This window comes from Dreissena polymorpha, chromosome 1 (assembly GCF_020536995.1).
Source record: "Dreissena polymorpha isolate Duluth1 chromosome 1, UMN_Dpol_1.0, whole genome shotgun sequence".
Taxonomy (NCBI): domain Eukaryota; kingdom Metazoa; phylum Mollusca; class Bivalvia; order Myida; family Dreissenidae; genus Dreissena; species Dreissena polymorpha.
Window position 1 is genome coordinate 29,345,139 of NC_068355.1, and position 72,089 is coordinate 29,417,227.

General features: G+C 34.9%; 4 long non-coding RNA genes across 7 annotated transcripts; 1 reads left to right on the forward strand and 3 right to left on the reverse strand.

The window, feature by feature from the left end:
- Positions 1 to 7,995: 7,995 nt before the first annotated feature.
- On the forward strand, positions 7,996 to 8,869 carry LOC127864995 (uncharacterized). Its single transcript, XR_008042435.1, has 2 exons — positions 7,996 to 8,637; positions 8,732 to 8,869. It is a non-coding gene; the product is annotated as an uncharacterized LOC127864995 (long non-coding RNA).
- Positions 8,870 to 13,487: 4,618 nt separating this feature from the next.
- On the reverse strand, positions 13,488 to 16,937 carry LOC127864974 (uncharacterized). The gene is made up of 2 exons (XR_008042408.1): positions 13,936 to 16,937; positions 13,488 to 13,861 (listed from the first exon to the last, which is right to left on the reverse strand). It is a non-coding gene; the product is annotated as an uncharacterized LOC127864974 (long non-coding RNA).
- A 7-nt stretch (positions 16,938 to 16,944) lies between these two features.
- LOC127864968 (uncharacterized) lies at positions 16,945 to 28,757 on the reverse strand. Of its 4 annotated transcripts, none has more exons than XR_008042400.1 (8): positions 27,507 to 28,757; positions 26,326 to 26,535; positions 25,737 to 25,790; positions 22,322 to 22,440; positions 21,589 to 21,717; positions 20,268 to 20,373; positions 18,610 to 18,703; positions 16,945 to 17,534 (listed from the first exon to the last, which is right to left on the reverse strand). It is a non-coding gene; the product is annotated as an uncharacterized LOC127864968 (long non-coding RNA). The 4 variants fall into 4 exon arrangements; XR_008042399.1 differs by having other exon boundaries at positions 27,282 to 28,756; XR_008042397.1 differs by having other exon boundaries at positions 26,326 to 28,753.
- A 12,311-nt stretch (positions 28,758 to 41,068) lies between these two features.
- On the reverse strand, positions 41,069 to 46,156 carry LOC127865002 (uncharacterized). The gene is made up of 3 exons (XR_008042443.1): positions 45,928 to 46,156; positions 45,255 to 45,312; positions 41,069 to 41,866 (listed from the first exon to the last, which is right to left on the reverse strand). It is a non-coding gene; the product is annotated as an uncharacterized LOC127865002 (long non-coding RNA).
- Between the last annotated feature and the right edge of the window lie 25,933 nt (positions 46,157 to 72,089).

A 72,089-nucleotide genomic window follows, 5' to 3' on the forward strand; every position in this document is an offset into this window, starting at 1 on the left:
ACAACTACATGTAGCCTATACTGTCTAGTCATACGGCCCGTACTGCTAGACTGTATTGGCTAGTCGGAGGCTGTGTATGTATAGCCTTTCCTTTGGGGATTGTCTAGTCCTACAGCTTAATAAAGTATAGAATTGTCATTCAGTGCTGTTGATCAGTAATTAATTTGTTAAAGCTCATAAAAGTGCACACATTCTTCATATGTTTCGGCTTCCTTTCATGTAATACGGTTTCTAAGTTGATTCTTTAATTAGTCGACGATCCTAAGGAAAGTGTAAAAAACTGTTTTTTATGAGGTGTGGCATCGATATTATGAAATTCAATGACGGCAATCGTCAAAGGTATTTCTTAGAAATTGAGTTACACAACTAATTTGATAATTATTTTACAATTGATCGTTTCATACAAGCACTCGTTCAGTTCTCTGAAAATGGCCGTGTCATTAACCGTTGGGAGAAAATTATCCACTTATGGTGCATATATAGGCAACATTGAACTGTACCAGCATTCAAATTGTGTTCAGTTTTGTAAACCTAGTTCAAGCAAAAATGATGATTAAAGCAGATGCCCTATGGAAACTTTCATTAAAAATATAAAAGTGTCAGAAATTACAAAGAGCTGTATTCATGGAGGGAAGAACTTCAAATCAGAAGGCACAGGCAAGCGAAATCAGAGGTAAATAGGATAACTTTCGCATTCTTGATATTCCTTTATTCTGTTTACTTAAGCACAATATTTAGTGGCTTTAATTTACATAATTGAAGATATGAGCAACTTGAATTGTCATACATGCGAAAAACAAAGGCACGGATAAGCCTGTGTATTCACACTGTCTAATCAGCTTCTTTGTTTCCGCTGCATCATTACTTGAAATAACAAGTTAAAAACCAATCATTGTAGTTCCGAAGATTTATTTGTATGCATAGTCAACATAACATGTATTATGCCCAATTGTCATGAAATGGTGCCTCATATTGTGAAAATAGGGTATATAGCTGTATGTTGTATATGCTTTTTGTCAAGTGCTATTAACTCAGCGATTTTCCTCGTCAAATTGGGAAAAGTACCCGTACCGGTCCAATTGGGAAAAATTGAGTCGTGAAAACCTCAAAATTAGGAAAAATCGAGTTGTGAAATCTTTAAATTGGGAAAATCACGTCGTGAAGTTTGGGTCTTATTATATATTATAAATAACAAAATATTAAAAAGAACACACACAATCATTTACTAGTTGTTTTAATCTCTTATAAAGCAATGTCTCTCTCTTTCATTTTTTTTTTAAATTTCAACAATCTTTGATGTTTGATCATCACTCAGTTGCTGGCATCCCTCTCTGCACAGCATCATTAGTGCTGTCAATGTGTCCTGTGATAGACAGTTCCGATTGGTCCTGCAAAGATTTTTTGAAATCTTGAAACCAAACTGCGTCAGTAAACGGGATCCACTTGCCTGATGACTCTTTTTTAGTTTTTTTTTCATAATATTTGCTATTATGACTGAGACTCATTTCAAACTACGATAAGGTTATATACAAACCAACGTAAAACAGTACGCTGGCTGCCTGACAAAAGAACGGAAACAGTAACGACTCTATTGATTGAACGCGCTGAATAATAAAACCCGAAATTAATCAAGCGCGTGGTTACACACAACTATAAGATTTTCTTTGTTCGCTCGCCGAAAGTTGTGTTTTGTTACGAAACTTTCGATTGTTTTGAGAAAAAATCCGTACGCCGATTGGGATTTTTTCAGATGCCGATTGGGAATTTGGGAATTTTGGCTCGATTGGGAAAGTACCATTTACCGGTACTTTATAAAGAAGGAGGAAAATCGCTGTAACTAAAAGCAATTAAATCATATTCAATTGTTTTCGTTCTATAATACTTCTTTACTTTTTGTCAATTTACATTTCCATCTTTTATTGTTTTATCTTTTTCACAGTAAGTTTTCTTTTATTTGTTTTGTTGAAACTTTTCTCATTATTATGTCGCAATTTTCATTGCCTTAGTTATTATTTACTTTATATTTAATGAATGCATATGATATTTGTATGTATTTATATACTCCATAAGTGTGATTTATGTTGATTGCTGTAATTGTTGTTTGGTGAAATAAATTAACATTTCATATCTCCCTTTTTTACCCCCATAATGCACGAATCAGATTTCCAACCATGACGAAATATTATCCATGCTTTCATAATGTCTATAAAAAAAGGGACATTACGTTATTTTGAGTCGTCTAAGCTATCTCTATAACAAAAAATAGGATGATAAACAGTATGTACACTCATCGTTATCTTTGCATAAAAAACACACTCTTTCTAAATTTGAGTGTGTTTATTTTTAACTTGTGATTAAAAAAAGCTATAACCTAATTTTGAATAATGAGTTGCGTCTAAGATTATGCAATGGCGAAAAACTTCATTGCCTTCAACGCATTGATTTAAGCGGGTATATACGATTTTGTCAAATATTTATGAATTTATATAAAATGTGTAAACAATTATTATATATATATTTCAATATAAATTAAAATAAAAGTTAAGAAGAACATGTGTCGAAAAATGCGAAATAAGCCAGATATTTAATTCTGAAATTGAAAACGAATTCGCCAGCATGTATACCATACATGTACGATGTGAATCTAAACTTAGTTTAACGGTTTGTTTGAATTCCCCCAACGATATCTTTTCATACGACACACGAACACTAACTGCGATCCTAATACAAAGACGAATGCTTCGGTTATTGTAGGAAAATATGTAGAGTAAGGTCGGGTAATATCGTCCTGTGGTATTTATCGGACACATTTAAATTATTGTTATTTCTATTATGTATTTGCTAAATATAACGTCATTTATGATGACATCATACATATCACATATTTTCTAAGAACGACTTGTACAAGTTCCATTCAGCGCTTTTTGTTTTCAATCGTTGAAAATCATATCGTATTTTAATGTGAGCATCTTATCAACATCTATAAGGTAGGTACCAAATCATTTTAGTCATAAAACATCTGTTTAATGCTATTAGGTGCTGAAATAGTGAGAAATGATAGTTTGTATCCTTAATATAATGACTGTTAATCGTTAATGCAAACAAAATCACCGTTGTCTGGTTACTGGGATGGTCGAAAATTGCCACTTAGAATTGTCAATTGCGGGAAATATCGCCCATACTGAAGTAAGTATTCCCCAAGTATAAATTGCTTCTTTTATTTTTCAGAATCATGACAAAGCAACTACAAGTATCAAAAAGCGACAAACATTATTCAGATGCCAATTAAAAACTTGCTATAGCTATGGCAAATAGTGGTGCTGTGTCGAAGCAGAAGGCAGCAGAAATGTTCAGGATTCCTAAATCCACTCTAATGGAGAAACTCGCAGGTCGAACTCCAGAGCATAGAGCAAGACTTGACCCTTTCACCGTCCTGACAGTCGCCGAAGAAAATGCATTGGTTGAGTACCGTACTGGGATGGCATCCATCGGTTATCAAGTAACAAGCAATGAACTTTGCCTTGAGGTGAAAACAATCCTTGATTGAAACCCCTTTCCAAACAATACCCCAGGTAGAGATTGAATAAATGCAATTAAAAGTCGGCACACTGAATTACCTGAAAGAACCCCCATGAAGCTTGGACAGCAATGAACCCGGTTGTCGATCCGACGAGGGAGCTGCCAGTGAGTGGATTTGCTGTACTTCCTGTGGATCCGAATGGCATATTAACTGCACAGGGGACGCAATGATCTTAGAGATACCCGCAGAGCAAGTTTGCAACTACCCATTCCACTGCAAAAGATGATTGTAACTCAATCGTACAATGTTTCATTGAATTGCTTTGTGATTTTGTTCAGAACAAATTTTGTGAAAGAAAAGAATAAAAGAAACCTTCAATTTCAGTACAAAAATTAGAATTTTTTTTAACTTGTAGAGTGGATGATAACTACCTGAAGTGTCCGAAAACTGCCACCATACACCTTGTATTTTTGTTAGTTCATTCTTGCATCAAACACATAAAGACTATAGAAAGCATATCAGCATTTTCACGTTCAACTGCAAAATAACCTAAGTGTACAAATTGATTGCGAATAAATCGCAAGTTAGTGACATTAAATGCAAAAACAATGTTAAATGGGCGATAACTACCCACTTTACTCTACGTCTCAATCGGCTCGGGGCGCTAATTTGTCTTTGCTGCATTTTATGAAATTGGGCTTTAATGACATCAGTAATGTATAATTTTTCTTTCCCATTTTATGTATTGTAATATATTTTATCAATATATTACAATTTAACACATATAAAAAATCGTATATACCCGCTTTAATGTAAACAAAATCATCGATATTAGGTCCATTTCTACACTAGGTCACCGAACGATTCACGATTTCGACATTGTTAAATCACGCGTAACGAGACTGCCGAGATAACGCGAGATCAAGGGTTCGGGGGGGTTCTGACAGTATTCGCTCTACAGCAGACACCTTACTTATCCGATATTTTGACTTTATAAATAGAATAAAAGCGATAAATTGCCGATTTATTACTAATAAAAACAATCATTATTTTTATTATAACGTTCAACGACCATCTGCTCATTAATAGTTCAGTATCATTGTAATTAACGGCTCCGTAATTAACTACCGGTACTGACAAAAATAACAAGATCATATACCTTACTCATTTTACTGTACTGTGTGCTAAAATGTCAGAAATTAAAACAACCCCAGACTATTATAATTTTTGAGTGCAAGTTAATTTAAACCCACCCACTAATTAAAAATAAACATTTTTATTATATTAGCTCATTTTTCTAAATTTTTAGAAATAAAAACCAATTGGTATTTGCACATTTCAGTAAACATAAGACTACTTTATTGTTAAATTTGTAAATTGTATAATAATCTATATATTTTTATTACTTCTGTTGCAAGCCCAACTTGTTGCGCTTTTAAAATACATAAAAATCTATTGTTGACAACTATAATATTATTTAAGATCATAATTAAGCAAAAGTAAGTCCCCGATTCCAAGCTTACCCCGGCCAGTTAAACCAGTAGAGTGCTGATCTCTGACTCATTCATGGGTTGGTAAGTTTAAGCCTCAACTCGGGTTCATCTCTTAGAAATAATTACACTTTAGGCTACCCTGTCTGTAACCAAAATTGCAGTTGAGGGTCACCGGCATACATGTATCAAATACATTGTAACTATGTGCTTATGTTAACATTTCCTGAAGATTCAACCACTGAGCAGGATTACTTAGTTTAACCTTTTTGTTAATGAAAAAAATTAAATATACTATCAGATGTATTCAAAAAGACAAACCAACTGGTACCTACTAGTACTATCATAAGGAACATCATCCATTAACCATCTATACTTCCAGGTCTTTTGGCTCTGCTACACCAACAGAATAGGCGTTCGGTTAATGTTTTCTGTGTTAATCATAGGGATTACAATTTATAATATTTGATCCCAACAACAAAATCTTTACAATGATAGTATTCATTTTACAGTCCGGTTTTACTTCTATTAGGTTAAAAACTAAATAGTGAATCAGTTTTTGAGATGAGCTTGTACCAAACACACACACAAGCTCCTGCACATACACACACTTTAATGAGCAAATATTTGAACTGTCACAGTTATTACTTGTTGGAATGTCTCAGACTAACCAGCATATACAAGCAGTCTTCACTTTAGCATTTTTGAACAACTAACTGCAGCCTGAATCTTTATGCTTTAATAGAACAGATTAAAATACCCAATAGCCCGACTATATGAATCTGGAAACTTTAATAGCCCAAATTTAATACATATCACTAGCCCCGGGCTGTCGGGCTAGGGGTTAGCGTCAAGACTGTAAAAGCAATAACAATTCTTCAAACATTGATACTTGTCTTCTTTTGAACAAATCTGCCATGACTGGTAGTTAATTGGGATAGCTTAACACACAACCAATTAAGGATGACTGTGATGCAGGTGAAAGTTTCACCCATATAGATATTAAGCCAATGGACATTTGACCAGGGACACTAATTTTGATTCAAAGTAAATGTTTTCTTAGCAGTGTTAATAGTTATGTCAAATGTACAGTTTACGATTCATTTGTTTGAAAAATAGAAATTATATGAATCAGACCATCGTTAATATATAGCTATTTCATATAAATAGATGTAATAAACACATATTCACCTTTGTCATTACATTATGAGTTTTATATTCCTTACTAAAATGTATTTGTCAAGTTTGTTCACTAAATGATTTGTCAAACGCCGCCATCTTAGGTTACATTCAACTAAAACATCGAGTATCTCTCCGTAGTGCGTAATTTCTAAAGAGTTCTTCTTCTCTTCTTGAATAAAAGCTATTTAAAAATCTAAGGCTTGTATTATGTGCCTTTTTCTAATATCCACATGTTTCTGCAGTATGTTTATCACGTCAATTGCATTTTAAGTTAAAAAAAATGAACTTTTAATTTGCGTTTTCTGTTATATGGGGCTTTTGTCGAAAAATTCTTTGTCGAAATATGGCTGCCAAAACGATGTTTGTACTGGTGCCTGCATTCGTATGACATGCCCTTTTATTGAAATTAATAAAAAAAACATATCGATCGTTAAAAGTATTACAAAAGTTTGCGATAGGAGAAAGAAAGGCTTGAAAATTGCTTTAAAAGGTTGCAGTATTAGGCTAGATTGAACTTTACCGGTACGCAGTTGTTTACCACTATCGACAAAGCGGGGGTTTGGGGGCTGTAGCCCCCGATACTAAGGAAGTATATAGGATAAAATGGATTATAAGATGTTGCGTTAGTTGTTATGTGTTAGGTGTTAAGGGTTAGGGTTAGGGTAAGCTGTTTGATGTTAAGTGTTGCGTACCGGTAAAGTTCAATCGTCCTCAATATTATAATGCGATCATTTCGGCATTGAAATTAGTGTAATTCAAATGGTAAAACCACAGATAATGGAATGTTAATATTGCAGAAATTCATATGCAAGCATGATTATAACACGATTTTAATGATTATTCGACCAATGTCCAGTGTTACAATTGGAATGCTAGACAAGATGGGTGATGTGAATATTATGGGCAAAATGAATGGGCATGTAAGGGATGGGATGCGGATCCGATTGGGAAGAATAAGTGTTAAATTTTCGAATTACCTTACTAGCAAATACGATGATCTCCCTATATTTAAATTTCAGATGGAGAACAAGATTACAAAAATACACAACGATACGCATGCATTACATTCACGCCATTCTCTCTTGTTTCGTATGCCTGATCTTTTATCCCTTAAGCCACATATTGCGACAAAATCAGTGGCAGTCTTGCTCTAGGCTTGAAGAATGTTAACACACTGTTAAAAGCTTTATTTGTTCAAATATCTCAGTTATTGAAATATAGTTGAAAAACATCTTAAGTGCATAAAAGACAAGTGTTCTTGCAGTTTGTGCCGATATCTTAATTAAGGTATGTGAATACATCCTTGAATACGTCTGAAATCGGTGACAAAATATCACTTTGCGTGAAGTATAACCGTGCATAACCGTGCAGTACACAATGAACTTTTAAACAAGAACACAGGCTTATAAAAAAAGTAATTCTGATGTATTTTACACTGCCATAAGCAGCATAAAATCTGTATTTTATGTACTCGTTGAAATTCTTGTTTTAGAAAGTGCTTGTTCCTGTCAAATCTCTGTGTATGTTCGGTATTGAATGTGTCGTTAAATGGTTTTACCAAAACATACTGTTATGTGTGGCGTATTCTGCAATAACTATAATGTCAAGTAAAATAGTTGAATGAAATCCACAGGATTCAAATCCGGGACCTCTGCGAGTCAGATATAACGCGCTTCCTATGTGTCTGTCAGGCTTAAATACTGTTCAGCCTATTGAAAGTGATATTATGGGCATCTAACAATTTATAGGTGTATATCGCAGCCGTTTTTTTTATTTTTGGTGTTTTCACTTCATATACACTTATATTTGTTAATGCAGCATCAACATCCTATAATGCTAAAACAAGATCCCGGAAATAGAAAAATAATGCATTTGAATATGAAAATGATTCGATTTCAATGTGAATCAAAATTGAGTGTTAGTGCAGATTCGTTCATACGACAAAAGGGCACTATTTTGTTGAACGTATCATTTTGGCTTAGAGGACTGGGTGAGTCATGTAAAATATCGAATATAATATATATTTTTATAAACAATTAGAAGAAAGATGAGTTGCAGATAATTGGACAGTTACCACATTTTAACTAACTCTTTTGGCCTGTTAATTCTTTTCAGCTCAAATCAACAGTGAAAAATGCCCATAATATCACTTTTAAACGCCTTGTAAGAAAATACACGCACTTTAAAAATTATCATTACAATGCATTCCAGACGCTTTACTCTATTAATAAATGTATTTCCTTTACAGCTCAACCGATTTTTACAACTATGCCCCAGATCTGAAAGGTTACTGCAATACATGATTGAATTAATACCTTAATGATCTTGGGAGTAAATATTTCAGTTTTTTGTTTTCAGTTATTCATTTAACATCTCCAGACTTATCAGAAAGTTACAGTCAGGTCCAGCTGTTAAATCTTCATACTAGTATTCAACAACTGACCTGTAAGTGTGATTATGATTCTTTGGTTATGCATACATGCATTGCACTCGAAAACCCCGTCTTCAAATAGTGATGCTTTTTGGTATTTTATTTCAGATGTACATCGATGATGAAGTTACAATCTGGACAAGATCTGACAGACGCAATTAAGTGAATCGACATTGTGACGGTTGTTTTATCGAAATTATGTTATTAACGGTATATGGTGATTAAAATGTATTTAACAAATTACAACATGCTTGCTCTGTGTAATAATAACGAAATCAAAAGCCATTGCTTCGGTTATCATCGGTTGACTTCAGTTATCCTCGGTTATCATCGGTTGACGTCAGTTATCCTCGGTTATCATCGGTTAACTTCAGTTATCGTCGGTTATCATCATTTATCATCAGTTATAATCACTCTCATCGCATCATCATTGAATATACCACTTGACATAATTCGATAGTAATATAATAATGATTCTTTAATAAAATATGTATCGGTAATTCACATTAATATTCAACAAACAATGTTTAATAAATACAAACATTCACATATCAGGCATTAAGCAAACACAAAACGCACTGAATGTTTCTACATGACACTTGATGAATCTTTGGGTTAACATGAGCCTCGTTCTGGGAAAACGTGGCTTAATGCACGTGCGTAAAGTGTCGTGCCAGATAAGCCTGTGCCGGATAAGCGTACATACGCCGTATGCTGCTATATGGTGTTGTACGACGCAGACGAACAAGCGTACATACGCCGTATGCTGCTATATGGTGTTGTACGACGCAGACGGACAAGCGTACATATGCCTTATGCTGTTATATGGATTTGTACGACGCAGACGGACAAGCGTACATACGCCGTATGCTGTTATATGGAGTTGTACGACGCAGATTTCTTCTTACACGGACTAATGACGAATAGCGTTCCACTCTGCAACATAGACACTCAAAATGTTAATTTAACAACACTTGCAAAATTTTGTTTCGTTTTTATTTGTGAGCATTAGCTCACAAATAATGTAGAGACAATTTTGCAAATCAGTATGGGCTTTACTACGTTAGGAACTGTAACCCGTGACTGCCTGTGTGTATAACTGCAGTAAAATTAAGCAGACGACGAATGCTAGGCTAGGAGCGTCTGCTCTAACCACCGCATCTGCCTGTTTATAGTTCCCACTGGTACACTAAATTTTGTGTATGTATTTAAAAGTATTTAACAGCTTGTAAGACAACGTTGGCCACTCTAGTGTTGATCATTGAAATTTGTACATATTGGCTGCTTTCAGGAAAAAGGGGCCTAATGCATGTCAAATAAGACTAGCCTGTGCACACTGATTAACAACACGTCTCAATATGTGCTTTAAGATACACTCTTTATAAATTTGAATCGGTTGTGGTCACTTCAAACTTGCGATATAAAAAGCTATCACATACTTTTGAAAACTGAGTTGCGTCTAAGATTAAAAAACAGCAAACAACGTCAGTGCCTTCGGCGCCTTGACTGAAAGTTAATTTTGTGCTGTTGTTTTTGTAAGCAAACAAATAATAATTTTATGAATCTTTCGGCTCGAAGGTCATATCCATCAAAGTTTTCTTGTCGGTCCCGCGACTTCGAGCCATAAGGAGTCGACTAATAAATGCAAGGGGAATGGGTGGAGCAGAGCGCCGTTGATATTTCTATTAAACGCATGGACGATAAAATACATATTGGGTGTATAACTTTTTTACTAATTCGCCAGGAAGCTCTATACGGCCACCGCTCCTTTAAAGGACGTGGCATCTGCATCATGATGTATAATGATAGATACATGCGACCTCAGGTCATATGATCTCCGGTTCCAGCGACGAACCTTTTTAGTTAGTGCTCATAGTGAAGACCTTTTAGTTGGTCGAACGTCTAATGAAAACGAAAAATACTAGAAGGTCATGCTTGAGAGCGGTCTCAAATCATTCGACCCCCTGGTGCCAGTGTGTAACCACGAGGCAACGAATCGGCTCAAATAATTTAGCCTATGAAAACGGGGCTTAATGCAGCCCGCACGTGCTTATTATGTACGACACTTTACGCTTTTATGATATTTTTCGTTCAAATTTAGTCTCTTCTTAGCGAAAATTTTAGCAAAAGGCTAAGCCCCCCGTGCGCATTACAATACCATGCCTCGCTCGTTGTCGTTGTCCGCTTCCCTGAGCAATAGGCAAACAAATCTGTGGACGGTAATCACACAAATAATGAAAATGAACAGGTCGCTTTATTATTTGAATAACCGACGAGTTTCATTGAGATGTTATCAAATTATGAAACTCAATAAATATAATAATATAATCAGGATATTTTTTAGACCGATGATCAGACCTCACACTTGGGCATGTTGGTCCAAAAAATGTGTTGAACATTAAAAGCTAAATAACAGTTAACTTCATAGCGACACGATTCAGATGCATGTGCAATACAAAGACAGGACACTTCAATTTAATGACCATTTAATTACTAAATAATTAAACACATACCAGAAAACTAGAACTGTGACTGTCTGAGAAACGATTACATAAAAACAAAACGATAATCAATAGGACAACAACATCTCGAATATATTAAATTGATGTTGAAACAAAGCATCATATAGCTAACACTCAATTCATTAAGAAGTCGAAATAAAGCGTTAAAAGGATAAACAAACATACAGTCGCCGTGGCGTAGTAGATATGGTGTCCGCCTCGAGATCGGGAGGTCACGTGTTCGATCCCCGCTGTCGAATCGTTCTTTAAATCTCCCCATAGACACCAAGTCTAGTCCGAGGAAATGGACTCAGGAGCGTTTCAAATAAGTTTAAGGCTTTCCATGCAATCGAGCTAAAATAAATAGGTTAGACTAAACTAAACTAAGGCGAATCTACAAAGCGGCTGTGTGTGTCCATCTTTGTTCATCTTTAGCAACATAAAATAGTTCAGTTGTTTGAAATTAATAATATTCTTATAGCTAGTTACTATTCAAAGGTTATGATGTACCAAAACACCGATACTCACAAGTATTTCAGATAGAAATATCGTCACAAGATGACCTACGTGCGCCAGTAACCGTAAAATCTATTCCGTAGTGAAGTTATACGACCCCTTGCTTGTCAACTTGTTTTTCTTGGTATATCATATTACGTACTTTATGGATCATTATATTAAATACCTTTTATTTGATAGTTTCAATGCGTATGTTATTAGCAAATTATATAATATTGGTCATTAAAACTTAAACAGTCGAACATCTGGATTAAAAAATATGTGCCGCACCTCGGGAAAACCGGGTTTAATGCATGTGCGTTGTGGTCCAAGATTGGCCTGTTCAATTCGAAACTATCCGCTTGTATGGAATTTTTCAAGGGAATTATCGTTTAAATTATCAGCCAGTCTATGTGGAAAATGTCGTTTCAGATTAGCCTTTGCTGTTCGACACTTTCCACTTGTATGGTACTTTTGTTTTAAGGAATTATCCTTAAAAAGAAGCCACCCGTTTATGTGGAAAGTGTCGTTCCTGATTAGCCTTTGTGGATTGCGCACGTTAATCTGGGATGACATTTTATGAACATGCATTAATGCTAATCTGGGACGACATTTTACAAACATGCATTAAGCCCAGATTTCATATTTTATCTTTATATAGGATTATATTCCATTAACTTTTCTTATTAGCACAGTATTTAGTTTTGGCCTATTTTTTACCCTTTTCTGTTCAGAAGCAAAGTGAAAATGACTACATGCGAACAGCATAAAACCAGAACAGCATGCACTTAAAGGGATCTTTTTAAGTTTTGGTAAATTGACAAAATTGAAAAAAGTTGTTTCAGATTCGCAAATTTTCGTTTTAGTTATGATATTTGTGAGGAAACAGTAATACTGAACATTCACCATGGTCTAATATAGCCATTATATGCATCTTTTGACGATTTAAAAACCTGAAATTATTAAGCGTTGCAACGCGAACCGATTTAATAATTTGGAGAGTTCTGTTATTGTCGTGTAATTTTGTGAAACTACTAAGATTGCTTATATAAAGTACAAAATACATCTCTCATACATACTTGGCAGGATGGCCGAGCGGTCTAATTGGTTTTTACTCCAGGACTCCGGGGGTCACTGGTTCGAGCCCTGCTGAAGGCTTCTTTTTGCATGTTTTTATTTTATTCTTGTTTTTTTTACTGGAGCTTTTTAGATCCAATGTTTACATTTATCAATATAAAGCATTTAATGAAAAACTTCAAAACATGCCAAAATCTGTGAAAAGGCCCCTTTAAATCGTCTCGTTCGTTTGATTAATAACTGAACTTCTTGAACGAGCTTACAATTTTCTTCCTAGGTCAACGTTTGTATGCCAAACATGAGTTTTTATGCACTAATTGGATGAAATATACTCGTGTTTATAAACATTTGCACACGAACGTCCTGATAACGCAAACATTTAAAGAAACAATGGTCCACATCTTCGGTGTGGTATCATCAATATTGATTCCTTAATGAGATAATAATCGTATTAGATATGATCTGGTGACCTAGTTTTTGGATGCACGTGACCCAGATTCGCACTCATTTTAGATATCGTCAATATAAGTATTCGGAGAACGTTGACTGCAGATCGATTAATAAAAGAAGCCTCTGCAGTGAAAACAAGTTTTTTTCTAAGATTTGACCTTTAGTTCTAGTTTTTTGACACATGCGACACAGATTCTAACCGTCGTCAAGATATTTTCAACATACTCATTCTGAGAAAGCTTACATTTTACAGTATTCACTACGGATGCTAGTTGAGCTCAACGCTGATAAAATGTAACAATAACTTTTCAGCTTGAGGCCGAAACTTATCAAGTGTAATCTAGTTGGAAAGAATTTAATAATGATAAACATATACACATTTGTTTAAGTGACATTTTTTGCAGATCATGTACTTTTAATAGTCACAATTACAAAACTTGTAGCACAGTATGGTCATACCTGATGAATTTAATAACGCACATACACTATTCACCTTATCTTGTAATCGATTATATAAAAATATATTTATCCAATGTTTATTACTAATAACGCTCATACACTTTTCACCTTATCTTATAATCGATTATATAAAAATATATTTATCCAATGTTTATTTCTTATAACGCACATACACTTTTTACCTTATCTTATAATCGATTATATAAAAATATATTTATCCAATGTTTATAACTAATAACGCACATACACTATTCACCTTATCTTGTAATTGATTATATAAAAATATATTTATCCAATGTTTATTACTTATAACGCACATACACTTTTTACCTTATCTTATAATCGATTATATAAAAATATATTTATCCAATGTTTATTACACAAAATTCATGAGTGACTTACGGTTGCAGATAGTGAGAACTAATTTAAAATACTTAAAGTAAATGACTTGACATGTTCAGAGGTACACAACACCTATTCAACAAGGAGACAACATTGTATTTGTTTGTTTAAGGATATAACATATCTAGAATACAAATAGAGACAATAGCAGTTTTGACATTTTTAAGTACATTACATCATTATCCCTTGACTTTTAATTGACTTATTTCCAATAACCAATTTTAATTTGTATTTCTTATATAAGAATAGATAATTTAGAATAGATAACTTAAGATATTTTTACAAAACAACGAAACATATTTTCAAGAAGTTCAATTTCAAAGGTGCTTTTAATATTATTAAATGAAAAACATGGCATATAACAAGGTTTTTTCAATTTAAAGCATGGTTTTCTGTTTACAACAAGCCCACAGCAGTCATTTGATATACATCTGTACTACATTTTTGTGTATATATAAGTTTCATAAAGTAAATTACACAAGCGTTGCATCTTAAAGATTGAACAAAAATGAAAATGATTTGAACATATGCATGAAAACAGTGAAATAGTTTAACTGATTGAACAACAATACAGTATTTATTTTCACTGACAAATCATTTGTTTTTCAGTTTTTAAATAAAAATGGCAAAATGTAAAACGCATAGTCAACACGAATTTCATCAGGCTATTAGCACATTTAAGCACATCAAAATATTTTCTGGTAAATGGGGATCTACATTATATACATATAAAGCACAAACATATTATGTCCGTATGCAAACACCTACACTTGATAACCAATTGATCACCTTTGTAATAACTTTGTAATCAAACGACTTAACTATATTTTCATAGTATTTTTATTTGAAATCACAACACACTTTCAATGCACAACAATATTCTTTTTCCACTTGAATATTCTTTAATTAGAATGCAAGAAATCAGCACAAACACATCAATAACATAAACATGTAAGTCTCTTCAAGTCATATAAACTTAAATATTTGATAACAAATTAAGAGAACAAGGCATAACACAATCAATAAATAAATCAAAACTAATGTCAACAACCAAACTATCTGACCTTAAGATATTTTCTGGTGTTTTTTAATTGGGAGATTTCTGGAAACTGGCCGCAGTGAATGCACTCCATAAACAGCTTATGTGGCCATGTCAACGTGTAACAAATTGTAACATAACTCGTAAATTGTCACATTCACTTATCAGCTGCAAGTTCATAAAATATACTATAAAAAGTACAGCAAGTACAATGTATAGATTTATCATTAAAATATACACATTTCTGAAGAGACATTTTGTGTCAAACATTCACTTATAATCGTCATAATTACATGTTATTTTTTATTCTACAAATTCCATTAGACTAATTGTCGAGTATATCATGTAAATAATTTGATTTTCTCTATGAATTTACTTGTTATGTTGAGATGTGAACACATTAATTTTCTTACAAGGGAGACTGTGTTTTTATTTTTGAAGCAAACAACATTGCTCTAACCTGAGAACAAAAAGAGCCAACTGCACTACTTAACAATTGCCAGCATATTACATCACTCTGCCTTGATTTGTAACTGACTGATTTGTTGCAGTTGCTCTATATATCAATTGCACAATTTACCTATATACAGAGATCCAACATTTATTGTTGGTAAAGTTACTGAGTGATTGAGAGGATGAAAATTTGGACTTGTAAATGTGTATATACACGATATAAAACATAAAAAACTATTATGTTCAAAAACAAATGTCAACACTTATGAGCATGTAAGTACATGTATATTAAATATCAACACAAAATTGGCAAAATCAAACATAACTTTGACATCAGCCATGATTTTTCATAATTCTTTTAATAATTCATTTTTAAATACTCAGTTTCAAAACATTGAAAGCTTTCCAAATAAAGAGGCATTATCTTATAATTTAACAAACCATATCAAGTCAAATAAATAAGGTAGTAGTAGTACATACAGAATTGACAATTGAAAGAAGATTAAATGATTTTGTCTTTATTTAATGAATATTCATTTCGAATAGTGCCATACTTAACACGATTCTTGATAATACTTCTATATTGCATGTTACAACAGAAAACTGAAACTTGTTTTTTACATGAATATAATCCAATACATATTTTGTATATAATGTTACCAGCATAATTTAAACAGCTTTCAATTTTCTTAAGCTCAAGGTATGAAATAATGTCTTAAGTACAATTTAATTTTCATGCATTTATCATTATCAGGTGCAAGTTTCATAAGTAATTGATAGACGTGCTATATTTGTGCTTAAAGTAATAATTAACATACACGCCTTAATCAAATATCCTTTATATCATTATATTTAACTATATTTAACAAAAATATTAAATGTTTAATGAATGACACCATCAAAATTCAAAGTCCCCAAAGACATGACATATTGTTTTGCTTTGAACACATCTTTGCGGGTCACATTAATTTATGGTTTCCCCTTAAATGGTTGTGCTTTGTCATTCTGCCATTTCATTCTGAACAAGGTCATTTATTTTTCGCCCGTTACAAAGTTCAAAGATGAGATCTGTCAGAGTTTGTGCTTAACATACCATGAGGAATGTAGAGAATATCTATCTTAAACAGTATTTATCTCTGAGCTCCTAGTTTTGACTGGGGTCATACGGTAACAACTGCTGCAACTGGCTGTGTTGCTGATTGTCTCTGAGCTCTTAGTTTTGACTGGGGTCAATATGGTAACAACTGCTGCAACTTGCTGTGTTGCTGATTGTCTCTGAGCTCCTAGTTTTGACTGGGGTCATACGGTAACAACTGCTGCAACTGGCTGTGTGGCTGATTATCTCTGAGCTCCTAGTTTTGACTGGGGTCAATATGGTAACAACTGCTGCAACTGGCTGTGTTGCCTGACCATGAGGAATGTAGAGAATATCTATCTTAAACAGTATTTATCTCTGAGCTCCTAGTTTTGACTGGGGTCATACGGTAACAACTGCTGCAACTGGCTGTGTTGCTGATTGTCTCTGAGCTCTTAGTTTTGACTGGGGTCAAGATGGTAACAACTGCTGCAACTGGCTGTGTTGCCTGACCATGAGGAATGTAGAGAATATCTATCTTAAACAGTATTTATCTCTGAGCTCCTAGTTTTGACTGGGGTCATACGGTAACAACTGCTGCAACTGGCTGTGTTGCTGATTGTCTCTGAGCTCCTAGTTTTGACTGGGGTCAATATGCTAACAACTGCTGCAACTGGCTGTGTTGGCTGACCATGAGGAATGTAGAGAATATCTATCTTAAACAGTATTTATCTCTGAGCTCCTTGTTTTGACTGGGGTCCATACGGTAACAACTGCTGCAACTGGCTGTGTTGCTGATTGTCTCTGAGCTCCTAGTTTTGACTGGGGTCCATACGGTAACAACTGCTGCAACTGGCTGTGTTATCTCTGAGCTCCTAGTTTTGACTGGGGTCAATATGGTAACAACTGCTGCAACTGGCTGTGTTGCTGAATGACAAGTTTTATTTCGTCAATTGGCGTCTGCAAAAAAAGAAGAACGTGATACTGTAAATGTGTTTCCGTCTATTTTTGATACCAAACGAAAAACAAAACTTGCATAGGGTGTTACGACTTATATGACTTGAATCCATAGATGAAACGATGGCTCGATTGGTCAATGTGGATTTGAGTGCTACTTAAAAGTACCCCGGGTACTCTTCAAGTATACTACAATATACCCCGGGTACAGAAAATATGCTTAAATGCACCCAGCCAATATTTCACTGTACTCGAGGTTTACTCCTACCCAAAATCCGATGTGATATAACGCGCTAACGAATTACGAAACTAAATTATCTTTGAAAAAAAACTGACTCAACATTCTTTGAGAGAATGAGTTTCGATTATACTGGGGCAATTTTACAGAACACTGATATAAATATGAACATACTAACTAACTTGAGAAAATGATCAAACAACGGCCAATTTAGCGTTAGTATTCCTGGGTACATTTTCCATACCCTGGGTACATTGTAGTATGTTTAAGAGTACCCGGGGTACTTTTAAGTAGTACCCGGGCTGACAAAGACCAATCAAGCAAAATGATGGACCTGGGACTATTGATACAATAATAATTAATAATAATTATTTTAGATAAAGTATAACCTCTTTATTACCAAATAATTTGGACTGGGTTTTTATAAAGATCCTTTTTATTATCAAATACTACCTCATCAATAATGACAATAAGCAAAGGCCTACTAGACGATAGTCCCAAACACATGAATTCAGCGAGAGTTTTTCTGAGAAAACTCAGATGATTTTTATGAAGTAAGAAAATGGTTTGGCCACCATGAACCCACATTCCAATTTTGTGTCAAAACTCGACTACTTATGTCAAAGGAAACATGAATCCAAATAAACAAGAAGGAAATTTCACATGATACTAAATATATTTGGTTTCATCACACAAGAAGCAATACTTTTCGAGGTTCGAGGTTATACTAGAACGTACAGCTGGATGGATGTATCGACAAACAAGGGTCAATCTACATGCACCCACCCATCTCTGAATTCAGGGGCTTGCCAAAAATAAACACATCTCTTGAAAACTCACCCCTAGACTGAGGGTCCTGCTTCAGGGGGATGCTTAATGAGCTGTGACTACAAATGCTTCCAGAACAAACTCAATGCTTTGCTATCCGGGTTTCCTGGAAATAAAGTAAATCATGTGCAAAATGAAACAACAAAACTGAAGACAACACTAGCTTTTTCAAGGATAAAAAACTGGCTCAACCCGGTAACATAATTGTGAGTGTCTTAATAAGATATAAACTTTCATATAAACGAGCACACATATTTTAACTAAAGCTCGCCTTGTGCCCAGGATGTTACGAAGCTGGGTACCACTTGAAACTGTGTACACGTTCAATGAAATAAAATTAAACTATGTAGATGTTATAAATTACTTTCATTTGGTTTTAAGACCAAATTTTATTTCATTGGTGTTTATACAAAACAAAAATATCAAGTGGTGTGATAAAAAGACAAGGGTTATATATAAATTGCTCTAGATCACTTTTTGAACATTCACCAATTGCAACAGATTTTGTTTTTATGGTTAAGTATACGAAGAGCTTCGCTAATATATTGTTTTTTGTAAAGGTGAAGGGACCTATCTCAATACTTCATCAAACAGAAGGAGGGATGGGTGGAGAGGGTGTATAGTGTGAAGGTGTGGTCTTTTATTACATTATCTTTCAAAAATGAAAAAAAAGTTACATAACTTGCCTACACAGTCCCCTTATGATAGTAAGCATGTGTTCCAAGTGCGAAATCAATAGCCATGATGCTTAAGAAGTAAAGTGCACCAAATCACAAAACTTAACCAAATTTTCAATGTTCTAAGTATAAAAGGGGCAATAATTCTGTCAAAATGCCAGTCAGAGTTAAATAACTTTGCCTGCACAGTTCCCTTATGGTAGTTAGTAATTGATGCAAGTATGAAAGCAATAGCGTTGATACATTAGAAATAAAGTGGACATAAACACAAAACTTAACCTAAATATCACTTTTCTAAGTATAAAAGGGCACATAATTATGTCAAACTGCCAGCCAGAGTTATCTCACTTTGCTTGCCCACTCCCCTCATTATACATGTAGTAAGTGTAACAAGTTTGAATGCAATAACTTTGATACTTTATAGAAAAGTTGAACTTAACACAAAACTGTTTATTGCATCAAACATGTGCTCAAGATGGTTCCGGAATATGCCCTTACTAGACAGGGCTATACTTCTAATAGGGGTCGCATGAAACAACAGTTATAATATACACGCCCTAGTTGTATTGAATCCTGTCAAACTGACACCTGTTTGTTAATTGAAAACTCTATTAATATGGGCATTGGTCATAAATCTGAGACATGGTGGGTGCGCGAAAATGATATCTCCTTAAAATAAGTGATTCCACAGTTTGACGTCATTGAAATGTGCGTAAAAAACGTCAAACTTTGTTTAAATTATAGATTGGTGGACAAAACTAGTCATAATGTGCGCATCTTTATCAATAAATTTAATATGATTTATGACAAACACATGTTTTGTGGATATTCTTCAGACATATTATATTTTAATATTTGCGTTTATATATTTACTCTAGTGAAAAACATAACATCTTTCATTTGTGAATGGAAACCAATTATTATTTCAATAACATAAATCTGTACTCAAATAAAAATATATAATGCGTACGTTAAAACAAAACACATACTTACAAGAGTATGTAAGCTGCTTGAAATTATCACATGGTTTCTTGGCTTCCTCAATTGCATGGTTTCTCCTTGCAGACTTTGATGCCACATTACGCAGTCAACTTGTTTACTGCAAATGGCAAAACAACATTTTACAGATAACGTTTAAAGATTATTTCTTAGCTGTAATCAAATCCCTTATCATTCAATAAGACACTAGTTTTTCTGCATATATTCTGCAAACAGAGAAAGAGTATGCAATTTTTAAAGGAACGTTTTTGGTTGTTCTTGCTAATGCCCTGTGTAAGAGTCCCTTTATTTACAGATAAAGATGGAATATTATTACATAAATTGGTTTAAACATGTGCAATATGTTTAACAATTATTATTCAAACGGAACTAATACAGTTCATGGAATAAAATAAAATACATATTAAACAAAGATACGCTTGTATATTTAAAAAAAAGCCTACTTTAAATAATCATCAAATTAAAAGCAGCCAAAGCATATCACAATACCATACAATATGTAATGCAATATATTGGTATAATTTGTAGTTACCGGTAAATCTGTTTTTATGTGTTGGCGTATTAATTTCTTTTAGTTATGTCACTGACTTATGTCAGTCAACTTTCTCACAACATATTTGAACAAGTCTCTTTAAAATCTTACACTTTCTTACTTCCATGACCATCCAAGCCCATATGACCATAACATGACCCACAGGTCAGTACAGGGGCAGGGTGCAGGCCATCCTTAACATGACCCACAGGTCAGTACAGGGGCAGGGTGCGGGCCATCCTTAACATGACCCACAGGTCAGTACAGGGGCAGAGTGCGGGCCATGACCCACAGGGTGCAGGTCATGACCAACTGGTTAGAACAGGGGCAGGTTGCGGGCCATGACCCACAGGTCAGTACAGGGGCAGGGTGCGGGCCATCCTTATCATGACCCACAGGTCAGTACAGGGGCAGGGTACGGGCCATCCTTAACATGACCCACAGGTCAGTACAGGGGCAGGGTGCGGGCCATGACCCACAGGTCAGTACAGGGGCAGAGTGCGGGCCATGACCCACAGTTCAGTACAGGGGCAGGGTGCGGGCCATGACCCACAGGTCAGTACATGGGTAGGGTGCGGGCCATGACCCACAGGTCAGTACAGGGGTAGGGTGCGGGCCATCCTTAACATGATTAGAAGAGGCAGAGTGCAATAAAAATAAAACATAATAAAAGCAAATTTGAATATAGCAATATGCTAAAATATATTCTTAAACAAAACAAACTAGTTAATATTAAATGGTTGAGAATATACTAATATCATACAGACATATTTGCATTCATACCTCTCCTAGTTTAATGCATATGCACCACTGTTGTTGATGTTTAGTATACGACTGCTGCTGAAACTGTTTTTGCTGCTGTGCTGACGTGGCTTGGTTGCTAGGATTCCGCTTGACACTGAACAACGGCCACTGAAAAATAAGTTATATTGGATAATTTGTTATAATGTAATCAAAGATGACAAGTGGTTCAAGGGATTTAATGCTTTTGTTGTTTTTATACACAAATATTAACACACTTCTGTGCACACTATTAGTTAATCCCCCTGAATAAAATATAAGTAACACAGCCTCTGTAATTCCATGTGTGGTGAGATACAGAAACAGTAAATTAATATTATGCAAGAGAGTTACTTGGCCAATGATAAGTTAGAGCTTTGTCACAAAATGATAACTAAACCTCAACCCAGACTTCATGGGGCTCACAACCTCAACCCAGACTTCATGGGGCTCACATGATTGAAGTTTCATCTGATTCCCTTTAGAAATGTAGACATATACATATGTGGTGAGGTAAAACTATGTTCACATAAAATGCAGACGAAACGCCCCTCTAACAGACCAACTTACAGAACATTGACTCCCATATAACCTCTGCATGGTTTGTGGGATTTAATACTCATTGTATTCACATCTCCACCTTACAGGTCATGTTTTTGTAATATTACTGTGAGATTGGAATGTTAATAGATAATAGATTATAGACTGAGGCTGCTGCTTGAGCCCAGATTGGTACCAATTTGACCTTCGGCATGGAAGCCCCTTTCTCTAAAGGGTCACGCTTGGCACAGTTGCACAGTTCTTTAGATGGTCGTGATTTTCAGGGTACTGTTCCATGTTGATTGACAAGTTGTCCTGTAAAATAAAATATCAACAAACTTAAACTCCAGTAGCATCAGCAGGAGATAATTCTATTCATCACTTAGAATGTCCTTTACTTAAGGCAAGTAACCATGTGACAAAATTAGACATATGATATAAATTATACAAAGCATTACACAGTTTTGTAACATGAGCAGCAAACTTAAGAGTGTATGAACTATTATGAAACTTACGCCAATTGCATAAATTCTGGTGGCATTAATGCTTAGTCAAGTCGCAACTTTTCCGACATTTCACACACCAAAAAAATGAAGAAAGATAAAACCAACAAAATACTCCCGGTTAGAAGTCTGGTTTACATTGATCGTGTGTACAATGTTCGATATGTTTAACGGTCTGGTTCACATTGATCGTGTGTACAATGTTAGATATGTTTAACGGTCTATGTTCTTCATTAAACAAGACAATGCGATCTGGTTGGTTACTAAACTTGTAAAAGATAGTATGCCCCAAAACAATATTGAACATTTTCATGATGATCCAATAAAACTTATTTTGAAACGGATAGCAGATGTTAATAAGTGTCAACACTTTTGCTTTTATTGATTTTTTGGTTTTTAAGGAAGCATTTCATTATCAAAATCCAGTTTTTGCGGTAAGTGGTTTCCCTGACTAGCCTGTGCAGATTGCGTTTCCCAGAGGTAAGTGGTTTCCCTGACTAGCCTGTGCGGATTGCGTTTCCCAGAGGTAAGTGGTTTCCCTGACTAGCCTGTGCGGATTGCGTTTCCCGGATTTAAGTGGTTTCCCTGACTAGCCTGTGTGGATTGCGTTTCCCACATGTAAGTTGTTTCCCTGACTAGCCTGTGCGGATTGCGTTTTCCAGAGGTAAGTTGTTTCCCTGACTAGCCTGTGCGGATTGCGTTTCCCAGAGGTAAATGGTTTCCCTGACTAGACTGTGTGGATTGCGTTTACCAGAGGTTAGTGGTTTCCCTGACTAGCCTGTGCAGATTGCGTTTCCCAGAGGTAAGTGGTTTCCCTGACTAGCCTGTGCAGAGTGCGTTTCCCAAAGGTCAGTGGTTTCCCAGACTAGCCTGTACGGATTGCATTTCCCAGAGGTAAGTGGTTTCCCTGACTAGCCTGTGCGGATTGCGTTTCCCAGAGCAAGGCTAAATCATGTTTTCAAAGCTACCTTTTAACTCTTATAATAACAACACAAAGTGAACATAAGTTGTTACATAAAAATCCTGTAACATATTATTATTTTTGTCTGCATTTAGTATGAATGGCAAGGTGCAAATATTGACTTCATTTCGCAATAGACATAGAAACCCAACAGTGCTAAGGTTGGTACAACAAAGACATAATTGTTCAACTTGTGAATGGAATAATAAAAATTTAAATTGATGAATAAATTGTGATTGTTAGTGGGTTCAGGAGGTATAAAATTGATGACTTAATTTGTGATTGTTAGTGGGTTCGGGAGGTATAGAATTGATGAGTTAATTTGTGATTGTTATTGGGTTCGGGAGGAAAAAAAGTCACACGGGCATGATAATCAGAATGACATAAAAATCTATAAAATTGTAAGTATCAAAACAACAATTAAAAGACCATAAACACTCAAAATCAATTAATATTTCGTACAATATTTCAAAAAATAAAGTTAACACATAAAAAAATCAATGTTCCTTATAGCAATATCCAAAATTTGATCACTAGATGTGGTCTGGTAATATAGATCAAGATACACATTGCTCTTTTTTTGTTTTGTGTGAATCAATATATTCCACACATGTTCATGCACCATGTAAGTGTCATATGAATAGATATTGTTGCGGAAAAATATAATGGAATATATTGTGCCACACATATTTAAAAACTAGCATTTTGTATCTCATTAAATCTATGTGTGCATGGGACATCCCGTGTTGTAATTACACTGAACATACACAAATCCTTATATGTAACCTTTTTTCTAAATCAATCAAACTGTTTCATAATTTAAAAAAGCTCAATGGTCCTTCATGGACAAGTATCTGAATGTTGAATTGTTGTAAATGGAAAAAAGTGCCTGAAATGCTCACCTCAATTCAAGGTAAACCTACTGTAGAAGACATGACCTTGTGACATACTTTTTGACTTCACTTTAAACATTCTGATTAACTTTCATAATTGATGTGGCATAAATCTGGCCTATAGAGTGATAACCAAGTTTGTTTCAAGGTTTGAACGGTGACCTAGTTTTTGGAAGCAATGTGACAGATTCAAACTTAACCTATAACATATCATGATAATCATCTTTGATCATGATTGAGTCATGACAATTGAGATGTGAGACCTAGTGTATTGTTACACAAGTGACCTTGGTTTAAACTCAGGCTAAATATTGTCAAAATAAACTTTTTGCCTTAAAAATACCAGAACATTTTGACCCAGTTTCATCAAGGTTCAATAAACATTCAGGCCTTCAGATTCTTAAACAAGCTGACAGTTGAAGCAGCACACAGCACGCTCAATGACATAGGGTGATCACAATTACTTCTCGGGGGAATATACATATGGGAAATTCCTGATGCACTCAATACACAAGCTATGGACACTTGTATTTACGTGTGATTTTATAAACCATTAAAATTATAATCCAATAGTTCATAATTTATAATTAGTCTCTAAACTAGATGTTCGGATCTCCACAAAACAAAACAACATTTTATGCAAAGCTACAAACATCAGTGACCCCTCTTAGGTATCAATTTTTTTTTATAAACATACTTACATTTAAAATGGAACCTCACTTTGTAAAGAGTTAACTCTTTCAGTGCGGGAACCGAATTTTGAAGGCCTTTGCAAACAGTTTGGATCCAGATGAGACGCCACAGAACGTGGCGTCTCATCAGGATCCAAACTGTTTGCTATTCTGATAGTATTCTTTGAAAAAAAATCGAAGAAAATGCTAATTTTAGAAATTCAGCAGATGACATTTTAGCAGGCGACAAATTTCCCAGCATGCAAAGGGTTAACAATTTAGATATATTGGAACCTGCTGAAAAAGTGTGTGTTTTCCATGTTATTCTGTGTTTTAATAAAGCTCTGGATTCCTAATTCAAGTCTGAATGTCAGGGATTAGCGTGAAACTGTTGCATCTTCTTCGAATGTCAAAATAGTAAAATAAGGTTGTTGATGAACCCTTGAAATGAAATAATTTGTACTGGTCTTCTTAATTGAAGAGCAGAAACCCCAAATCGCATTGAGTTTTAACTATTTGTAAAGCCAGGGTCTCCAGAATGCTTTACCAAAGTTACCCGTTTTGCCATGGCAACGGGACTTACCGATTAGGATGTTGTGGCTGAGTTGTATTTGGGGAACCTGTGAGTATAAGGCCTCTGTAAACAGAAAAAAAGATCTCAGGGCATCCCAGAAATGTTTCCCTGTAAACCAAATAATTCAATGCATTCTGAAATGGCATTAGTTATATTTGAATCAATTTTGTTTGAGTTAAAAAATAATAAGAAATACATTAAATTTGAAGACTTCTGATAGAAAAGAGATACACAATTAAACACTAGATACTATACTTCTATATGCTGTTCACTTGATACAAACCTAGCCTACTAAATAATAGTTTATCCCTATCTTAAAATATTTATTAAGTTATGTGTAACTCAAAAAAGGTGGGACAGACATAAGGACGGATTTAAGGAAGGGCAGACCGAATAACAGACAAGAACAAATATTTACGCCCCACTCCTGCGCCATTTCAAGGCAATACAAATTGGCGGCTATTATAAATATTAACAATATCATAAGAACTGTCAGCTAGAATATAGTTTAATCAATATATAAAACGCACACACTATTTAAATTGAATTTGGAGTAAAAAACACATCACACATTATACATGATAAATTACCAATGTACCTTGCAGATAAAGTAATCTTGGCCCCTGAGTAAGGCAGTCTGGAGCCCCAGGTCTAGAGACGCTGCACCCTCGGGTAGAACTCATTGGGCATTTGCCCCATGAAACTTGGCCAGAAAAAATCCCTGGGTGTTCGGGTCCAGCTGACCAGAGAGCCTGTTGTTCAGCTGCGTACCAATCTATGAGTGCGTCTGGTCCTGTAGGAACCGGCTCTTAAAACAGATTCCAAAGAATTTAAATAAATATCGGAAAATAATGAAGACAATAATTTTATAATGTACTGAAAGCATTTAAATAATTGTTTTACTAAAATTGAATAGAAAAGCGGGAGTTTTCATGCAAGGAGAAACTTTTGGTACAGGAGCTGAATTTCGGCCGCAAAATAGACAAACTATGCTTGACATTCTAAAACTTATATTAAATCAAGTGTTATTCGCATTCATTTACCAAGTTTGATCAATATAAAAACACAGAATTCCTATTTGATGCTATGAACTTTTCCTCAATCAGGCAGACAACGGACTGATGTTAAGTGAACTATATGAGTGCATTCTGGGAAAAAATAGGACTTAATGTATGTGAAGTCTGCACAGGCTTATCTGGGGTGACACTTTAATAGGACTTAATGTATGTGCTGTCTGCACAGGCTAATCTGGGATGACACTTTAATAGGACTTAATGTAGGTGCAGTCTGCACAGGCTTATCTGGGATGACACTTTAATAGGACTTAATGTATGTGCAGTCTGCACAGGCTTATCTGGGATGACACTTTAATAGGACTTAATGTATGTGCAGTCTGCACAATCTGGGATGACACTTTAATAGGACTTAATGTATGTGCAGTCTGCACAGGCTAATCTGGAATGACAATTTAATAGGACTTAATTATATGCAGTCTGCATAGGCTAATCTGGGATGACAATTTAAGCCCCATATTGCAGAACACCGCTAAGATACTTCTTATTGTTCTTGTTGCTGCTGCTGCTGCGACTGGGCCATAGACAGAGATGGAGTGAGTCCCAACGCCGAAGTCGCCACCCCAAACCCGAGAATTGCCGACAACAACTGTTGTTGAATGGCGTCAATCGCATACTGCTCTCCAGGCCTAAGGTTCACATTTTTCGAGAACACCATATCGAGGTCAGTCACATTAACGGACGTGTCAGGCAACGCCTGCTCTACCTGTTGAATCAGATCGTTTCAGTTCGAGCAACTTGTCCGGCCTAATTTGTCGACGCAATCATCCAATTGTTGCTAAGCCACATCAATGCTGAGACGGAAGTCGAATTCACCTAGGCTCTGCTGTTGGAAGTGTTGATGTAGCCAACATGGGACGAGATATTGATAGGAGGCTTGGTAGTCTGACACAAGACGTCTTCATGCTGAATTTCTTTAGCAAGTTGTAGTATTTGTGCAAGAAGGGGGTTGTCATTGACTTTCACTTCAATGACGTTTGTCATGTTTGCTAGTAAAGTTCACTGAAAAGGAAATGGAAAGTAAACTTAAACCGGATTGTTTAGTGACACATGAATAAGCCTTGCAACACCTTACTTTACAGACCTGTTTTTTTTAATGCCAAACATTGTGCCTATAATTGATATTTAGAATATTGCAATAAATTTTTTACCAATTAGAACTCAGAATAACAAAGTATCAATGTTTTACGGGCACCAGCTTTAAATTGGAATTTTTGGGTTTGTAGCAAAGTGTTATATTTATTTTTTGTAAATCAAAACCACGCATTACTTGAGCAATTTAGAATGTGAGACTGTACACCTTTAATTGTGTGACTATAGAACTTTAAATTTGAGACTACATAATTTTAAATGTGATACTCAGCAACTTAAAATGTGAGACAACACAACTTTAAATGTTACAATCTACATATTTAAGTGTGAGTCTGCACACCTTTTAATGTGACAGTTTATGACTTATTCCTGAGACTTAACAACTTTAAATGTGAGACAATACAACTGTATGGCATTTAATATGAAACAATACATGTGTGTTCAAAATAATAATTAAACTTAGTGAAATAAGCAAACTAGAGCTTTGTCTTAGACGTCACGAATACCCCCACATGCCGCATTGACACATAATATTTTGCATGTCGTCTTCACAAAAAACAGCAGACACCATGCTAAATTTTTAAAACGCACTAAGTGACCCTTTGACCTAGTTTTTGACCCAGAAAGGCGCATGTTCTAACTTGGCCTTAAGATCATCTCCATAAAACTTCTGACCAAGTTTGGTGAAGATCGGATGTAAACTACATGAATAAGAGAGCGGACACCATGCTGAATGTTAAAAAATGCACAAAGTGACCCGGTGACCTAGTTTTAGGCCCGGAATGGCCCATGTTCAAACTTGTCCTAGAGATCATCTAGAAAATATGGGCTGTCAATAGTAGTGGCAGCCACTGTGTGAATACGTTTTTTGTCACTGTGACCTTGACCTTTGACCTAATGTTAGTTATCATCCGGAAACCATTGTACTATTTCGAGTCACTGTGACCTTGACCTTTGACCTAGTGACCTGAAAATCAATAGGGGTCATCTGCCTGTCATGATCAAGGGGAGGAGTGAGAGGGGTGTATAATGTGGGGTGTGGTAATTTATAAGATGTTTAAAAAAAATTGGGAGGGTGGGGGGTAGGGGGGTGAGAGGGGGTAATAATGTGGGGTGTGGTTATTTATAAGATGTTTAAAAAAAATTGGGGGATGGGGGTGAGGGGTAAGGGGGAGTGAGAGGGAAGTAAATTGGGGGGTGTCCGTAATTTATAAGATGTTAATAAAAAATTGGGGGGGATGGGGGGGTAGGGGGGTGGGGGGGGTAGGGGGGGTGGGGGGTGGGGTGGGGTAGGGGGTGAGAGGGGGGGTATAATGTGAGGGAGTGGTAATTTATAAGATGTTTAAAAAAAATTTTTTTTTTTTTTGGGGGGGGGGGGGGTGGCGGTGTGGGGGGGGTAGGGGGGTGGAGGATGAAGAGGGGGTAATATTGTTGGTTGGGGTAATTTATTAGATGTTTAAAAAAAAATTGGGTGGGGGGTGGGGGGGTGAGTGGGTGGGGGGTGGGGTAGGGGGAGTGTGAGGGGGGTATAATGTGAGGTGTGGTAATTTATTAGATGTTTAAAAACATGGGGGGGGTGGGGGTGGGGGGTAGGGGGGTGAGAGGGGGGTTATAATGTGGGGTGTGGTAATTTATAAGATGTTAAAACAAGAGCACCGCCTTGCGGGTGCAGACCGCTCATCTATTTTTCTTTTTAAAGGTGAAGGGACTCTCATTTTCCATCACAAAGGAGGGAGGGGTGGAGTGAAGAGCGGTTGTATATTGTGGGGGTGTGGACATTTATTACAGTATCTTCCAAAAATGCGAAAAAAATGCAAAAAACAAAAATTCGGCGGGGGGGGGGGGGTGAGGGTGGAGGGGGGGATTCTTGGGTACGATGGTAGTACGGTATTTCAAACATAAAATAATATAATAAATATTTGTTTTTTTTTTAACTGTTTGAAAAAAAAAATTGGGGAGGGGGGGGGGGTATAGTGTGAGGGTGTGGTGCTAATTTGTGAGATGATCTTAAAAAAAAAAAAATGGACGGGGGGGGGGGGGAGGGCACGGGGGATGGTTTGGGTGGAGTCTATTGTGGTATGTCAGGTAAGAGTAGTTTTGTCAAACTATCAATCAAATCTAATCATAACTAAAGAAGTTATGGCAATTTTAGCAAAATTTAATAATTTGACCTTGAGAGTCAAGGTCATTCAAAGGTCAAGGTAAAATTCAACTTGCCAGGTACAGTAACCTCATGATAGCATGAAAGTATTTGAAGTTTGAAAGCAATAGCCTTGATACTTAAGAAGTAAAGTGGATCGAAACACAAAATTTAACCATAAATTCAAAGTTACTAAGTCCAAAAAGGGCCATAATTCCGTAAAAATGACAACCAGAGTTATGCATATTGTCCTTTAACAGTACCCTTATGATAGTTTGCGAGTGTTCGAAGTAAGAAAGCAATATCTATGATACTTTAGGGGTAAAGTGGACCAAAACACAAAACTTAACCAAATTTTTAATTTTCTGAGTATAAAGGGCCCATAATTCCGTCCAAATGCCAGTCAGAGTTACATAACTTTGCCTGCACTGTCCCCTTATGATAGTTAATAAATGTTGCAAGTATGAAAGCAATTGCTTTGATACTGTAGGAATAAAGTGAACCTAAACACAAAACTTAACAAAATTTTCAATTTTCTACGTATAAAAAGGGCACATAATTCTGTCAAAATGCCAGTCAGAGTTACATTACTTTGCCTTCACAGTCCCCTTATGATAGTTAGTAAGTGTTGCAAGTATGAAAGCAATAGCTTTGATACTTAAGGAATAAAATGGACCTAAACACAAAACTTAACCAAAATTTTCAATTTTCTAAGTATAACAAGATGCGTTTGTGAAACACAATGTCCCCCTATATGACGTTTGACTTTGAAGGATGACCTTGACCTTGTGAAGGATGACCTGTACCTTTCACCACTCAAAATGTGCAGCTCCATGAGATACACATGCATGTCAAATATCAAGTTGCTATATTCAATATTGCAAAAGTATTCATAAAATAAGCTTTTTGGGCCACATATATTTGACCTCTGACCTTGAAGGATGACCTTGACCTTGACCTTTCACCACTCAAAATGTGCAGCTCCTTGAGATACACATGCATGCCAAATATCAAGTTGCTATATCTTCAATATTGCAAAAGTATTCATAAAATGAGCGATTTTGGCCATACAATCCACTCTCGTTATGTCGACATCGGATATCTCGATATTCTCGATATGTCGAAGTAAGCTCAATGTCCCAACTTTTTTCCTTCTTTATCTATATAAATAAACATCGCATATCTCGATTTTCGTTATGTCGAATAATTCGATATGTCGATATAAAATGTTGTCCCGAGTCCCGATTTTACATGTATTTACTGTGGTTTATCTCGAAGTGCGAATAACTGTCCCAGTGTCGGCAAAAGGTGAGAAAATTTTGCTTTGATACTTCACCGCCCGCTTCGCCCGGCTGCTCCCGATACTGCGCGGTAGGAAATCGATCCGTTGATTGCATCAATGATCACACGTGTGTAATGTCGTTCGCAATTAAAACTTGAGTAACGCAAAACTTAACCAACATTTTCAATTTTCTAAGTATAAAAAGGGCACATAATTCTGTCAAAATGCACGCCAGAGTTATCTAAATTCGCCTGCCCAGTCACCTCATGATAGTAAGTAAGTGTACCAAGTTTGAATGCAATAGCATTGATACTTTCTGAGAAAAGTGGACCTAAACACAAAACTTAACCGGACGCCGACGCCAAGGTGATGACAATAGCTCATAAAAAAAATATTTTATTCTTTTGGGAGGTGGGGGGTGGTGCGGGGGGGGGGGGAGTAGGGGGTGAGAGGGGGTAATAATGTGGGGTGGGGTAATTTATTAGATGTTTTTAAAAAAAATGGGGGGGGGGATGGGGGTGGCGGGTAGGGGGGAATGAGAGGGGGTTATATGGGGTGTGGTAATTTATTAGATGTTTAACAAAAATATTTTTTTTTTGGGGGGTGGGGGGTGTAGGGGGGAGAGGGAGGGGGGGAGAGGGGTAATAATGTGGGGTGGGGTAATTTATGAGATGTTTAAAAAACAATTGGGGGTGGTGGGTGGAGGGGGAAGTGAGAGGGGGGTATAATGTGGGGTGGGGTTATTTATTAGATGTTTAAAAAATGGGGGGGTGTGGGGGGTAAGGGGGGGTGGTAGGGGTGTGGGGGTTAGGGGGTGGGGGTGGGAGGGGGGTTAATGTGGGGTGTGGTAATTTATTTAATGATCTTTAAAAAAAATTGGCGGGGTTGATATCCTCTATTCATTAAACATGAAAGTTTAACTTATTGCATTTGTTTCCCCTGTATATAAGGAAGATATACTAGTGTATTACCTCCCCTGTCCTGCTTATAGTTATATAAATCAACAAAATAAAACATTAACACAATATTTAATATACAAAATATACAAAAAAATCTTATTCTGATAATATTTTTACTGATCCACTTTATTTTACTCAAAGGATGATGTTTCATTGGACTGATAATTATAGATTTAGGATTACAGACCAGTTGCTTCAGTTATAGCAGGTCGGACCTCAAAGACCTCGTGAAGAGGCCGGTAGGACCTGTAAATAAACTCTGATTTAAAAAAAAATTGCTTCAGTTATATTGTTGAGAGTTTGACGCGTATGCATTCTTGAGTTATAATCCAAAAACCATTTTACTATTTCGGGTCACCGTGACCTTGACCTTTGACCTAGTGCCCTCAAAATCAATAGGGGTCATCTGCGAGTCATGATCGATGTACCTATGAAGTTTCATGATCCTAGGCCCAAGCGTTCTTGAGTTATCATCCGAAAACCATTTTACTATTTCGGGTCACCGTGACCTTGACCTTTGACCTAGTGACCTCAAAATCAATAGGGGTCATCTGCGAGTCATGATCAATCTACCTATGAAGTTTCATGATCCTAGGCGTATGCGTTCTTGAGTTATCATACGACAACCACCTGGTGGACGGACCGACCGACCTACCAACCGACCGACCGACCGACTGACCGACCGACATGAGCAAAGCAATATACCCCTCTTCTTCGAAGGGGGGCATAATTAATGTACCACAAATTATAACAAATTTACAATACTTAATCAACATGTTTTTAGAAATGTGTTTGACTAGATTTATTTTTTTCTTTATTTTTAATTTAAATTTATGATTGTTCATTAAGAACAATAATTTTGATTTTTTTAGTCCAGTGTATTCCTTAGTTTAAATACAATGCAAACATTAATTGCTGAATAAAGTCGAAACCCAAAGACTCTAACTTGCCTGGACTGACAACAAAAGTTTTAGCCATCCAGAATTCTATCCAACCGATCTGAATATACTTATGTTTACTAACATAAATCTGCAATAGATTTACATCTCCAGTTGAAGAGTATTCATACTGCCTAATCTCCGTACTACTTTCTTCTTTTGAATCAGTAAGAACAGAATTTATATACTTGACATTTGTAAGTAATCACTATTTTAAAACAGTTACACAAACAATCAAACAATGATATTATGTAAGGAATAACGCTAAGAAACAAAGCAATATATAAGCATTATATGCACATCGCCCAAGTAGTAAACAACACATGTATTACTTTATTTGCTTGTGTTTTAATTTAAGAATGACATGACACATATATACAAAATTGTCTATTCCTATAAGTTGACATATTATAACTGTAACTCTAACTATTATAGTATAACTTTATTTTGTATAATCATAAACTGTGTATTTTGTAAACACTGTATGCTTGCTATGTCCACTTGGGCTTTTGGCCTTCTGGATGGGTTGTTTAATAAACCATATTGTGATGCAGCCGTTCCAGCCATAATATTATAGCATCTACAAAAACGCCAGATTGTCATCTTTTACTCAAATCAATTAAAGATGAGTCAATAACATGTTTGAAATTATTGGGAACCTTTGAAATTATTGGGAACCTTTAATCAAGTGCTCATAATCAAGTAACAGCTTTATGCGACCCTAGGCGCTTTAGAGCCAGGCAAACAAAACAATGTGAAAATTGTGACAGGGACTTAAAAACATATGAGACATTAATCCGACCCCTGCAAATTCGAGCCATCTGACATAAATGTATATGAATATTTAGCACTACAAAAATAGATGCTTTGAGGATAGTCCGAGAAAACCGGAAAAAAGTCGAGCCAAGCAAGTTTGAGCCAACAGGTTTTGACTGTATATTATAATTTTTAGAAAATTACTATTCTGCTAATCTGTGAACAAGTCAAAATTCATAGGTTCTCTTATTACATTTTTATTGTATTTACTATTGCATATTATGTTCATTCTTTCTTTATTTAAATAAATTAAGTTTCCACAATTATATAAGAATTAGTTTTCTAGTTTGGATACTCGTTTACAGTAATTTATAAATATATTGAGACTTCACCACTGTGAAAAAAGTTTAAAATAGCACAAGAGCCATTCAATTTTAAGCGCTCTGAATTCAATCACACATTGCTTACATTAGTACATTTGTATCTCTTAACAACTATTTTTAATTTGCATTAACATGAACACCATTGTCCCAATAACCACTTTTTTAATGTTATTGTTTGTTATACCAAATTTATTCTCATAAGAATGTATAAATACAACCCTTAAACGGACTTAACTTGAGCATCACTCTTGAACAACGTGACTTAATCAATGTGTATAGTGTCTTCCCACATAAGCCAGTGGAGTCCTCATAGGCTAACCTGAAACGACACTTTTTTACTAAGACTTGATTTTTGTTTAGAAACAAGAGATGTGTTCGTCAGAAACAAAATGCCCCCTACTGCGCCGCTTTGAAATAAAATTTCTATTTATCATTTGGCAGATATAGAAATAATCTCCCTTTAAAGCTTATTACTTCCCTTGGATTTTGTTATTCACCTTCAACATTGAAGGATGGCCTTGACCTTTCACCACTCAAAATGTGCTGCTTCATGAGATACACATGCATGCCAAATATCAAGTTCCTATCTTCAATATTGCAAAAGTTATGGCCAATGTTAAAGTTTTCGGACCAACGACAGACAGATGGACTGACAGTTCAACTGCTATATGCCACCCTACTGCGTGTGGGCGGTCTGTAGACAGTAAAAAATGACCAAGTCAGACATCACTGACCAGCAAGGCCTGTGGTTTATCAAAGAGATCATTGCCACAGTTCATCATGTTTCTATGTACATAAGTCCACATGTAAGTAATGAAACCAACCATTCACAAATTAGTACAGGAAAGAAATGATAGTTATATATATCATTTAAAAACAAGAGCTGTCACCATAGGTTGACTTATGCCCCCTATAAACGCTTGATAGAAGTTATGAGCTTTTTTCAAAACCTTATGCAGATTTCGAAACCTAAACGCGGACCCTAAGTTCAAAGTCAAGGTCCAGGGGTCAAAATTTGTGTGCGTATGGAAAGGCCTTGTTCGTATACACATGCATACCAAATATGAAGGTTATATCTCAATGGATATAGAAGTTATGAGCACTTTTCAAAACCTAAACGCAGATTTCGAAACCTAAATGCGAACCCTAAGTTCAAGGTCAAGGTCACAGGGGTAAAAATTTTTGTGCGTATGGTAAGGCCTTGTCCATATACACAAGCATACCAAATATGAAGGTTATATCTCAAGGGACATAGAATTTATGAGCATTTTTCAAAACCTAAACGCAAAGTGTGATGGAAAGGGGGCATAAAAAATCTTTGACAAATCAATCATTTAAGTTATTAATAAACAAAATACAAAATATGTACAGTAACTGAGAAAATAACTTAAATTCTTGATAGGGTAATATATAATCTGAGATTTATAATTATATAAATTACTTCCCTTGAAAATAATTGCCTCTGTCAAATCTCTATTTTTAGTAGCAATTAATAATAAACCACTACCGTGATTGTAGATTCCCAGGTTACCTTAACGTACCTAAGATACTTGTCTGCCAAAAAGTGTCATTGTGTGCTTGGCTTGACCATAAAATGTCATTTAGATTATGCTTCAGTTGTATGGTTTCATATGATTATATATAATAATTATCTCCCTTTAAAGCTTATTACTTCCCCTGGATTTGTATTTTCGACCGTAAACCTTGAAGAATGACCTTGACCTTTTACCATGATTTGTTTGTCAGAAACACAATTCCCCCTACTGCGCCGCTTTGATATATTTAAAAAAAATATTTTATTTGGCAGGTCAGATAATTATCTCCATTAAAGCTTATTACTTTCCTTGGATTTGTATTTTCGACCCTAGACCTTGAAGGATTATCTTGACCTTGAACTTTTAACTCAAACTGTGCAGCTCCATGAGATACACTTGCATGCCAAATATCAAGTTGCTATCTTCAATATTGCAAAAGTTTTGGCCAATGTTAAAGTTTTTTTCAGACGGACGGAGAGACTGACATACTGACTGACTGACTGACGGACAGTTCAACAGCTATATGCCACCCTACCGGGGGCATACAAATTCCCTTTCAACGAAAATTTCCTCAAAAACGGAAAGTATCATCTGTGTGCCTACTGCACAGATCTGTAGATGGCATTTAACATGCATTAAGCACCCTTTTCCCAGAACGAGGCTCACCTGGTATTATCTTGTACAACTCGTTAACAGATGGTAGGGGGACTTACTTTGAGCCTCATTCTTAGAAAACAGGTCTTTATAAATTGTGCACTTAGTTTTGTCCTAGATTAGCCTGTACAGCCACACAGGCTTATAAGGTTCAACACTTTCCGCTAGACAGATTTTTTTTAAAGAAGAGACTTCCTATATAAGAAAAATTCCGTAAATACGGAAAGTATCGTCCCTGATTTGCCTGTACAGACTACACAGGCTAATCTGGGACCACACTTTACACACATGCATTTAGTCCCTGTACAGATTACACAGGCTAATCTGGGACCACACTTTACACACATGCATTTAGTCCCATTATCCCAGAGGGAGGCACATATGTTTCTTGAAAAAACACTCAACAACAGACTGTAAGCAGACTTAACTTAAGTTTGTGGAATGAGGCCGGAGTCCTTCTAATAGGGAATATTCTTGGTGTTTCTTCAATGGAAATTTAAGGCAGTTGTTTGGGAAAAATACATTGTTTTAGGATTGTAAATGGGGTCGATTTCAGACCCCAATTTTGACAAATAACAGCAACACTATAGACAATCCCAGAAATCAAAACCTCCCGGATTACCCGCCCCTGAATACTCTCGCGCACCTCCAAAACGGTACTGAAGAAATAAACATGGACCTTTATATGTGTGTATAGGTCCCTACGCAAAACAAGGAAACGAAATGGGTTTATCAAATATATTTTAGGATTTAAAGAGTTTCTGTTATCGATCTGACAACCAGATAATAGTTCGTGTTTTTTTTAAATTAATATAAATTACGTAATTAGTAGAAATAAGGTTCATCTGCATTCGTTTAAGAGTAATAACACACAGCATGGACATGGACATATTTGTGTAGGTCCCTGGCATGAATAAGGTTTTGATTGTCATTTAACATGTTATTTAAAGGTGACGCGTGATATCTTATCTAAATTTCGATATCAACACATGTGCAGACATGTGGTGTCACGGGCAAACCCATAAACGCGTTTAATCCACACTTGGAACATCGCCTCCCATTGAGCGAATTCGTTCGCGCCTTTATCGCTGATGTTTTTTTTCAAGAGATGTATGTTGCTGTCATTTATAATCCGTAATTTAAGAAAAATCAATCACTTATTTTGAGCGTGTTTTTATTTTTTAAGCGTAAATTTTGACCGTTTTACGAACATTTAATAAAGACGTACGTTTAGGAAATCTAGAGAACACAATTGGAACTATTTAAGTTTATTTAAGGCTCATTATTTTTCATGTTGAACATTTCAATTGTGAATTAAGATGTTATTAAGAAAATTTAATAATATTTCAGGCAACATGTAAAACGTTATATAAATAATAATATAAGAAAGTTGTAGACAAAAGCTGTCCTTTTCAATAAAAAAAGTATGACATATCCTGACATCTTACACAGTTTTGCAAGCGAATAACTCCGAAACTTGTTCATTTAAATCACAAAATTCATTTTTGGCTAGTTATTTTTGTATTAGCTTGAGAGCGATTTTTAAATAAAAGATTGCTCAAAACCACTTTAGTTTTAGACTAAACTAGATACATTATTTTAATAAAAAAAATCTCTACCTAAAAATCTTACAGAGTTTCTATAAAGATTTACGAAACAATTTTAGAATCACAAACTTCATTTCGGCTATAGATTTGTATATTACCTTTAAAATGACACTTACAAGAGAAATATTAATAGCGAAATGGTAACTGTTTAGACAAACAAAGAGATGTATTATTCAATTAAAGAAGTCGTCCTAAGTCTTTAATCTTACATGTACAACGTTTCTTAATGAATATCTCCGGAAAGTATAGAAAGTACGACATTTAATAAGAAATAATATAGGCTTAAACAAAGACAGATATCAATTTAATTGTCTACATCGATCTTAAATCTATCTAATTAATATCAAAGATCTATCCAAAAAATATGGTCTGAATGGATGTTTCCAATCTTTATATATTGATAGATCTTTGTTAATATCTCCGGCACTATTTACGCTAAAATCACAACGTTTACTTCACACTTTAGATATTTCTATACCTTTATAATTATGCTTGAATAATTATATTCCATAAAGAAATAATTAAATTTTATAAAAAGGCATTATGCTGAAAGGTATGCTTAAAAATGCCAACTTGGCCTTAAACATTATATTGATTTACGATGTGATACATATCGAAACTTGGTTTCATGTTTCACTTGTTTTCAATCCTAATGTGCGAAGTCATAAAGTACTGTTTATTGGAATAAAGCGGGCGTGCACTATGATATCGTTGTAATCTGTCATATTCTTCAGTACCGTTTTCAATCGCGGGTTACGTAATAGCCAACATGGCGGCGCCCATATTATCGATTCTGGGATTGTCTATATACATACTAAAAACTCTACATCTCCTTGCAAACAGGCTCTATACAACCAAGGCATTCCAAGCTTAATTAAATATCTCACACTTTTTTAAAAACTCAAGGTCTGCATTGGAATGACATAAATTCTCGAGGTGTTGTGTTAATGAGGTTTCTTATGAATAAGTTGGGAAGCATCGAGCTGAAAAAGGTTTTTAGTTATTGATCCTCAAGTAAAAGAAGTTGTGTTTTTAAAAGGATATACATAAGAAAAGACACCATTTTACCTTCTGTGAAATCATATCATTCTTGTCCTCTTCATTTTTAACATTCTTGATACACAATTAACACTGTAAAATCATTATTAATTGTGAGACATTATTTTTTGTTGATTTTAAGAGTCGACTGATCCACAAATGTATCACAACACACCGGAAAATAACTGACATAAAAACCTATTTATTTTTCCCATTTGAAAAATCCATGCATTAACTGCTGTGTCCATAAACGGGTTTTTTTACGACGACATTTCATATGGACAAATATCAATGACTTTGTAATATACAAACAATTAAAGAGGATATTTTTCCTAATGTAAATTCAAACTGCTCTTTACAACCTCATCTTTTTTTGCATTCTTAATAAACAGGAATTACACAAGTGGGCGCTTTACTGGTGTATTTATGGGTCTGTTAAACAGACCCATACCCAAAGCATTTTATTTGTTGTATCAATATGTTATACCCAAAAAACTTAATTTTGAAATTTTTGGGTTTTAAAACCGCGAAAAATACATAGTAAAGTACAGTTCATAGCAATGTGTAATACTTTTTTTTAACAAGAGATGTGTTTGTTAGAAACACAATGCCCCTACTGCGCCGCTTTGATTATATATTTTTGATTTTGATTATACCCCCTTACAAATATTACTTCCCTTGTAAAAATGATCTGTACTTGCCAAATGATAAATATAAAGTATCTCCCTTTTAAGCGTGTTACCGGTACTTCCATTGGATTTGTTTGTTTTTACCTTTTATCTTCAAGGATGACTTTGACCTTTCACCACTTAAATTTTGTGACTCTATGAGATACACATGCATGCCAAATATCACATTATGATTTTTAATATTGCAAAAGTTATGGCCTATATTAATGTTTTCAGAGGGACGGACTGACAGACAGTTCAACTGCCATTTTGCCACCCTACCGGGGGCATAAAAATAAATTTAAAAAAACAGGCATGACTTCAGTAATTTTAAGTGCGAGACTTTCCCCCTTAATAGTTTTGACTACAACAACTTTCATTGTGAACCTTTACAACTTTAAATGTGAGAATTAACAACTTTAAATGTAAGACTACATAATTTTAAATGTGATACTCGGCAACTTTAACTGTAAAACAATACAACTTTTAACATGACACTGAACAACTTAAAATATGAGACTGTACACATTTAAATGTGCACAACTATTACGCGAGACTAAACAACTTTAAATGTTAGACAATACAACAAGTCATAAGAAACAATACTGTAAGTATATGAGTACTTGATCAAACACGTATTGCCTATGGATTAGACAGAAATGCAAAAACAGATGAAAGTCTATGGTGAATTAAGTATATGATACTCTGTCTTGCTACCAGGGGCCATTATACTAGTAATTATAGCCTATTATGGTTAAATCTATTATATGTACGTGATATTGAATCGATACTAGTTGATGTCTACATTTTATGCCATTGTTTTTGTAAGACAGACCTTAGATGTAAAGTTTAGTCACTGGCGTTGAAAGTGTGTGCATAAAGATATGAAAGCAGTATAGTGATTTTGTCTTTGCAAACATCCGGTTTCTAATTTAAATAAAAATCATATTAGATCATAATCAGTTATACGTGAACACAAATACTTATAAATTTAGAATTTTTGATTTGTATTTTAATTGTACTAAGTTTCAACATATAGGGCTTTATAAGGATAGTGACTCATTGTTGCAATCTATCAAACACTTGTTTTGGCAAATATTGCATTGTAAATTTTAACCAGTAAATATTTATAAAAAAAATAGACTTTTTGAGGAATGGGGCTGAATTTAGGCCCAATCTTTGACAAAATTAATAACACTGTAAGGTCTCACCTGAAGCTCAGAAGCTGAGCTGATCTGCTGGCCTCGCGGATATTATTAAGGGCCGAGTTTAAGTTCTGATTAACTTCGGGTTGAGTCGAAGGGCGTACTGTACCATACAACAAAACTGTTGTCACGTTTTTAAGCCTTCTTTAGTCTCAATTCAATGTGATGCTCTTTGGGCTCGGAGTGCAAAACCGTACGTGTTGACTTTTTAGCAATTTGTTTTCAATAATGTGGGGAATTCGCGTCTGAGGCACACCACATGAATATATTGTGCGCTGAGGATAGTCCGTAACGCTTCTACTGTCCTAACTATCTACAGCAGATATACTTCTGAATGAATCGTTTCGATTGTTCCTTGATTTGCTCCCGTTCCTCGCTGAATATATAGCTGTCTTATAAAGAATTAAACAAATTATTCAACGTTTAATTCTTTGTGAGATTCTTCGTGATGTCCACAGCGAGAACTAACTGTTTGCGTTAACTGTTAGCGTTACCATAAGTACTGCTATAACGTCTCGCTTCTGTAACACTCATCCCACTCTGGCACTAGAGCTTAACAAAACTACTCGGGCTTGCTTGGGAAAATCTCAACACAGACATTTCAGCTGTTCATAACAGCGCGTGAAAACTTGACGTGCTGAGGATTTATTGCAGAACAGACTTGTGTTATGATGCTGACCCTTTGTGGTCGGAGGTCCAGTGGGAGGAGCTAGGGATCAGGGAAGGCAAAGGATCATTTAGTATTGGGGCTCCTGCAGGCCGGACTGGTGCTGTTGCTTGGCCAACTGGATATCAATGCTGGTGCTCACCTGAAAACAACAACACTAGAGTGGGGGATATGAACTTGTAACACATTTTTATATTACAATGTATAATACACTACATATATGCCTCTTGATTGGATGTGAAGGTTTTCAACAGCAAAACATAATTATCTGAATTTCTAATTTGGAATTTAATTGGTGCCTTGTCCTAAATAGCAATTAGTGAAAATTAATGCAATTAAACCATTTCGTATTAAAACATTAAAAGTGTTGGCTAATGCTTTAATAACCTGTAAATTCATAATAATTATTCTTACTTTACTTTCAGTGTAATTGTATAAGCCAAATTGCCGCTCATCAATATTAGAAGCTTTCGTCCCATTTTGGCATGTAAAATCCACATAAGCAAATCAGGGAGGACACTTTCTGACGATACTGGATTTTCACAAAAGAAGATACTTATTTTCAACAAAACAGACCTTTAAAGAGGTAATTGTTGTCCCTAAGTAGCATGTGCGGACTGCACAGGCTAATCTGGGACTACAATCTAAGCACATGCATTAAGCCCTTTTTTTCACAGCGTGGCTCATTGATGTTTTTAGCCAGTTTTTCCTGCATAACAACAAAAACAAAAGGAAAATCATCTTGATGCAATCCGCTAAAGAACTTCCAAGATTTGGCTCCATACGAATGGATGGATGAAAATACGGACGGACGGACAACGCCAAAACAATATCCCTCCACCTATGGCGGGGGATAATAATAAATGGGAGGCAACAACTTCATATTTATGTATTCCCAAAGTAACAAAAACACACACACCATTTTTACCATGCCTTTACAGGTCTTTGGTGTTAAACTCTGTTTAAATTCACACTAGACAACAATTCCAAAGTAAACCATCATGTCATAAAAGTTGTAAGACATATTACAAATTAATAAATATGAAACAATTTAATGGCAACAACTCACTGCTGGTACATATTGACAGTTCTCTCCCTTGTTAGTGTAAGCTAAATTTATTAAAGGCAACAATATACTTAATGATTTCCCTATATAATTCAATGTAAACGCGACAACTTAAAGAGAAAATAAATGCAACATTTTGAACATAGAGACCACCATAACGATACTTTTTCTGAAAGTTCATTCTAAGCTCAATCGATTTAAGCAATAAAAAAGATATGTCATGTTAAACCAAACATTTACTTTACTCAAATCAAACTCTACTTCTTTTGCGCCTTAAATTTTGCGGCCATTTTCTAGTGCAATGTAACTGTTTTCAGGTCAAACTTGTACTTTAGTCTCTAACTTTATCATATGTCAGGGATTAAATACTGAGCACCTTTTCTTTCCCTTCCAATATATCCAAGAGATAAAGTCAGAACACCAGTCTAAAGTGTAAAACATGGCTTCAGTAAAATATGATTTTTTTAGTCAGTACAGCCCTACATGAAACGATTATTTAGTATAATGTAACCTATAAGACAACCTGAACTGTTTAAAACGCAAAATATATGCACTTCCTTATCATTTTTCATCTATCCTCAATGTGCATGCCAAACTTCAGATTGATCCTTTACGTAAAAATGCTTGAACAATGAAAATTATTATAATAATGCCTGATAAGACATATGGCTTCCATTGTCGGTGCTTAAATTTATAAAGGGCTTTCAAGAGCAAATAATATTAACTTATATAACAGAATACAGTAAATATACTGTAAACTTCTTTTATGCTATATCGAAGAATAAATATAATATTATTAAAACATGTTTGGGCTTCTTTCAGTGCGAATTTGTGAGTTTAGATGTGCTCAATACGAGATTCTGTACTTTTTATTATCCCCTGCCATAGGCGGAGGGATACTGTTTTGCGTTGTCTGTCAGTCCTTCCGTCCGTCCGTCTTTCCGTCCGTCCGCCAGTCTGTCCGGAGCCATATCTTGTAAGTGCTTTGGCGGATTTCATTGAAACTTGGTATGAGTATGCATATGGATAAGAGGATGATCCACGCCAAATGGCATTGTACACCATCAGTTAATAATAGAGTTATGGCCCTTTGTATCTTGAAAATGCTTTTTGTGTGTCCGGAGCCATATTTTTGAAGTGCTTTGGCCGATTTTATTGAAATATGAAATGAGAATATATATGGATAAGAGGATGATGCACGCCAAATGGCAATGTACACCATCTGTTCATAACGGAGTTTTGGCCCTTTGTATCTTGAAACATTGTTGTTTTGAGTGTCAAATATAATACTTTTGTGTCCAGAAGCATATTGGCGTGTGCTATCAATTCAACGAATTTGCTTGTTTTAATTATTTTCCCATACAAATTTTCCAATTTAATTACTTTTCTTTACACTTTTCAATACTCGTTAATTCCATGAAACAAAACGCATTTATTCCATGAAACTAACAAGAACGCATAATATCCTGTGAAAAAATGGTGGTTTTATGTAAATCATGCTCCTTTGTGACAGGGCCTGTTTTGACTAAAAAAAAACACTGTATACTCAATGAAAACTTAACACCTCCTCGCAATAAGACTCTATACGGCATTAGATGGAATAGATTCCAATCAAATAGGCTTAATTAAATATCTTACAGCTTTACAAAAACTCAAGGCCTGCATGGGGATGACAGAAATTATTGCGGTGTTGTGTTTCTGAGGTGTCTGTATCGGTAAGTTATAAAGCATCGAGCTGGAAAAGGGTTTGAGTTATTGATCATCAAGTAAAATAAGTTGTACTGAAAACACGATATACACAAGAATAGACGCCATTTTACCTTCTGTGAAATCATATCATATCATTCTCGTACACTTCACTTATTTATACACTGCAAAAACACTATTATTCGCGGGACATTATTTTTTATTGATTTTAAGGGTTAAACGATCCACAAATTAAATACAAACACACTGGAAAATAACTTACACAAATTCCATATTTATTGTTTCCAAACTGAGAAAGTCATGCATTAACTACCACGTCCATGAAAGTCTTTTTTTAACCACGAAATAACATGCGGACGAATATATATGATTTTACAATAAACAAACAATTTAAAAGGATATTTTACCTTATGTAAATTCATACCATTCTTTTCCACCTCATCTTAATAAACAGGAAATACACAAGCAGTACTTTTCCTTGAGTATTCATGGGTCTGTTAAACGAACCCATACCCAAAGCGTGTTATATGCTGTTCCTTATGAAAATTATATCTAAATTATGTTTCAATTAGATCTAACAAAGTTTATAACTATTATAATAGGATTTTATTCCTATAATTTGAAGTATAATTAAAACTTATATTAAATGTGTTTTTCCCAAATCAATGGACTTTTAGCACAAAACAAATTCAAAATCCCAAAATTGCATTTTTTCCCAAAGTGGCCAAGAAAAGGCCTGACAAAGCGTCTCTTTTACCTTCTGTGTCATGCTTGTCCCCCACATCCTCAGCATCGTTGTCCCGACCCAGCAGCAACTAAAGCAGCAGAATAGCTTGATGTATTTCTTGTATGTATATTTAGGACTCACACACACTGATATAAATTTAATAACAATCAATAAGACATGTTCAACATCATAAAATATGGCAAATTAATAAATCTCACATCAAGTGTAACCTTTCTGTAAACGATGCGTAAAATATCAATATATACTCCTCCAAAGATAACTTAAACAATTTCATATTTTATTAAAAAAGTATTCATCCATATACATTTCTTACATGGCATGGTGTTTATAGAAATGAAAGTCTAAAAATAGCCTCAGTTGTTATGTACATGTGCATATATGAGGAAATATTAAATTTTCAGTTGAAAAGCTTTGTTTTTTCATGCAAAGTTTACAAGAACTAAATGTTAGAACCATAATGACACAAACGTTATGACAACATAACATAATATGCATTACATCTTATGTTCCAACAAAAACCCTCACATTGTGTAATCAGATAACATAATGTGCACATAAATTATTTGTATCTTTAACTACACACTTAATGTTGCATTGTAACATCACACACTACTATGTTGGTATGCTTAACAACACATTTTCATTTACATACTAATCACTAATTACAACAACTAATACATACATGTACACACTATTCCACTCTGATCACCAGGATGGTGTCGTACCACTTCTGTCCCACAATGATGGATGATGTGGTGCTGCTGTAGCAGACTGACCATGGCAACCTCACTCCATCCTTCTTAGTAGCAAGATTAGCCAGCTTACTCTCTCCCTCCCAGCCCACCTGTAGTACAGTGTGGGGCTGGCATCCACAGACCAGCACCTGGCCTGCAGGGGTCACATGTAGACCCACTGGGCGCCATAGTGCTGGGGGTGTGTATCTAGCCAGGAGTGTGCCATCCCTGGCCAGGGTGAGAAGCTGGTTCCCGTAGCTGATGATGTACAGCCTGTCCCCTGTGGGACTCACAGCACACTTCCATACTGCAAAACAGAGTAACATCAAGATATTGAATTACTGTAAATATTAAATAATCTTATTAAACATACTGCAGTGATATTGTATTACACATATGTTGTTATAAAGAGGCCTTTACACATCTAAAATATATGCATACATTTCAATGATTCAATAGTTAAGCGTGACATTAAACTTCAGTAGCAGAGCTATTTAGTTAACGTTTGACATGTTGAAATGCGACTGGTGAGAAAGATATGAATTAGAGCAAAATTACACAGATGGAAAGAATTACACATACTAAAACAATTGCTCAGTTCAATCAACAGGTAAACATATTGTACATGTACAATCATTTTACAACCACAAAATTAAGACAGGGTCAGAAAGTGTCTCTTTCCCAGGAACACAGTTTCTATTTATAGACATGCCATGTAGTGACAGTCAAAATATTTCATTACTCATGCTTATAAATCAATAATTCTGAATCTTGTTTTGGCTACAATGTACTGTAGCATTCAAAGGGCACATATGAATTATAGAACAAATATTTTATAATACATCAGCGGGTTTTCTGCTATTACATCTGAATTTTATTTTATTATCATCTCACAAAGTATATAACTATAATTTATAAGATTTTTTTTCAAAATAATAAGATAATGGCCTAATGGGTCAATATTTGTTGATTAAAACAAGATGTGTTTGTGAAACACAATGTCCCCCTATATGATGTTTGACCTTGTAGGATGACCTTGACCTTGTGAAGGATGACCTTGACCATTCACCGCTCAAAATGTGCAGCTCCATGAGATACACATGCATGCCAAATATCAAGTTGCTATCTTCAATATTGCAAAAGTATTAATAAAATAAGCGATTTGGGCCACATATATTTGACCTCTGACCTTGAAGGATGACCTTGACCTTGACCTTTCACCACTCAAAATGTGCAGCTCCATGAGATGCACATGCATGCCAAATATCAAGCCATTTGGGTCACATATATTTGACCTCTGACCTTGAAGGATGACCTTGACCTTTCACCACTCAAAATGTGCAGCTCCTTTGACCTAGTGACCTGAAAATTAATAGTGGTCATTTGCCAGTCATGATCGATGTACCTATGAAGTTTCATGATCCTTGGCATAAGCATTCTTGAGTTATCATCCTGAAACCATTTTACTATTTCAAGTCACTGTGACCATGATCTTTGACCTAGTGACCTGAAATCAATAGGGGTCATGTGCCAGTCATGATCAATGTACCTATGAAGTTTCATGATCCTAGGCCTAAGCATTCTTGAGTTATCATCTGGAAACCATCTGGTGGACGGACCGACAGACCAACATGTGCAAAATAATATAACCCCTCTTCTTTGAAGGGGGCATTATAATATATGCAATCAAAATTAATTAATTATAGACAACGCATTTTTACTTAAACTTTTCATTAGAAAATAGTGCAAAAAACAACAACAGTTAAAAAATGTATGTTATATGACACTCAAATCATGCATATTCATACAAATATGTAGCACTATTATTCAATAACATTTCAAAACATCAAACCTTTATTTCTAGCTTATCACTGAGGCACTTGGTTATTAGAATTTGAGTATGAAGTAGTACTCCTTTGAATTTAAATTGTATTGTTATTTGCATTTAATCAGTATATTTGTTTGTTGTTGTATTTATATAAAAGAAACATGCATTTATATCTTGCTATTACTTTTTTATAGGTGTTTGAAAGTGCTAATCAGTCATGATGACTCTTCAAGTCCACCAAGTTAGAGTGATTCCAGGGATCAGATTGAATGATTTCATGGGTAATGATATCAATATATATCGTCTCCAAAAATGGCTATTTATTCTTCATAGGGTTGTGCATTTATGTATATATTTATGTAGATATAATTTTAACTATACAGTAACATGCGTCTAGTTCAAAGATTCTTAAGATTAACAACCACTTTTTAAATATGGACGTGAATGGTTTTTGTGAGAACAAAACATAACATACTTTATGTGGTAGGACTAGGAAATTAATATTAACTTTATTGAAAACCATTCATATAAACATTAAGATTAATGTATGTATAATAATAAACTTATTCATTTTAGCTAGACTGCATCCAAAGCCTTAGGCTTATTGAGATACTCTCAAGTCTGTTTTCTGGGAAGAACCAGTACATAGCGTTTTTGTAAAGATCATGAGAACCCTCCCCAAGTAGGGATCAAACCTGTGGCCTCCCAATGGCTAGGCAGGCACCATATCTACAATGCCACAACAAGATTATTAAACGATACAATATATAAATAAATAAATAAATAAATAAATACTGTATACATGTATATAAGATTTATGTATTTCATGTATGCCAGGTCACATGCTGATGACACCAGTGTCGGTGATGGCAGCTCTGGAAGTGTCGGTGGGCAAGCATCTCCTGACAAGCATGAAATATCCACAAATAACAAGCAAGAGGGCCATGAAAGCCCTGTATCACTCCACTGCTGAAGAAAAGGCTGAAACAAATATTCTTGACATGTGCAAATACTTAAATATAGGCCCTATTTAAGCACATGTACACTTTTGTGACCCCCCTGGGCTGGGTCAAATTTAACCTCAGAGGCATAATTTGAGCAAACTTTGTACAGAACTTTTATATCTCACTACATACAAAATGTGGTAGCCCTAGGTCCTAGAGTTAAGGACAAGAATATTTTAAAAGTTTTCACAAAATAAGCAAGATATGAGCGTATGTAATGTTCAATTTTGTGACCCGAGGGTCAAATTTGACCCAAAGGGCATAATTTGAACAAACTTGGTATAAGAGGACTATTAGAATGATGTTACTGCATACCAAATTTGGCAGCAATAGTCCGAATGGTTTCTGACAAGAAGATTTTTTTAAAGATTTCACAAAATAGGCGCTTTATAAGCGTTTATTCAATTTTGTGACCCCCCAGGTGCAGGGTCAAAGTTGACCCAGAGGCATTATTTGAACAAATGTGGTAGAAGTTTATTAGATGTCTATACATACCAAATTTGGTAGCCCTAGGCCAAATGGTTATGGACAAGAAGATTTTTAAAGTTTTCACAAAATAGGCCCCATTAGTGTATGGTCAGTTTTGTGACCCCCGCGCAGGGTCAAATTTGACCAAAGGGGCATAATTTGAACAAACTTGGTAGAGAACTATTAGATGTCACTACATACCGAATTTGGTAGCCCTATGCCTTGTAACGCTTTTGTTCTAGTGAGCTGACTGAACTCAATTCAAATTATCATACATGTAGGGATGCTCTTAAGCCTTGGTTATTTGGCAGTCAGACCGATGTTAAAACGGTCACGAACTGCTTGTTTACTGGGGTTAGGAAAAAATACTCCAATTTGACAGGGTGATGGAAAGTTTTGTTTACTTGCTGAGATCACGTTTTCTGGAACATGACCGTTTATATAAGCATTTATATAAGCATGAGTATAAAAGTGGGGTATTTTTAAAACAAATCGAGCCATTATTGATAGCAACTCGCACAGTAAACATTATAATTTTACGGCTTTACAGTAAGTGCAGGAGAGACGGACATTTACTTTCTGGACGGATTATATTTGTGTTGGAGTATCTTGTTTCTTTCTTGTTTTGATCTTGTTCAATTTCTTAATAAGAAGTAGTGCTGCAACAATATACCGGTATATCGGTATATATCGCAATACGCAATCTGAATATTGTATTGCGATACGATTTTCATCATACCGGTACAAACATTTTACAAAATTCATTCACATTTCGTCCAGAAAAGCCATCCGAAATAATGATAACAAGGTAAACAAAACAAAGCAGTGTAAATATTTTTTTTCGTAAAAATAACATTCTGAAAGTGTATTATACGGAGTAGCGTTGTTACATCAGAGCATTCGTTCGATGCTTTTGAACAGATTATTGTTGAATTAATTGCGAACAACTGTAAATGTTTCGTTCGATTCTGAATTGAGCATTATTAAATTTGTAATGCAAATTTCGGAAATACGCTTCCAAATTTTAATGCTAATGCGACATTAAAAAAAGTCAAATAAAAAGTGCTTTATCCTATGTATCAATAAAAAGCGCGCGAAAAATATACAGACATGTAGAACGTCGCATGGAAAGTATGGGTGTATTTTGTGTGGGAACATCACGTCAGGTGAATTACGCGTGTTCAGTGGTTGGACGTTATTTCATCACATCTTTAAATAGTAACAAATGCCAAAATGTATTTGATACTTAAGAAAATTTGCAAATGTTTGTGGTTCTTGTTATTCTTGAGCACATTTATAGTAAATATTTACCAGAATTTGCTTTAAAACTGGAATATACGGGATTATCGGGTAATTGGCAAGTTATAATTTTGGTACAAGTTAGCAATATATTGCGATATATTGCAATACGGGTTTTTGAACTGACAATATATTGCAATACGGTTTTTGGCGTATTGTTGCAGCACTAATAAGAAGTACATACATTTACAATACAAATAAGAATAATAAACATTTACAAAACAACATATACAAACATTGTTAACAAGAATAAAAGACTATATATGCTATAAAAAGACTAGTTGCTTTCTTTCGCAAACTGATGAGTAGTTAAACGAACCTCAGGAACATTTAAGTCAAAACGGAAAATTACACAACGCGACTTAAACGAACCTTTGAACACTAATATATTCACATAAGGTTAGAAGTGCCACAGCCTCATGGTTAAAGGACAAGAAGATTTTTAAAGTGTTCACAAAATAGGCACTATATAAGCATATAATCGATTTTGTGGCCCCCAGGGCAGGGTCAAATTTGACCCCTGGGGCATAATTTTAACAAACTAAATAGAGGACTGTACAATGTCACTACATACCAAATTGTGTAGCCCTAGGCCTTATGGTTATGGACAATATTTTTTTTTAAGTTTTCACAAAATAGGCATTATATAAGCATATGTTCAATTTTGTGACCCCAGGGGCAGGATCAAATTTGGCCCCAGGGATAAGATTTGAACAGATTTGGTAGAGGACTTTTAGATGTCACTACATACCAAATTTGACAGCCCTAGATCGGAAGGTTATGGACAAGAAGATTTTCTTAGTTTTCACAAAATAGACCTGATATAAGCATATGTTCAACGTTGTGACCCCAGGGCACAGTCAAATTTGACCCAAGGGATAAAATTTGAACAAACTTGGTAGACAACTATAAGATGTCACTACATACCAAATTTGATAGCCCTAGGCCTGATGTTTATGGACAAGAATATTTTTAAAGTTTTCACAAAATAGGCTCCATATAAGCGTATGTTCAATTTTGTGACCCCCAGGGCAGGGTCAAATTGGACCAGAGGGGCATAATATAAACAAACTTGGTAGAGGACTATAAGATGTCACTACATACCAAATTTGGTAGCCCTAGGCCAAATGGTTATGGACAAGCCCTTTATAAGCATATATTCAATTTTGTGACCCCCGGGGCAGTTTTAAATTTGACCCCAGGGGCATATTGAACAAACTAAGAAGAGAACTATTACATGTCACTACATACCAAATTTGGTACCCTATGGCATACGGTTATGGACAAGAAGATTTTAAACAAGAAATATCTTTAAAAAAGATATACGGCGTAAATAGTTTAATGAATGAGATCAAGTATAGCGAATGTCTTTTTCTGTGCAGTTCTTAGCTGCATCACACGCAGTACGGGATGTTACGGGGAGTTTCCGCGGCTTATTTTACATTATAACATATTGCTGGTCATAAACCTATAGATACAAAACAGAAAACCAAAAGAAGAATGGAAGTGAAATTTAAACATATGAGTCAACCGGCCACACGAGAAGTATCCGTATTTATAGGCGCGTTCTTCGAACAAACCTGTTTTAGTGGTTTGTCGGGCATTGCTATTTGATTCGATTATTAACAGTATCAATTATCATCGTGCTAATGCTTAAAGTGATATTATGGGCATTTTGCACTGTTGAATTGAGCTGAAAAGAATTAACAGGTCAAAATAGTTAGTTAAAATGTGGTTACTGATTAATTATCTGCAACTCACCTTGCTACCAGTTGTTTATAAAAATATATTTTATATTCGATATTCTTACGTGACCCACCCAGTCCTGTAAGCTGAAATGATCCGTAAAACAATTTCGTGTCTTTGTGTCGTATGAACAAATCTGCACTAAAACTAAATTTAGGTTCAACTCGTAAACGCATGATCAGTTGTCAAACGAAAGTACGGTTGATATTCAAATGCATTATTTTTCTCTTTCTGGTATATTGTTTTAGTATGATGATGCTGCATTAATTAATATAAGTGTATATGAAGTAGAAAATCAAAAATAATCAACGGTTGCGCTAGACACCTATAAACTGTTACATGCTCATAATATCACTTTAGTACATTAGGCAATATGGACGAATAATTATTGTTAAATTTATCAACAATAATATTTATCATTGTATTGTTGAAAACACATTAAGAATCTATTATTTACATACCATAATTATATTGCTGAATATCTTCATTTAACATATTTCTGGTCTAAAGAAAATTCCAGGTCACCTAGTTCACGGATAGCGTCTTTATTATATAACGATTATTTTACTGGCCGCCAACTCCGGTGATGACCTGTATATAAACTCTGAATGTCCGCGAATTGACCCGATATACCTCGCGGGTTGAAATGCAATGCTTTAAAGTGAGGCCTCGCTTCCATTGCTCTTTATACTTTTACATGTTAACATGTTGACAGGAATAAGGAAGTAAGTACTAAATATGAGAACATAGCCTTTTAAGTATAAAGCTCTTGCGCTGGTAATACTCTGAAAATAAAAGGTGTACGCACAAACTGTATTGATGTCGAGAATTGAGTGTAAAACAGTTCTATCTATTAAGCCTTTTCATTCGAGATAAAATTGTTTCATACAGTAAAACAGTGTTACAAAGACGCGGATATGTTTCCAATGTTCTGGTGGTATACTCAAATCAGCCAATGGAATAAATGAAGTGTATTCATTCGTACCTAGCCGCGGGAAATTTTATTGGAATTTTATTGGACACTTACAAAGGTCAGGCTAAGGTGAAAAGCTGGCTTATGCAGCTTACGCCGAAAAAAATCCCACAATAGGCCTTATATAAGCATATGTTTAATTTTGTGACCCTCAGAGCATGGTCAAACTTGATCCCAGGGGCATAATTTGAACAAACTTGGTAGAGTACTATAAGATGCCACTACATACCGAATTTGGTAGCCCTATAGGCCCAATGGTTATGGACGAGAAGATTTGTAAAGTTTTCACAAAATAGACCCTATATAAGCATATGTTCAATGTTGTGACCCCTGGGGAAGGGTCAAATTTGTTCCCAGGGGCATAATTTGAACAAATTTGGTAGAGGACTATTAGATGTCTCTACATACTAAATTTGATAGCCCTATGCCCAATAGTTATGGACAAGAAGATTTTGAAAGTTTTTACAAAATAGGCCTTATATAAGATTTTTTTTTAATTTGTAACCCCCTGGGCAGGGTCAAATTTTACCCCAGGGGCATATTTTGAAAAAAATTGAAAGAGTTTTACCCCAGGAACATACCTGAGAAATTTCATCAGAATTGGACTTCCCAACTTTCGTTATTTTTAATTCTTTGTTTTTGACATCGATTGAATTTGCCTACGAGTTATGTTCTGAAAAATTGAAAACTGTTAAGATTGAGAAGGGCGTAAAAAAAGTTGACCAGTTGATGAGTTTCAATGACATAATAAACAAATTATTTGAATTGTGATGCAACAAAATGAAAATAACTCTTCATTGCAAGTACTGTATTGATAAATAAAACATTTGTTAATTTTGAATGAGTTGTATCTTTTCATTGTATTGTTGTTCTTTGAGTGCTTTGTACAGTCACATGCGACAGTAACATATACTTTCAAATCACATATATCACAGGCCATATAAGTATAGATTGATATATTTATCACAACAGTCAATATTTATTTCCCAATTGATTAAAAACTAAACAATTGGCCATGTGTTTATATAATGAACCAACAAAGACTTGTAGAATAATATGAAAATAGTTTTTATTGTTACTGTGCCCATATGAATTTATAAGTGTATTTCTTTGATTTCAAAATGAAACACTTCAGGTATCTGTAAAAAAAACTGTTGGAAACTTTTTTGGTTCATTATAAATGAATATATATCTAATTACATATTTTTGCAGACATTTCTAAAAATTATGGGATACAGAGATATTGCTCATTTTTAGAATTTTCCACTTTTACCACAATTATTCCTAATTTTAATTGTATCTCTATTGATGGTTTTACTATATATACAGTCAATCTTGTATTAAGAGACCACTCAAGGGAGTAATCAATAGTGGTCTCTTAATAAAATGGTCTTTTTTTAATAAAAAAGGCCATTCTGGAAGAATGCTTACCCTCAATTAAAATCTATATGAAGGATAATCGCTTTTGTCAACAATGATTTTAACTATTATAATAAAATGAATATAAACACAATACATAAACAATATTTTACTTATAATGTGTTTTATTTTTTCACTTATTATAAATTATCATATATTATAAATGAATTGTGTGTACATATTTATTTGCAAAAACAACATAGACAAGGAAATATTTTTCGCGTTTTTTTTACCTGACACATTATTTTCCACGTCTTCAAGCACCTCTGCTTTACGCTTAAGAATGTTCTGAATTTGAGTTTTACCGACTCCAAACTCATCTGCAATTTTACATGCACTTTTACTCTTTGACAATTTCAAAACCCGAATTTTCTTGTTCAACGTTAACACTTTTGCTTTTGACATTTTAATTTCTGCATGTACGCTTAAGGAAATCTGACTCGATTATGATACATAATGAGCTGAAAAAATTAAAACACGTCAATTGAAAACAATCAAACAGACTTGATTGGAAAATTTATTAAGTAAATAACAATGTGATTGGCTAACAAATATCTACTAATTAGCATAATTACAAATTATGGTAATGTACGGATTTCGACAGATGTTGCCGATTAATAGTTTATTTTCCGCACTTCTCAGGAAATGTCTGTCGCGTACAGTGCATTGTTTCTGCTCCTGTTATCTATACTCGAGAAAAATCGGCGTTGTCTCTTAACGTTCAACATAGTTAACTTTTTAAGCTGTAGACTGTGCGTAAAACGTTCCTCTATTATTGAACTCAATAAATTGATATGCAGTCTACAACAATACCGGTCAGAACCGGTCAACGAGACAAAGCATAATCATAATGGTTGGTGTGTAACAAAGCAGCGGTGTAACAGTACATCTTATCGGCTTAGATAAACAATTAACACGGATTTGTCCCTGAAAGATCAATACATTAACCACTTTTACCTCCTAGTGGTCGCTTAATTCAAGATTTGGACATCAAAATACATAGAAATCAGCGGTCGCTGGTCGCGTAAGACAAAAGTCGCTGAATACAATATCATTATATAGCGAAAAAGCTCCGTGGGATTTCAAAATTGTCGCATAAGACAAAGGTCGCTTAATACAAGTGGTCGCATCCACAAGATTGACTGTATGAAGAACAAAAATAAAGGAGACACTCATCGAAACTTCATAATCCAAGCAATTTAATTTCACGTGATTAAATCATTATCAGTAAAAAGCATTAATATTAACCGACTGGAAATGAAATCAGAATCTTAAAGCAAGCAGACGAATAAGGCACTTACTTAATAAATTAACTCTTTTTGGGAGGCACAAAACATTTGATCTAGAAAGACATTCTCCTAGCACAGTTGTTGTTCGTGCCTCAACATACACCATCTCCGCAGCGGGCTCAATAAATTCCAGAAATCTTGGCGAAACACATCAAAGTAATTTTACGCTCTTTCATGGAAATATCTAGGACACCAAGCATAATATTTTAAGTAGTTACCTTTAAAAACTGCATATATTGTTAATTTATCGAGATATTTAATAACAGTTATGAGAACAATTTTCGTGGCCATTTACGCAGATAGCATCACTCCGCTAAAATGTAAACAAAGGCCGAAATGGTGATGAAAAGCAAGCGTTAATCTTCAAACACAATGAATGTTTCGTGTATGTTTATATAAATGTGTAATCAAATGAAATAGCTTATTATGGGAACATATTGTAAGTTTGCAATTTGGATAGATAGATAATAATTATTTTTGATAATTAATAGTGTATCATTGTATGAAGATAATGATCAATGTTTTTGTTTTGTTTTGTTCTGCTTATTTGGCTAGGCTGGTCTTTGTTATTGCTCTGTCATATATTTGTATACTACCATGTGCTTAATAACCTCTTTGCCATGCTTATTTTATGTCTTTAATTGTCTTCATTAATTTGTAAGCTAACGGTTTAGATTAGCGCAAATCTCTCAGTTATTATTTATTACTATTAGTTGCTTATCATTTTGCTTTATCTTTTGCTTTGTGTTGCTTATTTGGCTAGGCTGGTCTTGGTTATTGCTCTACCTCATATATATATATATATCAGGGGTTTTTTTTAGAGAAAGGGGAAGACGCTGGACGCTGGGTGAAAGGGGAAAAAAGAGTGCGAAAGAGACATATTAGGGGAAAAAAATAAAAACTGTTCATTTCAATGTCTATAACTCATCAAAAGAGGCTTGTCTCCGTCCTTTTTGTTCTAAAACACGTTTAACACGTATTAAAGTCAAAGTCCTTAATTAAGTTGCAGGTGTAGATCTAATTATGGGAAATGTTTTCAACTATATTTCTGTACTGGGGCCGGGGGACGATGTCAATTTTGTGATTTCAATTTCATGATGAATGGGTTGACGATCTTGATCTGCTACAGTATTGGAAGGGAAAGGAGCAGCAGCTGCCGATTGTCTACTTTCACTTTCACAATGTTCGATGTTGATTACCTCAGAATCCTGATGGGTTATAACGGTTTTCGATGATTCTTTCTTAAAAAATGCCTCGATGCGTTCAGTATCTTCCAATTCCGAATGTTTTATTTTGTTTGTGTAAGAACGCCAATTGTGAGACATTTTTTTCTGTTTTCACGTTTATATCTTGGCTTGCACATAGCCCGGATGAAAATTCGACTGGTTTCTGGTAATTTATTGACGAAACACCCTTCTCGCGCAAGACCGGTATCCAGTTAAATAGTCACATGATTATTACGATTAGTTGCCCAGTTTACATAACGTTATTTAAGAGCTATATTTAGAATAACTGGGATTCCCAGATTTTTTGTGTTCGTCTGGAGAGAGAGAGAAAGATCGTTGTACATGGTGCAAATTGGATAATTGTTGAATGCCCAAAAAAAAAAAATAAACATTTCTTTGAGAGAAAATATTATATTTTAGTGAAAAATGATATTTTTGTTGGGGAAATTGTATTTTGAGGGGAAAAATTCTGGTAGGGGAAGACGCCGAATATGACGGCGTCACTTTCTTAGTAAAAAAAAACCCTGTATATATATATATATATATATATATATATATATATATATATATATATATATATATATTCACACATATGGCCAGTTACGGGGTCTCTGATTTAGAAATAGGTTATGGGGTTCCCACTTTAAATACATGTATCTCCATACCCTTTTTTATCCGATATAAACACGAATTAAGGTATATAGGGGTACCTACTATTATTATTGTATATAAATACGTCATTTATTTAACGTCTTATACAAGGAAATATATAGCGAACTTATTTGCGAGGTATATACAATTTCAATTTCAGACCTGATTGTGGTTTTCGATTTAAGACCTTATTGTGAGATTTGATTGCATTACCTCCCCTACACCCCCCTCATAGTAATTAAAGGAGCCTAGATTGCGGGGTTGTATATAGACCCCGTTTTTTATATTGACCTCGTAAGTACAGTCTGAAAACTACAGAGACCGCGTAACTGGCACTATGTATTGGTATATATATATATATATATATATATATATATATATATATATACTACTATGTGCTTCTAAGGCCAGCATTTTTTTTAATTATTTGTTTTACGGGAGCACCCGACCCTATTTTTCGACAAATAAAAATAAAAATAAAAGTCACTTTTGTTTTTTTAATTTACATTTCACCCTCCGTCCTCGTATTTTATCCGGAGATTGCCAAAAGTGTTGTTCAAAATGTGTTTATAATACGGGTTGTTTCGTTGTGCCAAGTCGACTTGTTAAGCGTCGGCGATTTTCATTGGCTATTGCAGCCAATACCACACGCTATTAGCCAATTGGTGAGTATTTAACAAATGATTTTCATATTGCATTTTCGAAATGACGGACATTAACAACAACGAGACAAATGTAGCATATTTTAAAATCAAATTAATTAAAAACGGAGCAGAAACAATTTCAATAAGAAAAGTTAATCTTCAGAACACCATTGTGACATCATGCCCATATTATGTGATATGAAATTAAAAATAATTAGAGTTTTTGCAGAGTTGTCACCATCAATTACTTTCGGTGTGTTTTAACGATTTGGGTAGGTTTAATAAATGTGCGTATTTATCAAAAGGAAGATCCTGTAATATTTTTATAGATAAAAATCAACATCCCGAAAAGGTCCAAGAAGTACTACTTCACCTTTCTTTATAATGAACATGAGGACTGAACCACAGGTACTTGCATCAATAATCCCATTTTCCACCCACCCATATATATGCTTTATTTAGAAAAAAAGTATTCAATACAGCTTCTGAAGAAAATTAGATTGGGTTTGGATGTCCGTATGTCCGTCAAAGTCACAAGAAAATTGTAATTATTTATCTTAGCAAATTAACATGCTTATTATTCTTCATTAACTTAAAACAAAACATTTTTTCAATATATTAAACTGTATAACTAATTTTATATCAACATTTTAAACTTTTTTCCGGTGACCAAGTTACGTCAATTGGGATCAGTTCATTAAATTGAATTTCTACAGACGAAACCAAAGTTTTGACTTTCAAAATGTCATGAAAAAGCAAATGGAATTTATTTCTTAATTATTTGATCAGTTTTGTAAATCAGAAATACATCTTAATGTAGTTTTCAAAAATGAGTTATTATTTAGCCGATATATGATGTTCAGTATCAACTGTACATAATGTTTTCATACTGCAGGATTTGTTCTGCAAGGAATGCAAGTAAATTTATCACGACTCAGGCTCTGTTGATAAAATGTGCTCAATTTGTTCTATGTATTTGTTCCAAGGGTTATTATTATCTTCACATTTATATAGCTCTCTCTGTTTATTATATATCCAAAACATGTTATCGCCGTTTGTCCTTAAAATAATACAGACAACACATTCCATAGAAATTTTCATTTGAACTTAAACTGTGAATAAGAGAGGAACAAAATAATATGTGCAAAAGTTTACACCATTTTATTTTGACAATACTGTGAGTCTTTTACGAAATTATTAAAATAAAATACTATTTTAAAAATATACAATTACATTATTCAACAGTTTTTTCTATATATAATTAATATTGCGAGTAAATTATATACAGTGACAGTCAGCAGAGTAATTCTACTAGAACAATTAAAATACTTGCTATATGTACTATTTAATTCTTTATACACTTAAGAATTTGTTCAATGAAATAAATCTAGGTCTCTAAGTATATTGTGTCTTTTACCTCAATATTTTGTTGGGGCTAATGTGAAGCCAATGGGCATGATACAAAAACTACGAAGATTACCACCATACAATGTCACATACAAAATAATAATCACCTAACCCATGCTTTTTGAGAGAATAAGAATGTATAAGCTCTTTATTATATAAGTAAATATTAATCATGTGAAACAAGGAAGAGTTATTTTTTACTCCAAATGTATGATTTGATCACACCTAGAAGAAGAAAACACTAACATGTTAAACCAAATATTGAACCCCTGGCCCTTGCAGTTTCTGTGTTGTTAGGGATTATCAAATACATTAATCTATATAAATCATTTGACCCCTGAAGCGCAAACAGTTTTGACCATGGAGACATGCTTTGAGGAAACTTAGCAAAGAACCACTATATGGTTGGCATGCAATGTAACAAACCAATGGGCCTTACGGTTTCAGAGAATAATTATATTATTTATATTTATAAGCAAAACAGTAACCCTTAGGGAGGGCAAATCTTCTGCATGATTTGAACAAACTTCAAAGAAAACCTCATAATGATGTTACACACAAAATATTGTAGTAATGCCCCTTGTGTTCACTTTACATATATAAACACTATAACTCTCTCTGAATATAAAATGAAATGCAGCACATGTTTTTATAAGTCTATAACTCTCGGTTTCTTAAATGAAATATTCACATTTTATGTACTAGAACTTTCACTACACAAAGTTTGGATCAAGATCAATTCAAGCGCAGTCTGATCAGGATCCAAATTGTTCGCTTAACATCTTTAGAAGTACTGACTGAATGTTGAACATTTTGGATCCTGATCAGACTGCTCTTTTTGGAGCCAATATGGTCGCAATCACCCTAAGGTCCATTTTCCTGTTATGTGGCTCATTTTTTACTCATGATTGATACAAATTGGCTGAATTTTAAATTTTGAAAAATAAAATAAACAAGAACACCCCCTTGCGGGTACAGACCGCTCATCTATTTTCTTTTTAAAGGTGAAGGGACTCTCATTTTCAATCACAAAGGAGGGAGGGGTGGAGTGAAGAGGGGTGTATAGCATGGGAATGTGGACATTTGTTACATTATTTTCCAAAAATGGGAAAAAAATGCTAAAAAAAAAATCATGGGGGGGGGGGTTTAAGCATTAAAAAAAAATGAAATTTGGGGTGGAGGTGGGGTGGAGGGTATAGTGTGAGGGTGTGGTGGTCATTTGTGAGATGATCTTAAAAAAAAAAAAATTTAGGGGGGGGATTCGGGTGGGGGGAGGGGGGGTGGGGGGATTCTTGGGTGCGATGGTTGGACGGTATTTCAAACATAAAATAAATATTTGTGTTTTTTATCGGTTTAAAAAAAAAAAATTGTGGGGGGGGGAGTGGGGTGGGGGTATAGTGTGAGGGTGTGGTGGTCATTTGTGAGATGATCTTAAAAAAAAAAATAGGGGGGGGGGATTGGGGGGGGAGTGGGAGGAGGGCACGGGGGATGGTTTGGGTGGAATCTATTGTGGTATGTAAGGTAAGAGTAGTTTTGTCAAAGTATCAATCAAATCTAATCATAAATAAAGAAGTTATGGCAATTTAAGCAAAATTTAATAATTTGACCTTGAAAGTCAAGGTCATTCAAAGGTCAAGGTAAAATTCAACTTGCCAGGTACAGTAACCTCATGATAGCATGAAAGTATTTGAAGTTTGAAAGCAATAGTCTTGGTAGTTAAGAAGTAAAGTGGATCGAAACACAAAATTTAACCATATATTCAAAGTTACTAAGTCTAAAAAGGGCCATAATTCTGTAAAAATGACAACCAGAGTTATGCAACTTGTCCTTTTACTGTACCCTTATGATAGTTTGTGAGTGTTCCAAGTATGAAAGCAATATCTATGATACTTTAGGGGTAAAGTGGGTAAAGTGGACCATTAACACAAAACTTAACCAAATTTTCAATTTTCTAAGTATAAAGGGCCCATAATTCTGCCCAAATGCCAGTCAGAGTTACATAACTTTGCCTGCACAGTCCCCTTATGATAGTTAATAAGTGTTGCAAGTATGAAAGCAATAGCTTTGATACTGTAGGAATAAAATGGACCTAAACACAAAACTTAACCAAAATTTTCAATTTTCTAAGTATAAAAAGGGCACATAATTCTGTCAAAATGCACTCCAGAGTTATCTAACTTTGCCTGCCCAGTCCCCTCATGATAGTAAGTAAGTGTTCCAAGTTTGAATGCAATAGCATTGATACTTTCTGAGAAAAGTGGACCTAAACGCAAAACTTAACCAAAATTTTCAATTTTCTAAGTATAAAAAGGGCACATAATTCTGTCAAATTGCACGCCAGAGTTATCTAACTTTGCCTGCCCAGTTCTCTCATGATAGTAAGTAAGTGTACCAAGTTTGAGGGCAATAGCATTGATACTTTCTGAGAAAAGTGGACCTAAACGCAAAACTTAACCGGACGCCAACGCCGACGCCAAGGTGATGACAATTAATAGCTCATAATTTTTTTTCAAAAAATAGATGAGCTAATAAAAAAACGGTTTAGACAGTTTTATTTTAATTTTTTGGGGAGACTGCTCACTTTTCATGCCTTTTATTTTTAGTTATCCCCCCCGACTCAATTTTTTTGAAAATTTTCCCGTAAAACAAATAAAAAAATATGCTGGTCTAAGCCTCTTTGCCATGCTTATTTATTATTTTAAATTGTCTTAACTTATTTGTAGACCTAAGGTCTAGATAAGCACAAATCTTTTGTTTTATGTTTTATTCCTAGTTACTTCCTTTAGTGTGACAAATGCTTTGCTATTTATGCCATACTGTACTTCAGTATTATGTTTGTCTTAACCATGTTTAAATGACCTTACTGTCTCTGTTAACAGCTGCTTTTAATATGTTATTATTATACAATTGTTAATAATGTCGGTTTAAAAGCTAATTATAGCTTATGTTACATGTTATGCACTCTTTCCGACATTAAATAAAATTTACTTGACTTGACTTGAATGTGACACCTTATGTACTAGTCCTTTTATGTACCAGGCCTTTAATGTTCCACTTTGAAACTTCACCTACCACCTATATATTATATAGGTGTTATTGTCCTTTCATTCATAGCATTATGAATGGGCAATCATTACCTGTGTAAACCACTTAATTTGACTCAAGTGTTGATAGATTTGAGTTAATCAAACATTGTTCCCACTATAACCTTGCAAATCATTGTATTGAATCAATTTTTTCTTGATATCAGGAAAGTTTTAGTAATTTGGATACCATATGTCTGTATTAAAGAACTATATAAGTTTTATTTATTTATGCTACTTGCATATTTATTTTATGATATAGGATTGATATAGGATATAAATGAAATGTATTTTTATCATTTACTTCAATTTCAGGTAAGAATAATGAATCATTTATTACTACTTGGGCTAATAAATTACACTAAGACACTCACTGACACTTAGACAATCTGGCAAAAAAATTAATTTATGGCTATATATAAGTCTAAATTCATAAATAATATCACACAAAATAAATATAATTAATAACACACATTCATATTAAACCATATATTATTTTCTATTTATATTATATATATGGTACATTAAGTGTCAGATAATGGTACATAAAGTGCCAGTACATAAACGGACTGGTAGTACGTAAGGAGTAACATTCGATAATTATATCACATTTACAAATTTGCAAGTGTATTGCTGAAATATTGCTAATCAACTTTATTTTATGTGTCTTAATGAATACTTACATAGCACTATTAATTACTTTAGAAATGTTACTTCTGTGCTTGTTCAATATTTTGCTTTTAATGCTTTTCAGTAAAAATCACAGGAGTTTGAAATTCTCTCCATGAAGCTAATAATCTAATGGCAAAATAATAATCAAAGTACTGACAGTACTGGTGTGACGATGCTTTTGAGAGGATGGATATAAAAGCATCAAGTTAAGTTTATCTACATCACCACAATCACCACAATTGTGTATGTTGGTACGAAAAAAATAATTTGGTACAAAAATTTTGCGCAAAAAATTTGGGTAAGAAAACAAATTTGGGTACGAAAAAAAATTTGGGAACAAAAAAATTGGGACCAAAAAAAATTTGGGTACGAACAAAAAATTGGGGATGAAAAAAAATAGGGTACGAAAAAAAAATTGGGTACGAAAAATTTTAGGTACGGAAAAAAAATTGGGGGAATGGGAAAGTAGTAGCTGTGGGGAACTTGACCCACACTCGCACATTTTCGGCCCTTCCGTCAAACATCAGATAAGTTCCTCGAAGGCAATAGTATGAATACACATTTCGGAAGCGGTAATGCGGTCCTACCTACGCGCGTCAAAATGTAAGCGAAATATGTACACAAGTCTGTCAGGAATGATTGAATTAACGAAGAAAATCGTGTATAGATGTAAGTTTTTTTAAGAAATGTGCAGAAAATATATTAAACAAGAGCTGTGTTTGTGAAACACAATGCCCCCTGCTGCGCAGCTTTGAACCCATATAATTTACCTTTGACCTTGAAGGATGACCTTGACCTAGCACCACTCAAAATGTGCAGCTCCATGACATACACATGCATGCAGAATATGGAGTTGCTATCTTCAATATTGTAAAATTTGACCTTTGACCTTGACCTTGAAGGATGACCTTCACCTTTCACCAATCAATATGTGCAGCTCTATGAGATACTCATGCACGCCAATATTGAAAAAGTTATGGCCAATGTTAAAGTTTTCGGACAGACAGACAGACGCTTTATATTTGACATTTGACCTTGAAGGATGACCTTCACCTTCATTTTTCACAACTGAAAATGTGCAGCTCCATGAGATGCACATGTATGCCAAATATCAAGTTGCTATGTTCAATATTAAAAAGTTATGGCCATTAAAGTTTTCGGACGGATGGACAGACTGACACACTGACTAACTGACTGACAGTTCAACTGATATAGGCCACCCTACCGGGAGCATAAAAAGCAATGGCGATATTTTTCTCAGCCACATAATTGTTAATAGTTTGATATCACAAAATGAAAGTGAAAGTAGAACTGTCAAAAATGACAACCTGTCAACGTGTTGTTTTTGCTGGCACAAGAGGGCAATTACTCTCAATGTGTTGACATTTTGACCATTGGCTTTGTCAATGACCTTGATAGTATGGGTAGCTTTGATATTATTTATTGCTATCATGTAACTGCATGATTGTGTATATGTTTACAATACAAAAAGCATAAATAATGATATAAATATACTGATAGAGCTTATAATAATCTGAGAACTATAGCCTGGTCAATTAAGGACTTAAAATACAATTTTGTGTCCTGATTTCATGTAGAAATGAACATGCATGTCCTAGATTTCAAATTCAAGGCCCTGGTGTGACACATTGGTAGCATAACCATTAAACTGTTACCAGCCTAATGAATTTAGTTTTTATTGATCTATCTAAGAAAATCTAAATCAGGCACTGATTTTTCTTGTTTTAATACAGTCATAGATCAGTTGTAGCCTCTGGGTGATGACCAATTTTTGCTTACATGTCACACCCTTAAAACTTTCCACAGGTCTATAATAGCAAATCTGGATTTAGGCGATCTTCGATGGTACATTTAAACTTTAGCTCTGTTACAAGAGTGCTGGTTAAGTCCAGTCACAAATTTAAATCTAGGCCATGTCAAAATCAAAGTCTCAAAGACAAATGAAATATGCGTTCATTAATTATTGTCCAGTTGTTTACTACTGCTGTAAGTTTTTATATAATATGACAGATGAACATCATGTGAGAGAAAATTCACATTATCATTGTATATCAGGTTAAAACCCAAAAGAAGTGTCCTTAAGGGTGACAGTGGTTTAAAGCTGTGGGATCCGACAGCCAGAGTGCAGAAATATCCTTTTACGTATCCTTTTAGTAAATGAAAAATATTTGCTCATAATATCATTATAATTATTGTCTTAACCCTAGTTATATCAATTTATTACATAATATTTTACTTTTACTGTGTTTTAATAGTGTAGCCGGTATAGTTTTATTGCTTAAGTTTCTTACAGCATTATTATTTATATCACACATATTTAGATCATTAATCCTTTAATTAATGCTGCATAATATTATCAATACCTCTTATTTTTTATCAGTTTTATGTACATATATATGTTTTGTACAACGCTATTGAATATAATTATATAAATAGGCGTTTCATCAAATTAGCAAGTTTCAAGTTTCAAACCAAAAATTAAGTCAAATAATGCCGACTCGTTTTTTTGAGTCAGTTCATGAGGGATAATGGAGCTTGATTGGTCATTGTCGGCTCTGGTACTACTTACATGTACCCCGGGTACTCTTAAGTATACTTACACGTACCCTGGGTACTCTAAGTATACTTACATGTACCCCAGGAACGGTAAATAAACGTAATTGTACTCGGTCCATATTAGACTGTACCCGAGTTGTATTCGCGCCCAAAATCCAATGTCGTAAAACGCGCAACCGATTATCCTAAACACACTTCTCTTCGAAAAACACTGCATCAACATGCTTTCTGAGTATGCGTTCCGATAATATAGAGGCCATTCTACAGAAAATTGACATAAATGTGTATATATAATTATTACAAAAAAATAGTCGACAACGACTGATTTAGGGTTAAATTTTCCGGGTACATTTTAGTATATTTACCGTACCCGGAATACATGTAAGTATACTAAGAGTACCCGGGGTACATGTACGTAGTACCCGAGCCGACAATGAACAATCGAGCGATACTGGAAGGTGCAACATCTCTCACGCCCCTAGCATCACCTTTAGCAGTATTCCATTCTCAACAGGAAAGTGCTGGAGTAATTGATCCCGAGGGACAAGAAAAACAATTGATTAATGTTCGAAATAAATAATTTGATTAATGACAATTCTGTTATTTGAACCAGGTCACAGGAAAAGCGCAGTCAAATCAGTATCCAATTAAATTATTTGTTATTGTCAGAAAAACGCTTTTAAGCAAACAGCTTTCAAGCGACTGCTGGCTGATCTAGATCCAAACTGGCCAAAATCGCCTTAATGTCTTTCTACTGTGACACAGTTCATTTAACTTTAAAATGATAAAAAGTACTAACACTATGAAAGAGTACTAACCAGTAAAGAGTTTGAAATCAATGTTGAATTTCATGACAGCTTGGTGATTTGCAAATCCCGGATGAAATGTTGATATCGGGTATCAAAGTCATTCAATAAGTCGCAAAATGCTCGAATACAATTTATAAAGCACAATGTGACTTATATTGATAACTAAAAATACCAGTAATCAGTATGCCAGTTTTGCCGTGTCAAGCTGTTACGATCCAGAAAGTCCTTCATTCACATTGAGTATATGTCCTTTGAATTCCAACTATTGTTATCATAAGCGGAGATTTAGTGAATAAATAATTCATATATCCTAAATGACAGCTTCTAAATAGCGAAACAAGCCAATGTATGCAGCAAGAAAGTTTTGAATCGAGACTCTCATTAAGGTGGCCATTGTTGAATGTTGAAACAGGAACGAAAACTCTGCTAGGAGAATGTTATCAATGCTCCTACGCAGTGGCGTATGCAAAAGGGAAGTAACTGAAAAATCGAGCTATCTCAATCGGACTGGCTCGGTCTTTTACATAGGCCGCCATTGTGAAATTTTTTAGGATGGTTATCAAACCTTGGACGATGCTGTTTGCATCGTCAAAAACTAGACCCCTATATACTAATATAGTATATAGACTTACTATATAGGGGGCTACTTTTATTATTTTGCCACAAGATTAGCTTCATGCATAGAATTTCAAACTCCTGCACCCGATTGTATAAACAGCTAAACCGGCGGTTAACCACATACCGGCGGTTAAAAGTCGGTAACATGTTGGTTACTGTTCGGTAAGCGTTTGTATAAAATTTGGTTAGTTATACCGATCGGTTAAAACCCAGTTAAAACATACCCTGCTTCCCTAGGTGGGTAAGTACAAGTAACCGAGAGGTAACTTACACAAAATGACCGCGGCGCGTGACATTATAAAAGCTAACCATCGACGACCTTCACAATTTCGACGAGTAAACAACAAATTGCAGCGACTGACACTTTATTTGACTTAATTAACAGGGCAATACGATTTCCGACTTCGGACGACGAATTTAAGGACGCACAGAACGTGTTTCTTATATCTGCTATGGGTATGCCGTGTGTGATCCGATGCATCAATGGCGCACATGTTAAACTCATTTCTCCGAGAACAGGGAACAACAAAAGTACAAACAAAAAACAAAACACGTTCGAACTAGTATCTTACCTTTAATAATCCTTTAAAATCCATAAATAATCCATTAAATTCAATAATTGATGAGTTTGCATCTAGGGTCTTTGATAATTATTTTAGCATAGTTAAATAAAGACACTTATGCCATCATATCATTATATTCAAATAAGAGCTCAATAAACTTTCTTCTTCGTCACACGCTACGTCATGTACTCTATGTACATTACTGATGTTTAAATGAACCGGAGCAGTTTATCAAATGGGTCGTGTTCTGAGGAAAATGGGCATAATGCATGTGCTTAAAGTGTCGTCCCATATTAGCCTGTGCAGTTCGCACAGGCTAATCAGGGACGACACTTTCCGCTTTTATGACATTTTTTGTTAAAATGAAGTCTTTTTTTAGCAAAAATCAATTTTTGGCGGAAAGTGTCGTCCCTGATTAGCCTGTGCGAACTTAACAAGCTATTCTGGGACGACACTTTACGCACATGCATTATGCCCAGTTTTCTCAGAACACGACACAAATAATAGCCGTTGGTGAACTCGGTTGCATTTGCAGATTTCTGCATACAAAGATATATTTAAACTTGATCAATGTTTTATTTGTCTATGGTAAATTCCCGTATTGTGCAAGAAAGTAAGTAAGTTTACTGTAAACATAAGCCAAATTAGAAGCGTAGTCTAGCATGTTACGAAGACCATGTATAATTTTTATGTTACATTTAGAACAACTAGAAGAATAGACGTCTTTGTAAGCACTCTTTTGCAGTTTGGAAGCACCAGGGATTCCGCTAAATGATGCAAATCCCGACATCATTATCAATTTTTCCCTGGTCATTTTGATGAACACATAGTTAAAATTTACACTTTATTTTATTGTGAATTCATTTGTAAATGAATTTGATAAAAAACATATATGTTGCTGTTTATAAGCGTGCCTCTTCGCGCAAAAAATATGTCATTAGAAAATGCATTGTGGGAATGTTTTGGTTGAAGTTACCGGTGGTTAAATTCCACTATGCGCGGTTAGGTTACTTTGCGGTATATTGTGTTTATACAATCGAGTTACCTTGAAGGTTACTATACCTGAATAACCACAAACTTACCAAGGTTTGAATGTTACCGAGCGGTAACTTTAACCAGCTTTTATACAATCGGGTGCTGTGGTAAAAATTATACACATAATTAATGCTCAAGCATAATACATACTGGGCATTGTAAATATACTATGGTATTTTATGTTTAGATGACACAGGATGAGAAAATTGTGCAGCCAGTCCGGGATTTTAACCAGGGACCCCTTGCTTTTCTGATTGAGGTAATGATATGCCAAAAAACATCTCCTGTTTAGTGACAATCACTAAGTTCGTGCACTAACATTCTCCTCTGCCAAGCTGGAATTTTTTCGAGAATTCAAGTCACGGGGATCATTGTAAACCTGATCCATTCAAACCATGAACAGGTTTTGTTGAGAATGGATTTTGCCATGGTCCCACATTGGGCACCAAATGTTGCAGGATGGGACAATTGTACAGCCAATCCGGAACTGGAATTTTTTAACCCTGGCTATCAGGGCCAGTGTCTATGATTATGCTGTTTACATGTGTACAATTAATAAACATGTAGTTAATGTCTTGATCACTATTTATGGTTACCGGTAACCTGCTAATTTGGAACTGCCACCATTGTGCGATCATACTATTGGTCATTTATATCAAGTTCTGAGTAAATTGACTACCGTAGGTTTCCACGTATAGCGCGCAGTGTTTTACCTCCAAAATTCAAATTAAAAAGCAGGTGCGCGCTATTCATTGATACAACCCTATCCTGGCTGCTAAATTGGTAAAAAATATGTTGTATACCGGTAATCGTAAATAATAAAAATGGCCGCCATGTTTTTTTCCAGAAAACTAACACCCTATAATCGTTCAGACTGAGGGGCCATTGTCGAAACAACAAGAAGTCGCTACTGGTAGATATGAATGCGGTAGAAGAAGTTTTGGTCAAAAATAAATTTGTTTGAATAAACTTGCGGACATTTCTTTGTTTGTGTTTTTACACTTCTTTATTGATGAATTCCGATGGGGATTGTTGTTGACATTCCGGAGAGCAGACAAGGGTAGGTGCGAACGAGGTCTTTTTTGCGGGTAATGGTAGGTGTGAAAGGGGGTCATTTTGCACTTCGTAATTGGCAGATGTTATTGAGTAATATGTGCCACGACTTGTTAAGACGCTTATTGACATTTGAGAAACTAATTGACACTTGAGATCGTGAAGATATGCATGAGAACGTGAGGATATGCAATTGCATTTTGGGTGTATAAATATTGAACGTTCAACAGTGGTGTACCTCAACACCTGTATCCCTGTCTCCCATGCCACATTCAAATTAACCGCTAATGCCCATGCATTCCCCGAGGAAAAATCACACGATGTACACTAATTCTTATTTTCTCACGTTTTCACGAAATGCACGTGGACTGTTAATCTTTTGCTAGAAAATTACAAAATTGTAAAAAAAGTATAGTGCTATGCAACCCATGCTCCTAATCATAATCACGCTTCCTATTTTGAATGCTTAATTAAGCTTTCCAATGCCCCGGATTATTGGATTGTGCAATAGAAAAATGGCGGCCATTTTCAGTCCGATTTGGTGGTTTTATTGTCTTTAGATATTTTGTCTCCATGTTTGCATTAAAAAAACAGCCTGCGCGCTATACACGGGAGCGCGCTTTACGTGGAAACCTATGGTAACCTACATGTACATGTAGAATAGTAGATGATTGTTTCTTTGTCACAATGCTTAAAACTATAAATGTATAAACTGCAGTTCTAGGTCTTATTGCCACTTACAGATATAATAAATTATGATAAATGAAATGCTTAACGTTGCTGAATTCTTAATTCCTGCCCTTGCTTTTCAAGTGAGAATACTTTCCAGTCAACCCAATTGGAAAGAGGTCAAATTTTCTTACACTTTCCTTTAAACAGGTTTACTAGGATATATGTGCTATCTTTAATTTTGATACATGACTAAGATTACATTTAGAACCATTCTTAATGTAATGTACATGTATCATGAAATTTGTTTAAAGTTTTATAATTCCAAGCATATTCTGAAACAGCTTGTGGTACAATAGGCCCCATATACAAATTATTCACAATATAAATGATATATTTTTTAATCAAAAAATACCATAAGCATTTATTATCTTAATAAGTTAATTGTAATTATTACAATTTAATAGTAATTAGTAAATTATCACAGTTATTGTTTAATGAATAAACTTCACTCCAATCAATGTTTACATTTATCAGTGCAATATTATGTACCCATTCATAATAACAGAATTCATGATTATGAATAGCAATCATATAGATAAAATGGTTAGATCAAATTTTAATGCTAGAATATTTTTATCTCGAAGTGCTTGCATGTGCATGTATATTTATTGTTGTTAAGATTGAAAAGAGACTCAAAAATATGCTATTGGTATGGTACTGTATGTTGAAAAATAAATAAAGCTGAACATGAGGGATTAAACATTAAAAGTCAAGTTGTGTTTTCCTTTTTATTTTCATCATTTATTATTTATGGAAAAGTATGCAAGTGTATGAAAGAAACAAGAGATGTGTTCATCAGAAACACAATGCCCCCTAGTGCACCGCTTTGAATTAAAAATGATTTTTTTTTACCTTTGACCTTGAAGGATGACCTTGACCTTGAAACTTCCACCACTCAAAAAGTGCAGCTTCATGAAAAGGCCACTTTGAAATATATTTTTTACCTTTGACCTTGAAGGATGACCTTGAAGGATGACCTTGACCTTGAACTTCCACCACTCAAAATGTGCAGCT